The following is a 72,089-nucleotide window of genomic DNA, read 5'->3' as shown; positions in this document are numbered from 1 at the left end:
TATGTGTCTGTGGCATTTATGTATCCGGTGGTAATACTGGAAAACAAAGTGCTTAGGGCCACGGCCAAGACTCATAAAGTAGCTGTGTTCAAGAATCAACATATTTAACTAGGAGAATCAATAACACTATCTAAATTCTAAGTTCCTATAGATGCTAATCATTTTGAACTTCAAAGGATAAAGTGAGATGCCAAAACTGTTCAGAGGCAAAAAGCTACTAGTCCCGCTCATCTAATTGGAGCTAAGTTTCATTGATATCTTGCAATTTATAGTATATTCTCTTCCAAGCTGGAGTTAAACGCCAGAACTGAGTTAAAAGCTGGAGTTAAATGCCCAAACTGGCACCAAAGCTGGTGTTTAACTCCAAGAAAAGCCTCTACATATGAAAGCTTCAATGCTCAGCCCAAGCACACACCAAGTGGGCCCGAAAGTAGATTTCTGCATCATTTACTCATTTCTGTAAACCCTAGGCTACTAGTTTAGTATTAAAACTACTTTTAGATTTATCTATCGATCTATCAATCTTTGGACGTTTAGTCCTTAGACCTTTATGCTTTTGTACACGTTTGGAGGCTGGCCATTCGGCCATGCCTAGACCTTCTGTTCTTATGTATTTTCAACGGTGGAGTTTCTACACCCCATAGATTAAGGTGTGGAGCTCTGCTGTTCTTCATGAATTAATGCAAACTACTATGGTTTTTCTATTCAATTCAAGTTTATTCTTATTCCAAGATATTCACTCGCACTTCAACATGTTGAATGTGATGATTCGTGACACTCATCATCATTCTCACCTATGAACGCATGCCTGACAATCACTTCCGTTCTATCTGCAATAGCTTGAGTGTGTATCTCTTAGCCTCCTGGTTTACGATCAGAGTCTTCGTGGTATAGGCTTGAATTATTGGCGGCCATTCCTGAGATCCGGAAAGTCTAAACCTTGTCTGTGGTATTCCGAGTAGGATCTGGGAAGGGATGACCGTGACGAGCTTCGAACTCGCGAGTGTTGGGCGTAGTGACAGACACAAAAGGATCAATGGATCCTATTCCAACATGATCGAGAATTGACAGATGATTAGCCGTGCGGTGACAACGCATTTGGACCATTTTCACTGAGAGGACGGACGGTAGCCATTGACAACGGTGATCCCCCAACGTAAAGCTTGCCATGGAAAGGAGTATGAATGATTGGATGAAGACAATAGGAAAGCAGAGGTTCAGAATGAACAAAGCATCTCCATACGCTTATCTGAAATCCCACCAATAAATTACATAAGTATTTCTATCTTATTTTATATTTTATTTATCTTTTAATTATCAAAAATCCCGTAACCATTTGAATCTTCCTGATTGAGATTTACAAGGATGACCATAGCTTGCTTCAAGCCGACATTCTCCGTGGGATCGACCCTTACTCACGTAAGGTTTATTACTTGGATGACCCATTGCACTTGCTGGTTAGTTGTGCGGAGTTGTGAAAAAGAGTTGAGATTACAATCGTGCATACCAAGTTGTTGGCGCTATTGAGATTACAATTTCGTGCACCAACGATCACCCTAAAAGGAAGGCATCTGAGGCTTCCCAAGAGATCCCTCCCAATTGAGTATTGAGACTACCTGAAGGCGTCTGTAATACACTTGCAGCGCACTTTAGATCAGCTCAGAGAGTAGCAGAAAGATCAGACTAGCATGATTTGCAAACTGATCAAGGAGCATAAGAAGCAAGGGCGTCAGCTGGAGGAGCTAAAGCACAAGAAGCTCTCCCCTAAAGAGCCTAGTGCCCATCAAGTTAAAGAGCCATGCATCCCTCAACCTGAAAACCCCAGCATCCCTCAAGCTGAAGGTTGTTGAGTTTTAACTCTGTGACTATTCTTATTCCTATCTCACATATTTTCATCTAATTTAGAGTTGCGTGATCACTAGTAGTATTTAAGTCTTTAATTTTATTTTTATTTTATGTCTTTTAATTTTTAGGATTACATAAGCATTAGTAGTAATTAATTAATTTTTTTTCCAATTAGCTATAAATTATTCCTCTTATCATCATTAAACAATGAATAAAATAGTAGATTTTTTTTAGAAGAAGTAAATATGCATAAATTTTTTAGTTTTCCAATAAAGAATGGTTAATTATTTTGATGTGGTGGCACTGCTTTAGTTTCTGAATGCATGAATAAACAATGCATATTTGAAGTTGAAATTTCATGATGCTGGCTTTTAAAAGAATGAAGAAAAAGGAAAAGTGTTATTGATGATCTGAAAAATCCAAAATTTGATTCTTGAAGCAAGAAAAAGCAGCAAAAGAAGAAAAAAAAGCTTCGAAAAGAAAATGGCGAAAAAGAAAAGAAAAAGCCATTAGCTCTTTAAACCAAAAGGCAAAGAGCAAAAAGCCAGTAACCCTTTAAACCAAAAGGCAAGGATAAACGGATCCAATGATTTGAGCATCAGTGGTTAGGAAGGCCTAAAGGAAACAAAATCCTAGCCTAAGCGGCTTAACTAAGCTGTCCCTAACCACGTGCTTATGGCGTGAAGGTGTCAAACGAAAAGCTTGAGACTGAATGGTTAAAGTCGTGATCCAAAGTAAAAAGAGTGTTCTTAAGAACTCTGGACACCTCTATCTGGGGACTCTAGCAAAGCTGAGTCACAATCTGAAAAGGTTTCCCCAGTTAAAGTGTCTGTGGCATTATTGTATCCGGTGGTAATACTGGAAGACAAGGTGCTTAGGGCCACGGCCAAGACTCTAAAAAGCTATGTTCAAGAATCAAAAAGAGCTAAACTAGGAGAATCTATAATATCATCTGGACTCTAAGTTCCTAAAGATGCTAGCCATTCTGATTTTTCAAAGGATAGTGAGATGCCAAGACTATTTAGAAACAAAAAGCTACTAAGTCCCGCTCATCTAATTGAAAATGAGCTTCATTGGGAAACTCATAGATTTATTGTATCCTACTCTTATTTTCATCCTATTTTATTTATAGTTGCATGGGGACAAGCAACAGTTTAAGTTTGGTGTTGTGATGAGCGGATATTTTATACGCTTTTTAGCATAGTTTTCATATTGTTTCTAGTATGTTTTGTTTAGTTTTTATAAGTTTTAGTGTTAAAATCACATTTTTGGATTCCACTTTGGGTTTGTGTGTTTTTGTGGAATTTCAGGCATTTTCTGGCTGAAATTCAGGAGCTGGAGCAGAAGTCTGATTCAGCGATAGAGAAAGCACCACAGATGCTGTCCAGATCTAACCTCCTTGCACTCGAAAGAGCTTTTCTGGAGATAAATAAGTGCAAATGGAGTGTTCTCAACGGCTATGGAAAGATGACTTCCAGAGCTTTCCAGAAATGTATAATACTCCATACTTTGTTTCGGATTTGAAGGCCCAAAACTGGCACCCAATACCAGCTTCTTGCCCCCTTCCAGGCGTCCAGCGTCCAAACGCCCAGAGAGGATCCCTTAGCCAGCGTTCAATGCCCCAAAGACCTCCTAGCACGTGGATCTCATCAAGGCTCAGCCCAAACACTCACCAAGTGGGCCCCAGAAGTGGATTTTAGCATTAAAAAGACTGTTTTACCCTTACTAGTCATCAGTTTAGTATTTAAGAGTTATTTTACATAATCATTCAAACAATTACACACCATATTCGAGTTTTACATTGTATTTTCCTTTCAGGATGAGTTTCTAAACCTCCTAGGTTGAGGGGAGGAGCCCTGCTGAGTCCTATGAATTAATAAAAGTATTACTGTTTCTTCTTTGATCCGTGTTTGATTAATTCTAAGATGTATATTCGTTCTTCATCAATATGAATGCGTTGAACTGGCATAAGGTTATCACATTCTGCATGGGTTCTTTCATCGGACAATGAAGAACCTCCAGCTTGAATATACGTCTCTTAGACGGCTAATCCACGACTTCGTTGGGGACTTCTCGAGACACCAGTTTAGCTAATTTACGGGGAGATTAGGGTCTCTTTGGTAGAGGCTAGAACCAAAGGCATAGCATTTCTCCGATCCGGAAGATTTGACCTTGTCTGTGGCACTTTGAGTAGGATCATTAAGAAGAATGGACTGTAAGAGCTTCATCCTCAAGCAGAGATGGATCTGCACTAACCCTGGGTTCAGATCCGGAGGAGTATTGGCGGCTGCTCAAACCAGTGTCAATCACATACAGCCTGCCATAGAAGAAATCACTCACAAGCAAAGGAGACAGTAATACCATAATTAATTCAGAAAGGCTAAGAAACTCCAATCCTCAACTATATTCCCATTATTATTCCATTTAATCTAAAAGTAATTTATACAATATTAATTGCCCTTGCATCAATCCAACTAAATTCTGAATCTGCCTGACTAAGACCCACAGGATAACCATAGCTTGTTTCAAACCACAATCCTCATGGGATCGACCCTGACTCACTAAGGTATTACTTGGACGACCCAGTGCACTTGCTGGTACAGCTGTACAAAAGTGTGGGGATTCGTGCACCAGAATTCTGCGGGCTCCTCTTGAGGAAGTCCCTGAAACTGGCAGTTTTGGTGCACTAGAGTGATTAACTGTGGGTTGAGCTCAAAAGGAGCTACTCCAATAGGTGGTATACTAATGCTACTTCCATAGAAGTCAGGAGTGGGGGCTGTATAAGGCCCCAATGTTCTTTTTGGTTGTACCTCTTTGATAAACCCCAATTTGGAGGTTTATCTTGTGCTTAATTTAGGGGAGTTTATCAATTTATCCCACATTTATTCAATGTAATAGCCTGGTTTTGTAATTCTCCCTAAATTTGTAATTAAGAGTGAAAACATGCTTCTTAGGACTTAAAATAGCTAAATTTAATTCACTTTAAATCCATTCATTGCTTTGATATGTTTGTTGAGTGATTTCAGATTCGTAAGGCAAGTATTGGATGGAAGAAGTGAAGGGAAAAGCATGCAAAGTGGAGAATTCATGAAGAAATGAGCATTTGAAGGATTGAAGGCCACGCGCACGCATCACCCACGTGAATGCGTGAGGAGGAAATTTGCAAGCAATGCGCACGCATCGTCCACGCGCACACGTGACGCTGATCACGTGACCTCATTAAAGTGAAAATGTTGGGGGCAATTTCTGAGCTTTCCAGACCCAAATCCAACTCATTTCTGAAGCTATTTGAGACTGAATTCAAGATGGATCAAGGGGGGAGCAATTAGATTAGGTTAGCATCATGTTGTAGGTAGTCTTCTAGAGAGAGAAACTCCCTCTTCTTTCTAGAATTAAGGTTCTTAGGTTAATTTTCTTCTTAGATTTAGGTTTAATTTCTTGTTTTCATCTTGTTTTTTCAACAATTTCTTGTTCTAGTACTTTAATTCTCCTAGTTTCTCTTGCTATTTTCTTTATTTTTACACTTTTCATGTTTATGAGCACTTTGTTGATTTTAATTTTTAATTAATACAATTTATGTTTAATGTTCTTATGGTTAATTGCTTTGTTGATTGTTACTTTTCTTGCATTGGGTAGTAGTAAATTTTATTATTCTTGCAATTTTATGATGTGTTCCCTTTATGCCTTCCAAGTGTTTGATAAAATGCTTGGTTGGATATTAGAGTAGCTTTTTGAGCTTTCTTGGCTTGGAAAGAGAAATTAGGTGATCTTGAGTCATTAATACCCAATTTAGATTGGTGATCTAGAGTTGTTAGTTAATATTGTTTTCATTGACTCTAATCTCTTGCTAATTCAATTAGTGAGTTGATTTGGACTTTTGGATTGAGATTAACTAGTCTTATTTGACTTTCTCTCAAGTGAAGATAACATTATACCTTCTTCCTATGTTGGAAATGACTAAATAGGATTAGCACTTGTTAATTATTGTAATATGATTAGTGACTAGGATAGAAAGCCTTGATTCTCAATCCTTGCCATGAATGTCTCTCTTTATTATTTGCTTCTTTAGTTGTTTGCTTTATTTTCTTGCCATTTAATTTCTTGTCCCTTTATTTTCAAAAAACCCCTTGGATACCATAACCAATAATATGCATACCTCACTGCAATTCCTTTGAGAGAGGACCTGAGATCTAATACTCTCGGTATTTTTATTGATTTGCATTCATGACAAACAAATTAAACTTGATTGAGCATTATTTGTCGATTTGGAACTATACTTGCAACGAGGTTATTTCTCTTTTACCGAGAAGAAAATTCCTTGCCGACGGTTTTGCTCTTTCAAGTTTTTGGCGCCATTGCCAGGAAGTTGCAATGTGTGCTTGTTATTTGTTATTATACATATGTTAATATTGTAGATAGCTTGATTTTTAGCTTATTTGCTAGTTTTTGCTAGTTTTAGGATTTAGTTTTCTTTGTTTCTTATTAGATTTTGTTTTCATTTACTCTTGCTACTATGAATTCTCATCCCTTTGGCTATGAGTTTGGTTCAAACTATGTTGTAGGAAATGGAAACTACAATGACAACATGCATCAAGGATGGAACAATCAAAGATGGGAGGAGCCTCAAGGAATTGATCACTCTTTGTGGCAACAACCTCCTCCGGTTTCTTATAGGTATAATCCAACTCCTAATGCATATCAACTTAATGGATGTGGTGACCCTTATTGTAGTTGTCAACCACAATCACCATATGCCTATGAACCACCTCCTCAACGTAATTTTAAACCACCATACTCACAAGCCCCTACCACCAAACACCTCCATATGACCCTAATCCTTATCCACTATACCAACCGCCTTATAAGCCATATGAACCATACATAGAACCACAACAATTCCAACACAATTACTCCCAAGAACTACCTCGATATACACAATCTCCATACCCTTACCAAGATGAACCACCTTCTAATTATAAACCTTTCTCCCAAACAATGAACCCTCTCTTACACCACCTCTTCCAAGGGATGAAGCTATCTAAACCTTCTTGCAAGAACAACAAAGAGATACTAGCTCTTATATCCAAAGGCAAGAAGAGAAGCAAAAAGAGCTAAAGAAACTAGAAGTCATGGTTGCTACTATGGCGAAAGCCATTAACCACATGGCCGTCCACCTAAGCTCATGAATCTCAAGTACTCCTATTGACGAATGTGGAGGATCAACCAAGGAGCATAGTGAGGGAGTGAACTTGAAGCTTCAAGGTGAAGAAGAGGAGTTGAAGCAAGAATCACAACCAAGGGAGGGAGTAGAGACAATTGAGCCGGAAGGAGTGGTTGAAGATTTAGGAGATGTTGAAAGTCCATGGGAATATAGAATGATAAATCCCTCTTTCAAGAAGCTCGATATTGATGTTGAGGAGGGTGTACAACCTCCAAAGCATATCATGGTTGAAGACTTTAAAGAGATTGATCAAGAGATGGATTCAATCATTGATGAGTTTCTATCTACAATTGAATCCTCCCCCATTGGACATGAATTTGAGGTCATAGAAGAATGTGCACAACCTTTCATACCCTTGGTAAGCAATGAAGAAGAGATTGAATTGGAAGAAAGCTACCAAGAGGAAGAGGTTGGAATTAAATAAGCTTGCAAAGAGGTGGAATTGTCAAGGAAGAACATAAGAGAGTGGAGCTTGCAAGACCATTGGAGACACCTCTCCCCAAGCCATCACCATCCATCCTTTCATTCAAGTGGGTAAATCTCTTATCTCTAAGCTTTATTATCCCACTTGATTATGGTTTGCTTGAGTTGGATGGTAAACTTAGAGCTCTTTGTGGCTTTAAGAGCAAAAGGGAGATGGTTAGTGGTTGGAAACATCACTCTAGGTTCATGATGGTTGCATGTTCAAAGTTTCATTGCAAGGTTTGGTGTGGAGCTAGATTGCTTGGGTCTAGGAAGTTGTTTGGAGGCTTCATTGAGAATTCGGCTTGTAAACCACCCAAAGGGAATTACCATGATCAACTTGAAGATGGGTGTGAAAACAAAGTATGTGATCCCGGATCATACAAAGAGGATCAATTTTGGGAGCTCATGGTTTGTGAAGAACTCCATCAAAGCTTGGAGCTATTAATTTTGAATGATGGAGCTTAATGGTCCAAGCATTGGTGGATGTTCAAGGATGAATTCAAGAACAAGCCACCTTGATGAAGAGCTCCCTATAAGTCCAACTTAAGGACAATAAACAAAAGTGCTAGGTGCGAGACACCCCACCAGAGTAACCACTTTTCATTTTTTTTCTCTTTTTGTACATATTGGTAGAATAAGTCTAATTTCATGTTTTGTTTGGTTAGTTGAGTTTATTTAGTAGTCTAGTATGTTAGATAAGGTTTTATGGTGTTTTGGTAGCTGTTTGGAGGTTTGGAATGCTTGGTTTGGTGCAAGAAATTGAAAAATTTTGAAAAACATAGCACCCAGCCACGCGTACCCGTCACCCACGCGTACGCGTGACCCCAAGAATTTCAACCCATCACGCGTATGCCTCGTCCATGTGTATGCGTGACCACCAAAATTTTCATGACCAGTACAAAAACCAGAGAGTTGCATGTGTAATGTGCTGAAATTGTGCCTCTAGCACAATTCTGGCCCATGCGTACGCGTCACCCACGCGTACGCGTCATCTATCTCTCTCTTCACTCATGCGTGTGCGTCGACAACGCGTACGCGTCGCACCTCACTTTTGCCATTCATGCGTACGCGTGATATGAAGCGTACGCGTGACTCACTGCCCTGTTCCACCCCCTTCTTTTCTTCTCTTCTCTCCATTTCTTTCCTTCTTATCTCTTCTCTTCTTTTCTTTCCACCCTTCAACCATCATCCAACACTACCATTCACCATCTACCATTATTTTCTTTAGTTTGTTAGTTGTTAGTAGTTAGTTAGTTAGTTAGTCAGTTAGCTTAATTTTTGTTTTAGTTGGTAAGTGTTGGATTATTGATTTGATTTGCTGTTTCTTGATGTTGTTAATTTTTGTTGTTAGGTTTCTTTTATTGAGGTTACAATTTGTTACTTAGTTTGGAATTTTTCATGCTTAACATTGTGAATACCAAGTACATGTTACATTGTCTTCAAGCTTTCTAAATCTTTTGAATTGCATGTTTTGGCCACCATGTATTCATCATCCATTGTTAGGCAATTGTGTATTATCAATGCATTTTTTGTTAGGGATGCTTGTTTATGATTGACCCTTATTCACATCACCTATTTCATGCATTGAGATTTTGGAATTGTAAAATTGGATCATAAGCTTACCTAGTGACATATTTTTTAGCTTTGTAAAGCTTTATGGACCATGCTTGCTATGTGATTGATTTTCGCTTCTATCTTCTTTTTCCTAAGTCCATAGCACTCATGTGTTCCACCTCTATGTCACTTAGGTGTTGCAAACAAACTTCAAAGTGTGTCATTGATTGATGTGTAAGCTTCATATTCCATTTTGTTCATTAAAGTTACCTTGCACATCAATCTATGTTCATACCTTCATCCATTTCACAATTGCTTGATTATTTGCTTGAATGCTTTCATGCTTCTTTATGTTTTGTTTGTTTATCTTAACCTAAAAGTTACTTTGAAGTATTTCAAGCACATTAGAATGAGTGAAGTGCACCCTTCTTTTGTATAATTGTGACATGGGTTTTAAATACGAGGGTGTGAGTTCTAAACCACGTGCAATCTTAGAACTCACACACTATTCTTCCTAAATGTCATACTAATTCACTCACTCCATTCTAGTGGTTCTTACCTCATTCCAACAATCTATGCTTCCTTGCTTGTGCATTTACTTATCTTATCATATCCTGTTTCATATTGCTTAAGATGATTCATTATAAGCAAAAACGGAAGCGGGAGAAAAGAACACGTAGCAGCTGGTTGACCCACCAGCTAAAGGTGGCAACCCAGAAAGTCACCGTACCCCCTTGCTCATCTTTGAATGCATCGAGTACGGTGCAAACTTTTAAGTGTGGGGAGGTCGTCCGACCGATCGGCCATTTTGGGTGACAAATTTCTAATCCCAATACTTTTGCATTTAATTTTTAAGTTTTTTAGGATTTTTTGTTGCATTTCCTTAGTTTGCATATATATATAATAAGCTTAGTCAAAATAATGAAATTTTTCAAGGATTTTATCTAATAGGGCACCCTAGTTGATTTGAGAAAAATTTTTTAGAACTTGCTTGAACTATATATTGTGAAACATGTTTTTTTGAGCTAAGAACACACAACCTTATGAGTTTTGAGCCTAATTGTGTGGTTACATCATATAACCACTATTTTCCTTCTTGTGTGTGATTATTCTCTTTCTATAATTGTAATCTTTGATTTATTTGATTCTTTATGTCCATTATTCCATGTATACATGCATTTATATGATTGAGTCCATCATTTCATTTAGCTCACTTACCCAAATGACCTACCTTTCATCAACCATTGTTAGCCAATTTTGAGCCTATCCTAAACCCCTTTTGTTCTTAATTTTAGCACATTACAAGCCTTAAAGAGAAAAATAAGAAATGTCCCTTGTTTGGATCTTTGATTAGCTTAGACTAGTGAGAATGTTTATCATTCAATTGTGGGAAATTTGGGAAGATTTGGCAACATTGGTTGAGGTAAGAGAGTATTTTGAGTTTTCATTGAAAATATTAGGAATTGGGTACATACTCATGCATTAAATGTTTAAACCATATGCATTGGTACCTTTGTACATAATTCATCAAAAAGAAAAAAGAGAAAAACAAAAGAAAAAATTGTGGAAAAATTAAAAAAAAAAAGAAAGAGAAAGAAAAGAGAAAGGAACCAATAAAAGGGGACAAAATGCCCTAAAGTGAAGTTCAATAATAATCAATGCATATGGGTTGTGATAAAAAAGAGAATGCATGAGTGTGTTAAAAAGTGAAGAATAGGTAGTTAGGTTTGCTTTAAATAGTATAGGTTGTCATAGGTTAGGTGGGAAGCTTAAGTTAATCAAAGATTCAAATTCTAGTCCACCTAACCAAATACAATCTTACCTTGACCCTAGCCCCATTACTACCTTGTAGAAAGTCCTCATGATATTTGTATACGTGCACTGAATAATTGTTGATTGTTAGATGAAAAACAAATCTTGGAAAGCATGATTAGGGGAGAATTGAGTGAATCAACCCTATACACTTGAGTGACTAGAGCAGATACACATCCGATAAGGGTTCGATTACTTAATTATATGTTTTCACCTAGAATCATCTCCTTTCTTGAAAGTTGTTAAAATCTTTTCAATAACTCAATTCAATTGTGGATTTAATTTGGTTGTTAATACCTTTAGCCCTTGTGTTCATATATGTATTCTTGGGAATTGATTTATTTTGACCAAGTAGATGCATTCATGTAGTCATGTAGATAGATTGCATGTAGGTAGATTGCATATAGATAGTTTGTATTGAATAAATGTTGATACCCTTTGTTTCTTTCTTGAGTTTAGCATGAGGACATGCTTGGTTTAAGTGTGGGGAGGTTTGATAAACCCCAATTTTGTGGTTTATCTTGTGCTTAATTTAGGAGATTTTATCAACTTATCCCACATTTATTCAATGAAATAGCATGCTTTTGTAATTCTCCCTAAATTTGTGCTTAAGAGTGAAAACATGCTTTTTAGACCTTAAAATAGCTAAATTTGATTCACTTTAATTCCATCCGATGCCTTGATATATTTGTTGAGTGATTTCAGATTCATAACGCAAGTATTGGATGGAAGAAGTGAAGGGAAAAGCATGCAAAGTGGAGAATTCATGAAGTAATGAGCATTTGGAGGATTGAAGGTTACGCGCATGCGTCATCCACGTGTATGCGTGAAAAGCATATTTGAAGGCCACGTGCACGCGTCACCCACGCGTACACGTGAGGAGGAAATTTGGCAGTGACGCGCACGCGTCGCACGCGCACGCGTGACGCTGATCACGTGACCTCATTAAAGTGAAAACGCTAGGGGCGATTTCTGAGCTTTCCAGGCCCAAATCCAAGTCATTTCTGAAGCTATTTGAGGCTGAATTCAAGATGGATCAAGGGGGAGCAATTAGATTAGGTTAACATCATGTTGTAGGTAGTTTTCTAGAGAGAGAAGCTCCCTCTTCTCTCTAGAATTAGGGTTCTTAGATTAATTTTTTTCTTAGATTTAGGTTTAATTTCTTGTTTTCATCTTGTTTTCTCTACAATTTCTTGTTCTAGTACTTTAATTATCCTATTTTCTCTTGCTATTTCCTTTATTTTGCCACTTTTCATATTTATGAGCACCTTGTTGATTTTAATTTCAATTAATGCAATTTATGTTTGATGTTCTTATGGTTAATTGCTTTGTTGATTGTTACTTTTCTTGCATTGGGTAGTAGTAGATGTTATTATTCTTGCAATTTTATGATGTTTTCCTGTTATAACTTCCAAGTGTTTGATAAAATGCTTGGTTGGATGTTAGAGTAGCTTTTTGAGCTTTCTTGGCTTGGAAAGAGAAATTAGGTGATCTTGAGTCATTAATACCCAATTTAGATTGGTGATCTAAAGTTGTTAGTTAATATTGTTTTCATTGACTCTAATCTCTTGCTAATTCAATTAGTTAGTTGATTAGAACTTTTGGATTGAGATTAACTAGGTTTATTTGACTTTCTCTCAAGTGAAGATAACATTATACCTTCTTCCTATGTTGGAGATGACTAAATAGGATAAGCTCTTGTTAATTATTGCAATATGATTAGTGACTAAGATAGAAAGCCTTGATTCTCAATCCTTACCATGAATGTCTCTATTATTTGCTTCTTTATTTGTTTGCTTTAATTTCTTACCATTTAATTTCTTGTCCCCTTATTTGCAAACCACCCCTTGGATACCATAACTAACAATATGCATACCTCACTGCAATTCCTTTGAGAGAGGACCCGAGATCTAATACTCTCAGTAATTTTATTGGTTTCCATTCGTGACAAACAAATTAAACTTTTATTGAGCGTTATTTGTCGATTTGCAACTATACTTGCAATGAGGTTATTTCTCTTTTACCGAGAAAAAAATTCCTTGCCGACGGTTTTGCTCTTTCACTCTTCCTCTAGATTCATAGTGCACTCTTCTTATTCCTGCACACACAGACAAGAGACAAGGAAAAGTGGAAGTCTCTATGTCAGATTATAGAGAGTTCCCAATGAGATACCAAGAAGAGAGAAAAGAGACAAAAATTAAAATAATTTTTTTCGAAAATTAAATAAATAAATAAAATAAAATGGAAAACTAATTCGAAAATAAAGAAAGTAATAAGTTAAAAATTTTGAAAAAAATAAGAAAATGAAAGATTAAGAAAAGATATGAACAACCAATTAATTAACAAGATTTGAGCTCAAAGCGGGGATTTTCGAAAAAGAAGAAAGAGAAAGTAGTTAGGAAGTTTTGAAAAAGAGAAATGAAAATAAAAGATAAAACAAGTAACTAACTAATTAACAAGATTTGAAAACAAAATAAAATATTCGATTTTGAAATAAAAAGGAGAAAGTTTAAAAGAAGATTTCAAAAAAGATTTGAAAAAAATATGAAAAAGATTTGAAAAAGATTTTAAAAGACAAGATTTGAAATTTGAATTTTCAAAAAGATTTGAAAGATAAGATAAGATTTGATTTTAAAAATTTAAAGTTGGAAAGAGGAAGTCAAACAAAGAAAGATAAGATTTGAAAGATTTGATTTTAAAATTTGAAATTTGAATTTTGAAAACTTGAATATTCAAATTTTAAATTTTGAAAATTGAATTTGAATTAGGATAAGATAAGATTTTGAATTTAAAGAAAAAGATAAGATAAAGATTTGAAAAGATAACAAGAAAGTTAAAATTTGAATTTTGAATTTTCGAAATTTAAAAAATTAAAAAAGACAAACACTGAAAGACACCAAACTTAAAAATTTTTTGAAACTAAAAACACAATTTTCGAAATTTTGACAAAGAAAAATACTAAAAGACACCAAACTTAAAATTTTTAAGATCAAACCAAGGAAAATACCAAGAATAATTTGAACACAATGAAGAACACTCAAGAACACTTTTCAAAAATTCAATAAAAGAAGAACACAAAGAGATACCAAACTTAAAACTTTTGAAGATCAAGGACACTAATTTCGAAAATTTTAAAAGAAAAATACTACAAGACACCAAACTTAAAATTTTTAAAATCAAATAAGAAAAATAACAAGAACAATTTCGAAAACAAGGAAGAACACCAAGAACAATTTTCAACAAACTAAATGAAAGAAAAACCAAGAGACACCAAAAAGACACCAAACTTAAAGATTGACACAAGACTCAAACAAAAGATAAAGAAAAGAAAAGTTTTTGAAAAAGAAAACAAAAGACACAAACAAAAGAGCAAATAAACCATAAAGAATACCTAATCTAAGCAACAAGATAATCCAGTAGTTTGTCAAATCTGAACAATCCCCGGCAATGGCACTAAAAACTTGGTGCACGAAACTAGCTCCGCAGAATTTGCCCAGATAGACCGGCAAGTATACCGGGTCATCCAAGAAATACCTCAGGTGAGTGAAGGTCGATCCCACGGAGATTGTTAGTTTGAGCAAGCAGTGGTTATATAAATTATAGTTAGGCGGATAGAAATTATAGTTTGTCACGGAAAACGCATAAAAAAATAAATAAATAAAACGTTACTAGATAGATGAGAAATCAACGGTATGAGAACGGTTGAGGTTTCGGGGATGCTTGATCCTTTCGGATTAACTTTTCTTACTGTCTACTTCAATAACTTTCTAATTCCTTTAATGGTAGCCGTAAGTGATTAACTCATGTCCTCTCATCAAGTTAACCTCCTCCATTGTAGCAATCCACCATGTTGCAAGTGACTCACGTCCTCTCATCAAGCCACCTCTAGGTTTCTCACCGTAGCAGAAGATGAAGCTCTAAGCAATCCACTCCCTTTCACAATCCTACTCAAGGTGCCACAGACAAGGCATATCTTGCGGATCAAGAAATGCTGCTTCTCAGACTCTAGCCTTAGCGCCACAGAGACCTCACTTACCCACAGTCAACGAGATTTCATGTCACGTATCCAAAGTTGCCCAGGTACTCTATTGGAATCCACAATGCAATCTCTAGCTTTGGTTCAACGCTATCCGGGTCAGGACTCACAAGGAACCCATGTAGAACAAGGGTGATTATCACAGGTCACCCTCAATTCATAAGATGAAGAACGAGAATGCATAAGAGAATAGAATCAGACATATTGAACTAGAACAATAATTTTATTGATCTATGAAACTCAACAGAGCTCCTAACCTTAACCTTAGGAGGTTAGTGACTCGTACTGTACAGAAAATAAAAGTGAAAGGTTCGAATGGGCAAGATTCCTTTAACAAGGGTGAACTCTTGTATATATATACTAATCTGCTAACTAAGAATTACAGAAATCAGCTAAACTAGCCTTGTAGTGCGAAAATCCACTTCTGGGGCCCACTTGATGAGTGTTTGGGCTAAGCTTTAGTGTCTCCCACGAGCTAGTACCCTTTATGGGTGTTGAACGCTGGCTTGGGACTCCCTTTTGGGTGTTGGACACCAGCTGCTCCCCTGTGGGTGCTGGACGCCAGGAATAGGGCTGGTGGCTGGCGTTGAACGCCAGTTTTGGGCCTTCATTTCCAAAGCAAAGTATAGAGTATTATATATTTCTGGAAAGCCCTAGATGTTAGCTTTCCATTGCCGTCGAGACGCGCCATTTGTACAACTATAGCTTCAAAAAAGCTCCTTCGAGTAGATGGATGTCAGATCGTGACAGCATCTGTAGTCCTTTCTCTGTCTCTAAATCAGATTTTTGCTCAAGCTCCTCATTTTCAGCCAGAAAATACCTGAAATCCCATAAAACACACAAACTCAAAGTAGAATCCAAAAATGTGAATTTTGTACTAAAACCTATGAAAACATAATAAAACTTAAACAAAACATAATGAAAACTATATGAATAATGCCAAAAAGCGTATAAAATATCCGCTCATCAAGAACCTCCAGTTCTCATACCATATGCTGTTGTTGTTTTTCAAATACAGATCGCAACCAACCTTGGTGAGTTTACGAATGGTGACAAAGCGGAGGATGGCTCTCTTTTGGTCTTTTGATTATTTTTTATATAATTATTCTCTCGTTTTTGTATATTGCACTTATCGCCTCTGAGGCTTAACTTTGAGACATAGGATATATCTATTTAACTTTCAAAAACTCTGTTGTATCTATTGTAACTAGTCAGCCTAAACTTTCAGGCTATGACTAGGTTTCTTTTGGATATATATATATATATATATATATTCCTTGTTTATCTTATGTCTAAAACATCTTTTCTTACCTTTACGCTTTTGGTTATCGTGTGTGAACGTTTCACGCTTTTGAATCTCTGTTTTTTGCATCTTTGAGCTTATTCCTTCATTAGGCTTTATTATATTCTTTGATTATATATTATTGTATGAGCTTTAGAACTGTCATGATACTTTGTCGCCCTTTGCTTTATAGATAAAGGTAAGGCTTAGCGTGATAGGGTGTTACACCTTACTTTGACTTCGAAGCTCCTTATGAGTTTTTGCTATCATGGCCTCATTCAGACACACCGCATCATTCCTTTCCAGACGTACCTGTGTTGGTGAGTGGATCAGTACCTATGGACGAGTGCAGTGGCAGTGGCACCAGAGATTTCCTTGAGGTTATAGAGATTTTTGACAATGACAACCAGGACCCAGAGGAGGATGTGGAGGTGATAGAGATCTTGTCTTCTGATAGTGAAGATTGACCATGGACAGTTATGATGGGTAGCATGTTTTGGACAGCGTCTCCAGCTAGCATAGATTTTTATGTTTAGTCTTTCACTTTTGGTTAGGACCATCGAGATATTAGGAGTTGTTAGAATTGCTAGGCTAGTTCGGGCATCAGATTAGGGGCTTCCCTTATGGACAAGGGCCTGGAGTGTTATATATAGGTATGTAGTCATAAGCTATGTTAAGGAGGAACACTGACTAGTTTCTTTTGTACAACATTATATATATTGTACATGATGTATATTATTATAATTACCTGGCGTGTTACTTTATTTACTTTCTTTCTATATCTTGTCCGTATATGTTTAATGAGTCACTCGCAACTCAAAAAATCGATCACGTGCTAACAAGGTAAAAAGCTTAATAATAATTATTAGTTAAGCTTAGGATGTGGTGTGTGAAATCGTGATCATTCCTTCCTTGGTAATGGCGCTAAAAACTCAATACGCACGTTCATGTTCTTAATTCTGTTTCACAACTTCGTACAACTAACCAGCAAGTGCACTGGGTCGTCCAAGTAATAAATTTTACGTGAGTAAAGGTCAATCCCACGGAGATTGTCGGCTTGAAGCAAGCTATGGTCACCTTGTAAATCTCAGTCACGCGGATTCAACTGATTTTATGAATTGATAAGTAAAAGATAAATAAAATATAAAATAGGATAGTGGTACTTATGTAATTTATTGGTGAGAATTTCAGATAAGCGTATAGAGATGCTTTCGTCCCTCTGAACCTCTGTTTTCCTGCTGTCTTCATCCAATCCTTCCTACTCCTTTCCATGGCAAGCTGTATGTTAGGCATCACCGTTGTCAATGGCCACCTGTCCTCTCAGTGAAAATGGTCCAATGCGCTGTCACTGCATGGCTAATCATCTGTCGGTTCTCGATCATACTGGAATAGGATTTACTATCCTTTTGCGTCTGTCATTACGCCCAGCACTCGCGAGTTTGAAGCTCGTCACAGTCATTCAATCCCTGAATCCTACTCGGAATACCACAGACAAGGTTTAGACTTTCCGGATTCTCAAGAATGGCCGTCCATGGGTTCTAACTTATACCACGAAGACACTAATAACTCGGACTCAGTCCCCTGTATTAGATATCCAAGAGATATCCATTCAATCTAAGGTATAACGGAAGTGGTTGTCAAGCACGCGTTCATAAGTTGAGAATGATGATGACTGTCACGATCATTACATCCATCATATTGAAGTGCGAATGAATATCTTAGAAGTGGAATAAGTTGAATTGAATAGAAAAACAGTAGTACTTTGCATTAATCTTTGAGGAACAGCAGAGCTCCACACCCTAAGCTATGGTGTGTAGAAACTCTACCGTTGAAAATACATAAGTGATAAATGTTCAGGCATGGCCGAATGGCCAACCCTCACAAAATTCTAAGATAGCATAAAACTAATCAAAGATCCCCCTACAAAGATAGTAAAAAGTCCTATTTATACAAGACTAGTTACTAGGGTTTACAGAAATGAGTAAATGATGCAGAAATCCATTTCCGGGGCCCACTTGGTGTGTGCTTGGGCTGAACATTGACCTTTACACGTGAAGAGGCTTCTCTTGGAGTTGAACGCCACTTTGAAACCTGTTTCTGGCGTTTAACTCCACTTTGCAACCTGTTTCTGGCGTTTAACTCCAGAATGCAGCATGGAACTGGCGTTGAACGCCAGTTTGCGTCATCTAAACTCGGGCAAAGTATGGACTATTATATATTGCTGGAAAGCCCTGGATGTCTTGTTTCCAACGCAATTGAGAGAGCGCCATTTGGAGTTTTGTAGCTCTAGAAAATCTACTTTGAGTGCAGAGAGGTTAGAATCCAACAGCATCTGCAGTCCTTTTTCAGCCTGAATCAGATTTTTGCTCAGGTCCCTCAATTTCAGCCAGAAATTACCTGAAATCATAGAAAAACACACAAACTCGTAGTAAAGTCCAGAAATGTGAATATTAATTAAAAACTAATAAAAATATACTAAAAAATAACTAAATCATACTAAAAACTATGTAAAAATAATGCCAAAAAGCGTATAAATTATCCGCTCATCACAACACCAAACTTAAATTGTTGCTTGTCCCCAAGCAACTGAAAATTAAATAGGATAAAAAGAAGAGAATATACTATAAATTCAAAAATATCAATGAAACTTAGCTACAATCAGATGAGCGAGACTTGTAGCTTTTTGCCTCTTAAATAGTTTTGGCATCTCACTTTATCCATTGAGGTTCAGAATGATTGGCATCTATAGGAACTCAGAGTTCAAATAGTGTTATTGATTCTCCTAGTTCAGTATGTTGATTCTTGAACACAGCTACTTTATGAGTCTTGGCCGTGGCCATAAGCACTTTGTTTTCCAGTATTACCACCGGATACATAAATGCCACAGACACATAATTGGGTGAACCTTTTCAGATTGTGACTCAGCTTTGCTAAAGTCCCCAATTAGAGGTGTCCAGGGTTCTTAAGCACACTCTGTTTTTGCTTTGGACCTTGACTTTAACCGCTCAGTCTCAAGTTTTCACTTGACACCTTCACGCCACAAGCACATGGTTAGGGACAGCTTGGTTTAGCCGCTTAGGCCAGGATTTTATTCCTTTAGGCCCTCCTATCCACTGATGCTCAAAGCCTTGGATCCTTTTTATTTACCCTTGCCTTTTGGTTTTAAGGGCTATTGGCTTTTTGCTCTTACCTTTTGGTTTAAAGAGCTTTTGGCTTTTTCTGCTTGCTTTTTCTTTTTCTATATTTTTTTTTCGCCACATTTTTTTTTCTTTTCTCTCCCTTTTTTTTCTGCAAGCTTTTGTATCCACTGCTTTTTCTTACTTCAAGAATCATTTTTATGATTTTTCAGATTATCAAATAACATTTCTCCTTTTTCATCATTCTTTCAAGAGCCAACATATTTAACATTCATAAACAACAACTTCAAAAGACATATGCACTGTTCAAGCATACATTTAGAAAACAAAAAGTATTGCCACCACATCAAAATAATTAAACTAGTTTCAAGGATGAATTTGAAACCATGTACTTCTTGTTCTTTTGTAATTAAAACATTTTTCATTTAAGAGAGGTGATGGATTCGTATTCATAACTTTAAGGCATAGACACTTAGACACTAGTGATCATATAGTTAAGACACAAACATAAATAAAATATAAAGCTCAAAAATCGAAAAACAGGAAAATAAATAAACAAGGAGATTAAGGAATGAGTCCACCTTAGTAAGGGTGGCGTCTTCCTCTTCTTGAAGAACCAATGGTGCTCTTGAGCTCCTCTATGTCTCTTCCTTGTCTTTCTTGCTCCTCCCTCATAGCTCTTTGATCTTCTCTAATTTCATGGAGGATGATGGAGTGCTCTTGATGCTCCACCCTTAGTTGTCCCATGTTGGAACTTAATTCTCCTAGGGAAGTGTTGATTTGCTCCCAATAATTCTGTGGAAGAAAGTGCATCCCCTGAGGCATCTCAGGGATTTCATGGTGAGAAATCTCCTCATGCTCATGTTGAGGTCCACGATCTCTTGTTTTCTCCATCCTTTTCCTAGTGATGGGCTTATCCTCTTCAATGAGGATATCTCCCTCTATGTCAATTCCAGCCAAATTGTAGAGGTGACAAATGAGGTGAGGAAAGGCTAACCTTGCCAAATTAGAGGACTTGTCAGCCACCTTGTAGAGTTCTTGAGGTATGATCTCATGAACTTCCACTTCCTCCCCAATCATGATACTATGGATCATGATGGCCCGGTCTACAGTAACTTCAGACCGGTTGCTAGTAGGAATGATTGAGCGTTGAATGAACTCCAACCATCCTCTAGCTACTGGTTTGAGGTCAAGCCTTCTTAGTTGAACCGTCTTGCCTTTTGAGTCAATTTTCCATTGAGCTCCTTCCACACATATGTCCATGAGGACTTGGTCCAACCTTTGATCAAAGTTGACTCTTCTAGTATAGGGGCGTGCATTTTCTTCCATCATTGGCAAGTTGAACGCCAACCTTACATTTTTCGGACTGAAATCTAAGTAATTCTCCCGAACCATGGTGAGCCAATTCTTTGGATTCGGGTTCACACTTTGATCATGGTTCCTAGTGATCCATGCATTTGCATAGAATTCTTGAACCATTAAGATCCCAACTTGTTGAATGGGGTTGGTGAGAACTTCCCAACCTCTTCTTTGAATCTCAAGTCGGATCTCCGGATACTCATTCCTTTTGAGTTTGAAAGGAACCTCAGGGATCACTTTCTTCTTAGCCACAACTTCATAGAAGTGGTCTTGATGGACCTTAGAGAAGAATCTCTCCATCTCCCATGACTCAAAGGTGGAAGCAATTGCCTTCCCTTTCCTCTTTCTAGAGGTTTCTCTGGCCTTAGGTGCCATGAGTGGTTCTGGAAAAACAAAAAGCTATGCTTTTACCACACCAAACTTAAAATCGTTTCTCGTCCCCGAGCAAAAGAAGGAAGAAAGAAGTAGAAGAAGAAGAAAAATGGAAGAGAGATAGAGAGATGGTTTCGGCCAAGGGGAAGAAGAGAGGGTTTTGTTGTGTGAAAATGAAGAGGGAATGAGGGGTTTATATAGGAGTGGGGAGGGGTTTAGGGTTCGGCCATTTAGGGTTGGGTTTGGAAGGGAAATTATTTTGAATTTAAAGGTAGGTGGGGTTTTCGGGGAAGAGATGATGGATGTGATTGGTGAAGAGGTGATGGGGAAGAGTGATTGAGTTGATTGGTGAGGGGTATTTGGGGAAGAGAGTTATGGGAAGGTGTGAAGAGGAGAAAAGAAGTAGGTGGGGATCCTGTGGGGTCCACAGATCCTGAGGGAATCCTGTGGGGTCCATAGATCCTAAGGTGTTTAAGGATTTCTCATCCCTGCACCTTTTAGACGTGTAAAACGCCCTATATATGCAATCATGGCGTTTAACGCCAGACTGCAGCATATTTCTGGCATTAAACACCACTTCCTTGGTTGTTTTGGGCGTTCAACGCCAGTCTATAGCATGTTTCTGGCGTTGAACGCCAGTATTGTGCATGTTTCTGGCGTTAAACGCCAGTCTGATGCTTGTTTCTGGCGTTTAACGCCAGCTTTCCTCTGGGTGCAATCCTGGTGTTTAAATGCCAGACTGCTGCTTGTTTCTGGCATTTAACGCCAGTTTCATGCTCTGTTCTGGCGTTAAACGCCAGCCAGATTCTCCTTACTGGCGTTTAAATGCCAGTAAGCCCTTCCTCCAGGGTGTGCTGTTTTCAATGCTATTTTTCATTCTGTTTTCGATTTTTCAGTAGTTTTTGTGACTCCACATGATCATCAACCTAATAAAACATGAAATAACAAAGAGAAAATAAAATAAAAATAATTAAATAACATTGGGTTACCTCCCAACAAGTGCTTCTTTAATGTCAATAGCTTGACAGTGAGCTCTCATGGAGCCTCACAGATGTTCAGAGCATTGTTGGAACCTCCCAACACCAAACTTAGAGTTTGGTTGTGGGGGTTCAACATCAAACTTAGAGTTTGACTATGCGGGTTTTGGTTGACTCTGCAGTGAAAGAAGCTTTTCATGCTTCCTCTCCATGGTTACAGAAGGAGATCCTTGAGTTTTGAACACAAGGTAGTCCTCATTCAGTTGAAGGACCAACTCTCCTCTGTCCACATCAATCACAGCTCTTGCTGTGGCTAGGAAGGGTCTTCCAAGGATGATGGATTCATCCTCATCCTTCCCAGTGTCTAGGATTATGAAATCAGCAGGGATATAAAGGCCTTCAGCCTTTACTAACACGTCCTCTACTTGTCCATAAGCCTATTTTCTTGAGTTGTCTGTCATCTCTAATGAGATTCTGGCAGCTTGCACCTCAAAGGTTTCCAGTTTCTCTATTACAGAGAGGGGCATGAGGTTTATCCCTGACCCAAGGTCACATAGAGCTTTCTCAAAGGTCATGGTGCCTATGGTACAAGGTATTAAGAACTTTCCAGGATCCTATTTCTTCTGAGGCAATCTCAGTTGATCCAGATCACTCAGTTCATTGGTGAGCAAGGGAGGTTCATCTTCCCAAGTCTCATTACCAAATAATTTGGCATTCAGCTTCATGATTGCACCAAAATACTTGGCAACTTGCTCTTCAGTAACATCTTCATTCTCTTCAGAAGAAGAATATTCATCAGAGCTCATGAATGGCATAAGGAGGTTTAATGGAATCTCTATGATCTCCAGATGAGCCTCAGATTCCTTTGGTTCCTCAGAGGAAAACTCCTTATTGATCTCTAGACGTCCCAGGAGGTCTTCCTCACTGGGGTTCACGTTCTCTCCCTCCCTTGTAGGTTCGGCCATGGTAATCAATTCAATAGCCTTGCACTCTCCTTTTGGATTTTCTTCTGTATTGCTTGAGAGAGTACTAGGAGGGGTTTCAGTGATTCTTTTACTCAGCTGGCCCACTTGTGCTTCCAAATTTCTAATGGAGGACCTTGTTTCATTCATGAAACTTATAGTGGCCTTAGATAGATCAGAGACTATGTTTGCCAAGCTAGATGGGGTCTGCTCAGAACTCTCTGTCTTTTGCTGAGTGGATGATGGAAAAGGCTTGCTATTGCTAAACTTGTTTCTTCCACCATTATTAAAGCCTTGTTGAGGCTTTTGTTGATCCTTCCATGAGAGATTTGAGTGATTTCTCCATGAGGGATTATAGGTGTTTCCATAGGGTTCACCCATGTAATTCACCTCTGCTATTGCAGGGTTCTCAGGATCATAAGCTTCTTCTTCAGAAGATGCCTCTTGAGTACTGTTGGGTGCAGCTTGCATTCCATTCAGACTCTGAGAAATCATATTGACTTGCTGAGTCAATATTTTGTTCTGAGCCAGTATGGCATTCAGAGTATCAATTTCAAGAACTCTCTTCTTCTGAGGCGTCCCATTACTTACAGGATTCCTCTCAGAAGTGTACATGAACTGGTTATTAGCAACCATGTCAATGAGTTCTTGAGCTTCTGTAGGCGTTTTTTTTAGGTGAATGGATCCACCTGCAGAATGGTCCAATGACATCTTTTATAGTTCAGATAGACCATCATAGAATATATCCAGAATGGCCCATTCTGAAAGCATGTCAGAAGGGCACTTTTTGGTCAGTTCCTTGTATCTCTCCCAAACTTCATAGAGGGATTTAACTTCTTTCTGTCTGAAGGTTTGAACATCCACTCTAAGCTTACTAAGCTTTTGAGGAGGAAAGAACTTGGCTAAGAAAGCCGTGACCAGCTTAACCCAAGAGTACAGGCTGTCTTTAGGTTGAGAGTCCAACCATACTCTAGCTCTGTCTCTTACAGCAAATGGGAAAAACATAAGCCTGTAGACCTCGGGATCAACCCCATTGGTCTTAACAGTATCACAGATCTGCAAGAACTCAGTTAAGAACTGAAAAGGATCTTCAGATGGAAGTCCATGAAACTTGCAGTTCTGTTGCATCAGAGAAACTAATTGAGGTTTAAGCTCAAAATTGTTTGCTCCAATGGCAGGGATTGAGATGCTTCTTCCATGTAAATTGGAATTAAGTGCAGTGAAGTCACCAAGCATCCTCCTTGCATTGTCATTATTTTCGGCCATATCTTCTTCTTTTTCGAAAATTTCTGTCAGATTTTCTCCAGAGAGTTGTGCTTTAACTTCCCTTAGCTTCCTCTTCAGAGTCCTTTCAGGTTCAGGATCAGCTTCAACAAGAATGTTCTCATCCTTGTTCCTGCTCATATGAAAAAGAGGAAGAAAGCAGAAAAGAAAATATGAAATCCTCTATGTCACAGTATAAAGATTCCTTTATGTGAGTAGAAGAAAGTAAGAATAGAAGAAGGAAAAGATGAGAATCCAAACACAAGGGTGAGGATAGAAGTGTTAATGGATGAATAAATAAATAGAAGGAGATTAGAGATGAGAGAAGAATTCGAAAATTTTAACAGAATAAAATAAAAATATTTTAAATTTAAATTTAAAATTCAAAAATTAACATTGAAATTAAATTAAAATTAAAATAATTAGTTAATTAAAATGAAATTTTGAAAAAGGGGGAGGGATTTTCGAAAATTAAAGGTAGAGAGTTAGTTGGGCAGTTTTGAAAAAAAAGATATGATTGAAACAAAAAGATATGATTGATTAAAAGAGATTTGAAATTTGTTTTTGAAAAAGATATGTTTGAAATTGAAAAAGATATGATTGAAACAAAAAGATAAGATTGATTGAAAAAGATTTGAGAATTATTTTTGAAAAAGATAAGAAGTTAGAAAAGATTTTGAAATTGATTTTGAAAAAGATATGATTGAAATTGAAAAGATATGATAAGGAATTGAAAAGATTTAATTTTGAAAACTAAAGTTGATTACTTGACTAACAAGAAACAAAAAGATATGATTTTAAAATTTAAAGATTGAACCTTTCTTAATAGGCAAGTAACAACTTAATATTTTTGAATCAATCGTATTAAATGTTATTATGAAATGAAAATAAGAAAAAGATTTTTCAAAATCAATTTGAAAATTTCGAAAATTATGGAAGAAAAATGAAAAGGATTTGATTTTTGAAAAAGATTTTTAAAAAGATAATATTTTCAAATTGAAAATTTGAGTTGACTCATAAGAAACAAGGGAATTTTAAAAATTTTTGAAAGAGTCAATCCAAATTTTCGAAATTTTTAGAGAGAAAAAGGGAAGGATATTTTTTATTTTTGAATTTTTTATGATGAGAGAGAGAAAAACATAAAATTGACACAAAACATAAAAATTATGAATCAAAACAACTAATGCATTCAAGAACACTTTGAATGTCAAGATGAACACCAAGAACACTTTGAAGATCAAGATGAACATCAAGACTTATTTTTGAAAATTTTCAAGAAAAGAAAAACATACAAGACACCAAACTTAAAGATTTGTATTCTTTAGACATTAATAATTCAAGAATGCATATGAAAAACAAGTAAAGACACAAAACAAGAAAATATGAAGATCAAACAAGAAGACTGGCCAAGAACAACTTGAAGATCATGAAGAATGCAATGCATGAAATTTTCGAAAATAAAAATTTTTTTAGAAAATTAAAAAGATGCAATTGACACCAAACTTAAATCTTGACTCTAGACTCAAACAAGAAAAACAAAATATTTTTGGTTTTATTATTTTATTAATTTTTTTTATTTTTTCAAAAATTAATTGGAAAAAACAAAAAAAGAAAAAAAATTTTGTATTTTTCGAAAATAAGAAAAAAAAGCTTAAAATTAAAATAAAATTACCTAATCTGAGCAACAAAATGAACCGTCAGTTGTCCAAACTCGAACAATCCCCGGCAACGGCGCCAAAAACTTGGTGTGCAAAATCGTGATCATTCCTTCCTTGGTAACGGCACTAAAAACTCAATACGCACGTTCATGTTCTTAATTCTGTTTCACAACTTCGTACAACTAACCAGCAAGTGCACTGGGTCGTCCAAGTAATAAACCTTACGTGAGTAAGGGTCGATCCCACGGAGATTGTCGGCTTGAAGCAAGCTATGGTCACCTTGTAAATCTCAGTCAGGCGGATTCAACTGATTTTATGAATTGATAAGTAAAAGATAAATAAAATATAAAATAGGATAGTGGTACTTATGTAATTCATTGGTGAGAATTTCAGATAAGCGTATAGAGATGCTTTCGTCCCTCTGAACCTCTGCTTTCCTGCTGTCTTCATCCAATCCTTCTTACTCCTTTCCATGGCAAGCTGTATGTTAGGCATCACCGTTGTCAATGGCCACCTGTCCTCTCAGTGAAAATGGTCCAATGCGCTGTCACTGCATGGCTAATCATCTGTCGGTTCTCGATCATACTGGAATAGGATTTACTATCCTTTTGCGTCTGTCACTACGCCCAGCACTCGCGAGTTTGAAGCTCGTCACAGTCATTCAATCCCTGAATCCTACTCGGAATACCACGGACAAGATTTAGACTTTCCGGATTCTCAAGAATGGCCGTCCATGGGTTCTAACTTATACCACGAAGACACTAATAACTCGGACTCGGTCCCCTGTATTAGATATCCAAGAGATATCCATTCAATCTAAGGTAGAACAGAAGTGGTTGTCAGGCACGCGTTCATAAGTTGAGAATGATGATGACTGTCATGATCATTACATCCATCATATTGAAGTGCGAATGAATATCTTAGAAGCGGAATAAGTTAAATTGAATAGAAAAACAGTAGTACTTTGCATTAATCTTTGAGGAACAGCAGAGCTCCACACCCTAAGCTATGGTGTGTAGAAACTCTACCGTTGAAAATACATAAGTGATAAATGTTCAGGCATGGCTGAATGGCCAGCCCTCACAAAAGTCTAAGATAGCATAAAACTAATCAAAGATCCCCCTACAAAGATAGTAAAAAGTCCTATTTATACTAGACTAGTTACTAGGGTTTACAGAAATGAGTAAATGATGCAGAAATCCACTTCCGGGGCCCACTTGGTGTGTGCTTGGGCTGAGCTTTGAGATTTACACGTGTAGAGGCTTCTCTTGGAGTTGAACGCCACTTTGTAACCTGTTTCTGGCGTTTAACTCCACTTTGCAACCTGTTTCTGGCGTTTAACTCCAGAATGCAGCATGGAACTGGCGTTGAACGCCAGTTTGCATCGTCTAAACTCGAGAAAAGTATGAAATATTATATATTGCTGGAAAGCCCTGGATGTCTACTTTCTAATGCAATTGAGAGCATGCCATTTGGAGTTCTGTAGCTCCAGAAAATCCACTTTGAGTGCAGAGAGGTCAGAATCCAACAGCATCTGCAGTCCTTTTTCAGCCTGAATCAGGTTTTTGCTCAGGTCCCTCAATTTTAGCTAGAAATTACCTGAAATCACAGAAAAACACACAAACACATAGTAAAGTCCAAAAATGTGAATATTAATTAAAAACTAATAAAAATATACTAAAAACTAACTAAATCATACTAAAAACTATGTAAAAACAATGCCAAAAAGCGTATAAATTATCCGCTCATCAGGATGCAAGTTGGTAACACTCAATTTTCAGTATGATCATGACATACTAGAACTTGGATCGTTACACTCTTCAAGAATGGAACATTCTAGAAACCCATGCAATGTGCACAAATGATAAATATATTTATGATGTTCTTATCCCCACTTTCAACATCATATTCATTTGATCAATTGCAGGAACATTCATCGTGTGAGGACCATGCAGCATAAACGTTAGCGATTCCACCAGCAACTCTTGGTTGTGCGCATCATTAAACTAAGAAATTATCCATCTACCACTTTCTCGATGAAGATAAACAACCATCCTCCGCATCTAGTCTCTGCCTTCGAATCCCTCTTCTGTCATTGTGCATCATTAAGTGAACTCGGTTCTCTAAATCCTTGCTTAAAGCAAAGAAACAGTTGCTAATAAGACTCCTTATTCACATTTTTCCATAACTTCCTCTTCTGCGCAACAATCAATTCATCCATTCATTTTTGCATACAAATTATAGAAAATAAATGTAACAAATCGATCTGAAAAATGAAACATCCTTATTTGTAAAACAAAACATCCTTATCTTTGAAATTAATTTGCCCCAGGTCGGCAACACCATCCCCACCTCTTTCGCCCCAATTGTCATACAAGTTGTCGCCAAAACATTCTTTTCCCGCCAATCCCGCAAATGAAACTACTTAAACGAAAGGTTCATTTCATCCTCCATTTCCACACTAGCAAATTGACCTTGATGGTTATCACTATCTTCATCGATGAGGCCACCGAAATCATTGAAATGGTTCACTGACTGTTCCGCATCACAGGCAGCCTACAAAGAATCCACAAAAGTAAACATAAACAAAACACAAAACAACATTATTAACATGATTACCATGACCGTAACAACTCTATTCATAGGGGCTTCATTTTAACCTAGTATAGCATAAACTAACAAGAACTTGCCAACCTAGATCCCAATCTTTTGCACACTATTTGATATCTGCCACCAAACATCTACTCGAACATATCAAAAACCAAAAAAAAAAAATAAAATTTGTCGATCTACCAATTTTAACTATCTATGATCATCATATGTGTCAAAAAGATTTTTTTTTTTCTTCTCACACATTTAACTTAAAATTTTGTAAGAGCAGGGTACCTACCTTTAGAGCACAATTCATTGAAAATGTAGACTTAGAGCATCCATGATAGCATTATTTCTCTCACTCAAACGCAATGTTCTTAAAACCGGTTTGAAGTGGCCGGTCAAACTAGTCAAACCGGTAACCGTTGGTAAATATGATTCAGACAGAAAGTAAAACCGTCAATTTTAAAAACCAGAGTTAGACCATCGAACCGACCAGTAGGAGAGGTGCGCCAGCGACGAGCAGAAGCAAGGTTATTAGATACCTCAGGAAAGCCCGGCCAAAACCACTGGAATGCCACTTAAAAAAGAGTTAGGCAAGTAGCCTTTGAACTTGAATGAAAGGGAATTCCTTTTTCCGCTAAAGTTCAAAAACTTTTTCTAGTTCGTAATACCCCCTCCCAGGGATTTTAGCACTTGAACGGCTTCTCCTGCTCTTTTGCAGGATAGGCTTACAGAAGCTCGTGAAAACAGTCTTTCTATTGTGGCGAGCGGCCGAACTTATTCCAATTCAATAAGAGATCCGAACTATGACCCGGCCGGTTTTTGAAATTTGGGCAAAATACTGCGTTTTGCATGCTAAAAGGGCCAAAGCAAAACCCTAGTCACCCACAAAGGCACAGACCCACTCCTCTCCTCTCGAGCCTCCACTCTCACCTCTCACGTCTCTAGTCTGACTCACCTCGAGCTTCCGGCGCAACTTCCGTCCAGCCACCGCCGCTGTCACAACTTCTGTTGTGCTAACGTCAGCTAGCACTGTTCGCGCAGCCACGAACCGTCGCGAAGTCAGCCTTTAAAAATTGCAGCCACCACAGGGGAGGAGGGAGCCTCTGCTGCGTCACCGCCATGCCTCCATCACTGCCAATCCATCATCACCGCTGCTAGGGTTTGTTGGAGCTGTGCAAAGCTATCGTCGTCGATGTCACGTGAGGAAGGAAGTGAGAGAGACTGAAGCTACAAGAGAGGAGAAGTCACCCCCGCCAAAAGCCGCTGTTGAAGACCCCATGATGAAAGCGGTTCTGCTTGAATCTTCAAAAGTTATTCTGATTTCCCCACTATTGTTGTGATCTTCTACTTTCTTTGCAATTGTCTCTAAGCGTACTTGATTTTTTGGATTTAGAGTATTTAGAGTTATTTTTTATTGAATTTCTGGATTTGAATTTTGAATTCGTGCTTGATCTGCAATTTCTGTTTGATTCTTATTGTTGTTGTTGTGGTTGAAATTCAAAATTGAAATATGATTCTTCTTCTTCATCAATTTCATATTCTGGACTTGTTGATTTGTGAACTGATCTTGTGAAATTGAATTTATGATCTGTTGTTGGATTTGTTGCTAAATTTCTTGTTGAATCTGAATTTGCATCAATTTCGGCCTCTCTTTTTTCTTGAATTTCTGTTGATGCTGCTGTGTGTCTTGTTCTATTGATACCTGAGATTTGGTTGCTTCTTGATCAATTTGTGGTGGTTGCTGTTGTTGCCTTAGTCTAACTTTAATCTCTTTCCACTCAATTTTCCATTTTTCAACTTCATTCCAGCAAATTTCTGGCAAGCTTGGACGCATATCCAGTTGGTAGCGATGATAGAACGCAATTCCGAATGTTTCCAAATTGGTAAATGGATTGAGTGCCTTCCATAACTGAAACCATCTTAGAGCTTTCCCTTTCAAACCTCTTTCCACCTCTATGGATCTCTGCTCCTCAGTTGTCCATCCATAACCATCTTTTCCATCGAATATTGGAAATGTATCTTCAGATTGTTGAGTTATTTGTTTTTCCATGAAAAATGGAAGAAACCTCTCAACAAGAGCACCAATGTTAGAACTCCCTCTTTGAGTTAGGGAGAGAAACTCCAAATTGAACCAAGTTCAATATCAATTCATTAATTCCTTTAATACATTGATAAAAATCTCTTATCTATATTCTTAAAAGACTAAGTAATTCTAATGGGCATAACCAGTACCCTTCTTGATATTAAATCGTAACATGTAGTGGCTACTATTTATGAATATCAGAAGTATGCAAAATCAGCAGAGGATGTTGTTGCTAATGTTCTCAGAGCAGGTGTTTTATCTGCCATTTTCATTTCAAGTGGATAAATGGTTTCACTGAATTCAACTTTTGTGCTGCTGAATAAGGCAAGGGATTATGAATATGAATTAATGTGATAAAATTGTGAATATGAATAAATATGATTGATGAAAAACTTGGATGTTGGTATTTTATGTTTAGTTGGTTATTTTGTTATTTGGCTTGAGTTTGTATTTGAATGAGATCATAATATTCTGGTTTATATAGTACTTTTAATTTGGATGATATTTTAAAGTTTATATTAAACTATAATTATGTTTTAATGTGTTTATTTATATTTTATTTATCATTTTATTATAAAACAGTTTTTTCGATTCAACCACGATCGAACCGGTTGAACTTATGAACCAGTGAACCAGTAACTATAGCGGTTCAATAACCGGTTCGGTTTTTAGAACCTTGCTCAAATGTCTTTGGGATCTGATTTGTGGTGGTTGCTGTTGTTGCCTTAGTCTAACTTTAATCTCTTTCCACTCAATTTTCCATTTTTCAACTTCATTCCAGCAAATTTCTAGCAAGCTTGGACGCATATCTAGTTGGTAGCGATGATAGAACGCAATTCCGAATGTTTCCAAATTGGTAAATGGAATGAGTGCCTTCCATAACTGAAACCATCTTAGAGCTTTTCCTTTCAAACCTCTTTCCACCTCTATGGATCTCTACTCCTCAGTTGTCCATCCATAACCAACTTTTCCATCGAATATTGGAAATGTATCTTCAGATTGTTGAGTTATTTGTTTTTCCATGAAAAATGGAAGAAACCTCTCAACAAGAGCACCAATGTTAGAACTCCCTCTTTGAGTTAGGGAGAGAAACTCCAAATTGAACCAAGTTCAATATCAATTCATTAATTCCTTTAATACATTGATAAAAATCTCTTATCTATATTCTTAAAAGACTAAGTAATTCTAATGGGCATAACTAGTACCCTTCCTAATATTAAATCGTAACATGTAGTGGCTACTATTTATGAATATCAGAAGTATGCAAAATCAGCAGAGGATGCTGTTGCTAATGTTCTCAGAGCAGGTGTTTTATCTGCCATTTTCATTTCAAGTGGATAAATGGTTTCACTGAATTCAACTTTTGTGCTGCTGAATAAGGCAAGGGATTGTGAATATGAATTAATGTGATAAAATTGTGAATATGAATAAATATGATTGATGAAAAACTTGGATGTTGACATTTTATGTTTAGTTGGTTATTTTGTTATTTGACTTGAGTTTGTATTTGAATGAGATCATAATATTCTGATTTATATAGTACTTTTAATTTGGATGATATTTTAAAGTTTATATTAAACTATAATTATGTTTTAATGTGTTTATTTATATTTTATTTATCATTTTATTATAAAACAGTTTTTTCGATTCAACCATGATCGAACCGGTTGAACTTATGAACCAGTGAACCAGTAACTATAGCGGTTCAATAACCGGTTCGGTTTTTAGAACCTTGCTCAAATGTCTTTGGGATCTGAACATGGTTGAAAGCATTTATCTTTGGGTAAACTTATTCATATGAAAAAAAATTATTTGGCCAAATGTCCAACTCATCCGAATGTTAGCCCAAAAAATTCTTTGAAAAAAAAACAATTTCAAAAAAACAAGAGGTAACTACATATCATACTATGCTCAAGTGGGCCTAAATTAATTAATGGCAAAACCAAACATTCAGCAGCAATTTGTGTCAAAAGCAAGGTTTTAAAAACCAGACCAGTCATCGAATCGTTTTAATTACTTATTCATCGGTTTACTAGTTCAACCGATTCAACCAAAAAACTATTTTATAATAAAATAATAAATAAAATATAAATACACTCACTAAAAATATAATTATAGTATGACATAAATCTTAAAATATCATCCAAATTTAAAATATTACATCAATCAAAATTTTTTTATCTTATGACAAAAACAAAAAATAAAATAAATATTAAAAATTAAGTTTTTTTTTGTATACAAATCAAGTCTTATTTTTATTCATAAGAAAACTTAAGATTGATGATATGAAGAAAAAAAACTCTGAGATAAGCCTCAAAGTGATCCCTGAAGTTACCGTCGCCTCACAGTGATCCCTGAAATTAAAAATTACTCATATTCATCCCTAAAGTTGCACTCCGGAACTCAGACTCGTCCTTCTGGCCAATTTCGTCCAGCTGGCGCAACCGAAAAGCTGACTAGGACTCGTTGGTGACACGCTGTCAGCACAACAGCTAGCTGACGTGGCGACGTAAACTATTTTGACTCAATTTGGTCCCTAAATTGAGGTTAAAAACCCTAACCCCCAATTGACTCTCTTTTCCTCTTTTCTCCATCGCACACTCTCTTCTCCTCTCTTCTCCATCGCACCAGAGGTGACTCTCCTCTACAGTGTCTTCTCCATCTTCGAAAACCACACGTTATGGCTAGTGCGAGCAACGCAGCTGGGAGCTCCAACAACCCACGATCATTTGGAAGCATCATGAGGAGAATGAATAGAAACAGAGATGCGTGTCTGCCAGAATGGTGTGGGTGCGGGTCGAGACCAGTGTTGCGATGGCCAGCGACGGATTCTAATCTAGGGAGACCGTTCGTGGGTTGCCCAAACTACAATGTAAGTGTTTGATGTTGTTGTTTGCTATAATTCTGGATGTAAACTTGGTTGATTCACTTTCCTGGGTGCAGACTGCAGGTAAGAGGTAGTGTGGGTTATTTCTGTGTGTGGATAAAATTTTGGAAGAAGATGCGGTAACATGTGATGGTAGAACAAGCTCTTCAAATGACAACAAAGAATGGAGGATGAAGATTAGATTCTGAAGTTAGAGTTCTCAAAATGGGGGAGATTTTGCTGTTTACATGTATGTTGCTGCTACTGGTTACAGTTGTTGTGCTTGTCTTAAGGTTAGATAGGCAACAGAGTCAATTGTATTTAGCAAAAAAATATGTGACATGGGATATGCATATGTTGTTCTGTACATGTACTTGTACCTGTCCTTTTGGTTGAAAGAAATGCAGATTAAACTGTTTGACATGACTGTGTAAGAATAATTTGGAATTTGAATAAACAAGAGGTTATATGTAAATAATTGTTCCTGCACTACTAATGGATTCATCTAATGGAATTAATCTTAATTGCATATCAGAGACCAAGAAAAAAAATCTGCCACAGCTCAATTCAAGGAAGTCATAATCTATATTCATATATTCATAATGCAGAAAACATATTTAAAATAGGCATTACAGAGTCAAGGCAATATTCAACAAGTATATCAAAGTTCTCAACATATTGAGAACACAAGTTTTGAACACTAAAATCTCCAACACTGGGTTCAAAATTCAGAAAGCACGCTGCTTCATCAAAATAGATAAATAAAATAATCTTCTCCTAAACGTAATAATCCTAGTCTTCATTTTTTGTTTCTGGGTGGTCTGAATTCAAGGTTGGGAACAAATTTCATGAAGTTAGCAAGCTTTGTAACGGTCCCCTGTGATGCACCTTGCATAGGATGAGACGAATGATTTGTTACGGGTTAACTGGTTGCTGGTTGGGTGGTTGCTGTTTGATTGTTGCTTCCTGGAGTTGCCTTTTCTTGTTTGGAGGACTTCCTTTTGGGAGAGAGTTTTGGTGGCCTCACAGGAGAAGGCAAAACCTATTAGTGAAGACATGTAAAATAGTTAGTAAAAGTGCATAAGAACATGCACATAATAAAATGAATGTCATCTAATTTTTTGAACCTATTGAGAGTCATCGGTTTGTTTCAAGGGTGGTTGACTGAGTTCAAGCTGAATTTCGGTGGGAGAGTTGTGGGACAAGGGTGGCTTCACCACCATTAGCAGCAAGGGGTTGGGCAGCAGCAGCAGCCGCCTCTGCAGCAACAGCAGCATCCTCATTAGCAGCTCTAGAGTTACATAAGTGACATCAGAATGGTCCTTTCAGTTTTATAAGTGACATCAAAATGGTCCCTAATCTTTACATACAAATCAGTTTATTATATATACACAGCAGTTCATCAAGCATTAGTCCATCTACTAAGTAAAGCAGTAGTTCATTATATACATAGCAGTTCATTATATAAACAGTGATCCAACTACCTTGTAATGAATATCTTCTCACTTATTCTATTATCACAGCAGCCAATACTAATTATACAACAACAAATAAATTTCTAAAACATACCTTCTGCTTATCTGATATGAAACAGAGCTTGTTTTGCTTATAATGTCCCAAGTCTTCATGAAGTAATTCCAAGAACCACCTCCAGTTTTCAGTATTTTCAACAGGGACAATTGCATATGCAATCACATACATATGATTCTCTGCATATCTAATATAAAACAGAGCTTGTTTTGCTTATAATCATATTCTTTGTTGTCATTTGAAGAGCTTGTTCTACCATCACATGTTACCGCATCTTCTTCCAGAATTTTATCCACCCACAAAAACAACCCACACCACCTCTTACCTGCAGTCTGCACCCTGAAAATTGAATCAACCAAGTTTACATCCAGAATTACAGCAAACAACAGCATCAAACACTTACATTGTAGTTTGGGCAATAGAATCCGTCGCTGACCATCACAACACTGGTCTCAACCCGCACTCACACCATTCTGGCAGACGTGCATCTCTGTTTCTATTCCTTTTTCTCATGATGCTTCCAAATGCTCGTGGGTTGTTGGAGCTCCCAGCTGCGTTGTTCGCGCTAGCCATAACGTGTGGTTTTCGAAGATGGAGAAGACACTGTAGGAGAAGCAATAGAGGAGAGTCACCTCTGGTGTGATGGAGAAGAGAGGAGAAGAGAGTCAATTGGGGGTTAGGGTTTTTAACCTCAATTTAGGGACCAAATTGAGTCAAAACAGTTTACGTCGCCACGTCAGCTAGCCGTTGTGTTGACAGCGTGTCACCAACGAGTCAGGTCAGCTTTCCGGTTGCGCCAGCTGGACGAAATTAACCGGAAGGACGAGTCTGAGTTCCGAAGTGCAACTTCAGGGATGAATATGAGTAATTTTCAACTTCAGGGATCACTATGAGGCTCAAGGGTAACTTCAGGGACCACTTTGAGGCTTATCTCAAAAAACTTTATCTATTGGATAATTCGCAAAAAAAAAATTATCTGTTAGGCTTATGGACAATTGGACATGACCCAAGTCCAAATGCTAAAAAACCAATTAAACAAAACTTAAACCCCCACTCTAAAAAAAACCTTAACCTAATCCCTAGATACAAATCTCCTCTGCCTCAAACCTTATGGCAGCAGTGCAGCATCATCAATCAATTTGTGGCAGCGCGCCTACGCCTGTTTATCTTTTCCAGTCTTCCTCCTTTGCAGATCTATTTTGCTTCCTCCTTCTGCTTCTCACGTTATCAATGTTACTTCTTCGTCTCTTCCTTGTTGTAATTCATAGTTCTCTAGATTTGCAGTCTCTCATTCTGAAGCCCTTTTTAAAAAAAACGACGCTTATAAGTTCTTTAATCTGTGCATTCTTTTTTTCTTTTTTTCTTTTTTTTTTTTTTTTTGAGGAGGTCCCAAACAACGTCAGTAGTAGAGAAGAAATCGATGAAATATATTCTTGTTATTTTTGTTTCTAGGTAAAGATTTTATTTATTTTCTTTTAAAAATTGACCTGGTTCCGATTCAGTGACCGATCGGTTCTCCTCTAGTTCGTCAGTTTGATGGCAGCTTTTCTACTGGCGGCTTTATACTATAAACAGAATCACAAAAGCTTACGATTTCCGGTCAGACCAATTCGACCGTTCAATCCAGTCCGATTTTTAGAACATGGTCAAAAGGACAAGGCTCCTTATTAGCCTCTTTCTAGGAGTCTTAGGCTAAAACTCACTGTTATTACCTCCTTTGAATTCAATTGACTCGCTTCCCCTATTATTAGGGGTGTTCATGGTTCAGTTTTTTCGTAAACTGAACTGAAACTGCACTAAACCATTTTAAATGGTTTAGAAACTGAACCAAACTACTTTGTCAAATAAGAAACTGATTTTAAACCATTTTACAATGCAGTTCACCAGTTTAAACCAGTTCATAAAAATAAAACCAGTTTTAATTGAAAAAACCAGTTTAAACTGGTTTACAGGCTAAAACTACTTTTAACTTTTAACATATAAAATTAGTTTTTACATTTTTCCTCTCCTCCTCTCTCTCTCCTCTCCCTCTCTCCCCCCTCTCCCTCTCTCTCTATCTCTCTCTCCCTCTCTCTCTATCTCTCTCTCCCTCTCTCTCTCTCTCCTTCCCTTCTCCCCTCTCTCTTCTTCTCTCCTTCTCTCCCCTTCCTTTCTCTCTCTCTCTCTCTCTCTCTCCTCTCTCTCTCTCTCTCTCTCTCTCTCTCTCTCTCCTTCCTTTTCCTTCCTCCTTCTATCTCTCTTTCTCTCACTCTCTCTCTCTCACTCCCTCTTTCTCTTAACATATATAAAATTAGATTTTACATTCTCTTTCTTACCCTCTCTCTCTCTCCTTCTCTCCCTCTGTCTCCCTCCTCTCTCTCTCTCTCTCTCTCTCTCTCTCTCTCTCTCTTTTCTTCCCCTCTTCCTCTCTTCTCTCCCTCCTTTCTCTCTTTCTTCTTCTCTCCCTTTATCTCTCTCTCCTTCCCCTCTCACTCTTCCTCCTCTCTCTCCCCCTCTTTCTCCCCTTCTCCTCTCTTTGTCTTCCTCTCTCTCTCTCCCCCTTTTTCTTTTCTCTCTCTCCCTCTCTCTCTCCCCTACCCCTCTTTCTCCCCCTCCCCTTTTTTTCTCTCTCCCTTTTCTCCCTCTATCCCTTTCTCTCATTCTCTCTCCCCTATCTCTCTTCCTCTCTATCTCTCTCTCTCCCTCTATCTCCTTCCCTCTTCCCCTCCTCTCTCCCTCCCCCTCTCTCTTTCTCTCTGTCTCTCTCATTTTCTCTCCCTCTCTCTTCCTCTCTCTCTCGCTCTTTCTCTCTCTTTTTCTCTCTCTCTCTTTTTTCTATCTCTCTTTCTCCCCTCTTTTTTCTTCTTTTCTCTCTCCTTCCTTCTCTCTCTTGTTTTGGATAAAAGAGGGGAGAGAGAGAAGAGGGATATAGAGTGAGAGAAGGTTGAGAGAGAAAGAGAAAAGAAAGAAAGAAAGAGAAAAAAGAGGAGAAAGGGAGAAGAAAGAGAGAGAAGAGGAGAGAGAAAGAAGGAAAGAGAGAGTGAGTAAGAGAAAAAAGGGAAAAAAGAGAGAGAAAGAAGAAGAGAGAAGGGAGGGAGAGAGAGAAGAGAGAGAGGAGAGAGAGAGAAACAAAAGGGGAGAGGGAGAGGAGGGAGAGGAGTGAGAGAAACAAAAGGGAGAGAGAGGGAAAAGAGGAAGAGAGAATGGGGAAGGGAGGGAGAGAGATTGAGAGAGAGAGAAGGGGGAAGGGAGGGGGAGCGAGGGAGAGGGGAGAAAAAGAAAAGAGAGGGAGAGAGAGCGAGAGGAAAAGGAGAGAGAGAGAGAGAGAGAGAGAGAGAGAGAGAGGAGGGAAAGAAAGAGGAAGAAAGAGGGGAGAGAGAGGAGGGAGAGAAAGAAAAGGGGAGAGTGAGAAAAAGGAGGGAGAGAGAGAGAGAGAGATGAAGAGAGATGGGAGGGGAAGAGAGAGGAGGGAGAGGAGAGAGAGAAAGAGAAAGGGGAAGAAAGAGGAAAATGAGGGGAAGAGAGAGGAGAGAGAGAGAGAGAGAGAGAGAGAGAGAGAGAGAGAGAGAAGAAGAGAGACGGGAATGGAGAGGGAGAGAGAGTGAGGGAAAGAAGAGAGAGAGAAGGGAGAGAGAGAGAGAGAGAGAAAGGGGGAGGGGGAGAGAGAAAGAAAGAGACAAAAAGGAGAGAGAGAGAGAGAAAGAGAAGGGAGAGAAGAAGGAGAGAAAGAAGAGAGAGGGAGGAAGAGGAGAGAGAGAAAGTGAAGGGAGAGAGATAAAGAGTATGTAAAAACTAATGTTAGATTAATTTGGTTTAAAACTAAACTGAACCATAAAAACTGATTTTTAATAAATTAGTTTTCATAAAAACTATGGTTCAGTTTTATTTAAAAAAAAAAAACTGGTTTATTTAAAACAGTTTCAGTTCAGTTTCAATTCAGTTCAGTGAAACCAGTTTTTTTGCACACCCCTACCTATTATCATGCACCTATTATCATGCAATATGGGACCTACTCTGGATTTATCCTCAAGCATTATATTAGGAATGGGTTTGCATGATTGTTGTCCCTCAAACAAGAAAATTTCATCCCTGGTCACATTTTTTCCGCAGCGGTATTAGATGTCTCCACTGCCGCCATTGATCTATGCTCCTCATGCTTTTTATTTTGCATGCTCGTCCAACTTCTTATTCTCACAATCACATCCAACATGACCATAACATCGACAATAGTTACCAATCAAATGAAGGCTCTCATACTCTACTTTAAAATTTCGTCCATCAACTTCCACCAAACGCACAATAGGTACACCTAGATCAATTTGCACGCACGCTCTTGCGTATTTCCCCGGCTCTGCTGATTTAGTAGCAAGATCGACTCGGACAGAGACTCCAATGGCGGAAGTGACTCTCTTCATGGCCTGTTCATCATAGTACCGTATATTCATCCCTTGTTAATAAAGCAGAAATCAACCGTAAAGGGTTTCACTACGACATATGACCCGCTAATATCCAAGGTCCTAATAAACTCTCTCTCTCTATCTTCCATTAGGTCAAACTTTATCAAGGAATAATCTAACAAATCTAGGCCTCCTTTCAATCTCCAAACACTCTTCAGTTTGCGCATGAGAGCCTTATAGATCATGCCTCCCCAAAGCCTTGATGACGATAGCGTCTTGATATGTCCTGGAAAGCATTTCCTTCCCCTCTTCTGCGCAAATCACCTTGGGAGGCGATGCATCCATCTTGCTTGTCGATGACCTTGGCTAGCCTGTCTCCCACCAACGCCTCATCTGTCGCCATGGGTTGCGGAATTGATCCCCGTACAACCTTGTCACGAAAGGAGACTCAAACTCTTCGAAGAATCCTCAATTAATCCATTAGATGCCCTTTGCCCAGCCCCGTAGTACTTGGTGCACTCCCCCCATCACTCTCCCCCTTATCTCTTCCATTGGTGGAGCCAGTAACCTCACTATGTTTCGCCCTCAGTTCCCTCGTCTCCGCTCTCACCACCACTCATCTCTCTGCTTCACTTTTTTTGGGGTATAAAATTGAATGAATATTTTTTCCCCAAATTTGAACAAATCAGTTTGCCGATTTACCGTCGATTTTGCCAAATTTTTGCCAGATCGATCTAGTCTAGTTTGAAGAAATTGGTTTAACTTGAAAGAAAGGTGGGGAAGGGGGTTAGTGTTAATCAAAATTATATTACGTTTGGTGGCACCGACGCCTAGGGATCATATCTTACACATATCAAGGAATATTTGACGAACATAAATTTGCTTCTTCGCGTCATATAACACGTATCTGACCCCCATAACCATAATGATTAAGAAGTCCTTCATCTTGTCGCCAATTTTCTTTGACTTTCACTTCAATCTGTTCAAACATCACCTCGAGGTAAATATTATCCGGCAACAAGAAAGGGAAAAAAAATGCACATTGATTATACCACTCTACTAATTGAAGATCAAGATTAGTTAATGAAGCAGTAAAAAATACAATGTCCGAGTTCAACCAAGCACCACGCAAAAGTAATACTTTGATCATAAATATGTAAGTACCTCAAGATAAACTTTCTTCTGTAGAAAATCTTCTATGTCAAGGCGAGCAGCTGTTGCAAGCAGTTTCAAAGCCTTTCCTTCCTGTTGTAGTTGACAGGCAGCATACACATTGGTCACTGTTCAGCCTTTATAATGCATTGCATAAACACTCGTTTAATTTACAGGTCACTTTTGGTTGCAAGCAATGTCTAGTGTCAATGCCTAAACATGCATAAACTTTTCTTTTTCGGAAACTATAATCTCATATTAGAAATTAAAGTCAAATCAAAACTAGTGCATATATGTCAGAAACGCTGAACTACAAGTGTAAGTGACATACTCTTCCAATAACAATTATCTTCTGAGAGTTTTTCTCAACCAAAATCTCCACTTGTATGAAATCCTTTGCAGTTGGCCGAGTCTTATAGCTTACAACGTTTACCTGGATGATTTGAAAATTAAGAAAAAATTTTTAAATATATATTGCTATAATAATAACTTGGTTGTCCTTCCTTTTTCAACCCGGAAACCCTCTTTTCCTTGTCTATCTTGTTTTCCATTTGACAGGTTGGGAGGTGAAGGTGTACCACGAACAACATAAACCCTTTATAATTACCTGGCATGCGTACGGAATCTCATTTCGATACTGCATAAAAATCTTTTCTCTAACAATTTCAGCCACAAAAAATCTTTCTGGATGCTCACTGACAATGTCCTGCAAATTCAGGAACAACATTAGAGCGGAGAAGGTATAAGAAAAAATTAACCTATCATGAGCAGCATACCAGCATGCTCTAGTGATGGCAAGGGAGGAGCTGTGCTACATTTTGTAGCTAAAAGACACTACTTTATCTATTTGAGCCGCAGAGGATTGCAATTATGCAGTATTTTCACAACATTTGTAGTATCTGAACTATGGTTACAGCCTATGCTTCCTTTCCCTATTCTTTACCATAAAGGGTCTATTTCAGTCAGTATGTAGGTGTACTTAGCTGCAAACTGGTTGCCCGTAAACAGTAGGCACTGACAACAGCCACCACTAAAATCTGTCAATAATTACGTGTATGGAACTTTATATCTGACCTATACCATTATGATTATGTACCAAACACTGTTAACTTTTAATTACATCAATTCACTCTTAACTTTTACTAGATAAAAATATTCTTAGTTAAATTGTAATTGTAATATCATACCAACTTGCAGATTTAAGACAGCTACGTTCATTTACATAACCAGAATTATTCAAATTAACAAGCTAGTTTTGACTTCACTTTACTCTTCATCACTCATTAGAACTTCTATACACACAAATGCATTTTACCTACTTTCCAAAGATAGGTATGGACTAGCAGAAGAGAAAGCTCTTCTGGCATCAAACGAACACGCTAGAAGTGAAGTGAAAAAATGATGAAGCAAGTATGAAAATTTGAACGAGGCAAAGAAATTTTGATATTTGACTTGCCTTTGGATAATAAGCTGGTCCATTGGGAAGCTTTGACAATATCCAGTCCCTGACATCTTCAACCCCATGACCATATTTGGCACTAACTGGAATCACCTCATCAACATCGGTAAATTTCTCATACCACTACAAAGAATTTGAAAAGGACATGGAACAGCAGAAAAACATCCCCATGTGAGTATAGTATATTAACTTGTACAAGCTAACACAATTATATTGAAGAATTTCAACCTCCAGTTTCTTTGCAACTTCACCAGGTTTGATAAGATCCTTCTTGTTCAGAATCAATAGAGTTGGAGGCTTTTCTTCAAGGTCTCCTCCTATTCCATCTTCCAACACTTCATCAATCTAAAGACAAAAAGCGAATTAGAAATTGAAGAAAACATATGAATTGGTTTTATAAAACAAGAACCATACTTTTTCAGGCGCTTTACATGCATCAACAAGGACCAACACACAGTCAGCATTTACTGCAGCACTGCGAACATTTTTCATCATCATTGAGTCTAATTTGTGCATTTCCTTCTGTAAGACGCCAGGTGTGTCATAAAGTACCATCTGCAAGAGATTAAGTGATCAGATAAATGAAGGTAAAAGAGAATGCTAGTACACATCCCTTAAGAACGACAAACACGGTATATTTATTAGTCTATTACCATGGGTAACAATTAATGGATAAATAAATTAAAAAGGACTTGATAACTTGAGTTTGATGGTTGAACTTATGAAATTTAAAGAATATTAAAATGAATATGAAATTAAAAGAATATTAAAACGAATTTTGATCCATTTATCTTACACCAATTCATTCAATCTCTCCATCTACCTAATGCCCTTTTTTCCAGTAATCTTATTATAGATTGAAGCCCATGACGAGGTGCCAACAAAAAACATTCAAATTTGCATAATATAGAGCAAAATGACACAAAGATCACTATGAGTTTAGAACATAACCAGCAGACAATTCATAATATCCTACAGGTGTGTGAATTATCTTTCACTCAAAACAAAAGAAACTAGCAAATTGTTGTGGGGAGTAGAGGTAGAATGAAAAGGACAAGAGAATATAACGAAAATCAAAGGGCCATGAATGACAAGCAACAAGGAACCAAATAGACAAGCTGATCAAATGAAAAACGAAAATTAGCTATGATTAAATTAAACCTGATAATCTGAGCCAGAACATATACAGAGAATTCGATGCCTGGTTGTCTGAGGTTTATCTGTAACTATTGAGAGCTTTTGGCCAATCATTTGGTTTGCCAGTGTACTCTTCCCAACATTTGGCTTGCCAAGTAAAGCCACATATCCTGCATTTACCTTCACACATCCAAATCAAGAAATGCAAAAGGTGGTATAAATTTAAATAACTAGATTAGAATAATAAACTGCTCATCATCTGAAAATCTGAATTTTTAGTTTTCTTCTGTTTTATTTTCCTTGATATAATCATGCAAGGCAATGCACAGTACAAATGAGTGTCCATCCACTAAGGATGGATTTGTTATTGCTGTGATGTTTCAAGAGCTGCTGAGCTCCTAATATTTTTCAACAGCTGCATTTTGAAAGCTTTAATTATGTTTGGTAAAACATAACAAAAGTGCGTGCTACATGAACTCCACAAAATTAACCACCATCAACCCTCTCCATATAGGGATACTGAATGGCTCATAATGTCCAAAAAATACCAATCAAAATCACATTTATAATCAAACCAGATTTATATTTGTAATCAAACTTCATAAAGAATATATCAACCTCCATGACCATATAGAATTAAAACCAGATTCACATTTATGATAAAAAGGATTCACAATTATCAAAATTTGATATTGGTGGCTAAATTTTGGTGCTCATGGAGTATTTTTGTTAACGAGCCAAAATATAAGCTTTTGGTGTCCGATTAAACAGAATCAATTTATAATGCAAAAGTATCTCTCTAATAAGCAATACCAAGTACCCATTTGGATTAGCTTTTTTAAGTAAATCTTTTCATTAAAAAAGTACTTACTTAATTATAAAGGTGCTAGATATAATCTTTAAAAAAAAAAAATTAAAAAAAAAATCTAAGCAAGCAACATGTTGCTTTCTAAAAAAGCTAAATTTAAAAATTATTTTAAAGAATTGTCTATTAAAAAAAGAGTTCTTATCTTTTTCTATCTAAACACAAAATTGCTTTTCTAATAAAAAGAAAATATCTTTACCAAAAAAGATAAAGAAATAAGTACTCTTTTCAAAAGTCATCCAACTCACCTTAAAACCCACCCTAAATTCAACTGTCCATAGGACCTAACAATTTCCAAAAAAATCAACATAAATATAAGAATTCAAATTAACTATATGAACTTGACACAGTTAATGTATGCCAGGCCACATATTAATCAATTTACAGAAACCAACTTAAAAACGAACCCATAATGAAACCTAAAGGAAAAGAGAAGAACCGCTTCTGTGATTTGGGCCAAAATCCAAGTCGAGCTCGTCGGCCTCATAATCGTCAAGCAAGGCCATGTTCCTATCAGGCTTCTCGCTGAGGGACAAGAAGGACAGATCATCATCTGAATAAGAAGCTTCTTCCTCTGCTTCTACTTCTGCTTGTGTTTGTTTGCTGATGCAAGCACGGTCTTGTCTCTTGGGGAATGCTTCAAATGGACGATGCATGGTGGTTCTGCAACATCTTTGGGAGTGCAATTCAGTTGGGAAGGGAGTTGGGGCTGTGAATAAGGGGAAGAGGAATTGCTGAATGGGAAGAGTTGAGGTTGTAGTTGGAAGTGTGTATAGCTGCTGCAAGGACAGTCTCTCCATTATAAGAGGGAAGTCACACACCTTGCCAATATTGCTCAAGTTTGAAGAACTCTTCAACAGGGAGGAAACCTGCATATTTTCATATAAGAATTCTCAGCTCCAAAAAATGATGATGCACAAGGGGGAAGAATGAAAGCAAAAATGCATGCAGAAGCTAAACAAAATAGGTGGCAAATCAATGTACCCTGAATTCTAGTGTTAAAAAATTAACTATAACAACTGTTTATAAAAATTAGCAAACCAGTGATAACTGCAGAAAACTTAGGCTGGCGAAATATAAAAAAAAAAAAAAAAACACTTACAGCTCTAAACTATACGCACATAAATAACATTAACGGACATATATATCCATAGCAAAATGATTAGATATTGTCCGAATGTTTCCATATGATGAATGATGTATATAATGTTTTATCAAAAAATTCGTCATCAAGATTCTTCATGAAATTGAAATCTACAAGCTTCGATCCATGAAATTGAAACAAGTCAAGAATTAAGATGAAATCAAAACAATAGCATACACCTTAATTCACTTTAACAGAACACACCCAAAATAACAAATTGAAAACAACATCAATACCTTGACTTTCAGAGCCGATGGACCACTAATTCCAACCGTAACAAGACATTCCTTTTCCTCTCATAGTTCTTGCGTTCTTGAACAGATTTTACTAAAGATACTGCACAGTTTGAGTATTTAACAACCACATCTTAGCAAGACACCACAAATATCATTAATTAAGAAAATTACACATGAAAATTCAGAAAAATCACAAGATAAAAAGCTAGCAGAACAAACCTTACCAGAATCGACAGGAACCAGTGACGGATAGCGCGCGGTGAGGGCGAGCAAGAGAAGAACGAGACCAGAACGACTGAAATGGAGCGAGGGGAAGCAGAATGAGAGCCGAAGACTGAAACAGAACTCCCCTCGAAGCTGAAAAAGCTGTGATGAGGGTTATGGTTGGCTAACTGAGAGAGAGAGAGAGAGAGAGAGAGAGAGCACGGCAATGCAGTCACCGTCAAGTGAGAGGGAGTGAAACTGGGGGTATGTGAGAGAATTAGGATCAGGTGGTAGGATGATCCGAAAAACAGTTGAAAAATAAATGGAATAAATTATCCATTTTGGTTTTTAGAAGATTCAATTTTTGATACACAAAAAAGAGTTAAATCTCAATTTGACCCCTGAAATTTGGCCTGATACTCAGAATGACCCCCATAATTTCGTTGGCTCCAATTAGAACCCCCAAATTTACAATTGTGGCTCCAACTTGCCCCTGCGATCATCTCCGTCACCGGAATGCTGATCTAGCGTAATTGCATGACATGGTAGACACTACTTAAACAACGACGCATTGGCTTCGCGTGCAAACCCTTTAGAAACCACGTAGTGTAAGGGTTTTCTTGATGTTTGGCAACTTATGATCGTCGTAGTGGAAAGAAAGAGAGTTTTAACCCAAAAAAACTGAAACGACGTGGTTTCCAAAGGGTTTGGGCGTGAAACCAATGCGCCGTCGTTTAAGTAGTGTCCACCGTGTCATGCAATTGCATCAAATCAGCATTCTAGTGACGGAGATGATCGCAGGGGCAAGTTGGAGCCACAATTGCAAATTTGGGGGTTCTAATTGAGGCCAACAAAATTGTGGGGGTCATTCTGAGCATCGGGCTAAATTTCAGGGGTCCAATTGAGATTTAACTCCAAAAAAGCTTATATTTTAGCCATGATCTTAGTTTGACAAAAAGACGAAACTACTATATGGGTATTTGGATTAATGTTTGAAAACTAATGTTAATATAAGTATGCTTTTATAAGATTAACTAGCATAATTGCCCGTGCCAAGCACGAAAATGTTGAATCATAATAACTATAGCTATATTATTTATTAAGGATATTATATACAATACAAAAATATTGTTTTACATATTAAGGGTATTACAGATTTCATGATTTTTCAAGTAAATATGACAAAATTTTAATCAAATTTATAATAACACATTAAGTATATACTTAGTCAAATAATGACAACAAAATTTGACTTATTATTATAATAAATTTTATATCATTCTATTTGTGAGCAATTATTTATTTTTTACTTATATCTTCACTTTATACACATAGTCAGCATTGACCTGTAAAATATTAGTCTAAAACTCAAATAATTATTCCATAAAACTCATTACTCCATAAAAATTGACATCTACAACTTAAATTTATATTCAAAAAAATTATTCAATTTCAGCTGGCATTTTAACTCATATGACGCATAAAAATAAGAGAAAAATGAATTAGAATTTTATTAATAATAAAGAATTAAAGATGATCATGACAACAGGAAGAGAATAGATCAACCAACTAAAGATAAAGAACAGGTACAAAAAAATATAATTGAGCTCAAAAGATTATAAAGTTAATACCATTTCTTGTCTTGCGAGACATATGGATATAACTGGTAAGCTTTAAAAATGTTGAGACATGAAAATATGGAATTCAGAATTCTAAAATACAATAGATGATGACTACAAATTAATTTAATATAAAAGATGGATGCCTATGTCCTATAAATCTTCCTAAATATCAAGGCCCTTGAGTTTTGATTCCAGTTCATTGGGGTCAGCATTTTCTTAAGAATCCTCATGAATGTCTTCTCCTTCAAGATCTCATCTAAAGTACATATCCAGCATATCAGGTGAATTTTTAAATATATCCTTCAAGTTTTCTATCCCTTCGTCAGATATGAAGTTAGATTAATTTTGATTAAAATTAAATTAATATCAATGTCATTTATGTTTCAATATTTTTATAGAAAAAAAAAATTGTTAGAATAATGTTAACCAAAATCATATTAAAATGTAAAATTACTAAATGAACATTATTTATATCGTTTCTTATATTACATTTGTAATTTATTTTTAACAATAAAATATAATATATTTTAAAAGTATAAATATGAGTAAATAGTCAAATTGGTCCCCGAAAGATAGGTCATTCTTCAAACGAGTCCCCGTAAGATAAAGATAATAAAATTTGTCCCCGAAAAATTTAAAATTGGTAACGTTAGTCCTTCCGTCAAATGTTTCAGTAACGGCGTGAAGATTTGCTGACCTGGCCGTTAGTGTGACACGTAGGCGAAGGATGAAACGGCGTCGTTTTCTTAGTTGCTCCTTTACGACGCTTGGTTTTCATCCCTGTTTCGTATTCTCTCTCAAGTTGCATCCTTCTTCCGAAAAGAAAGAACCCCTGCAATCCCTTCATCTTAGTCGTTTCCTCCAGGAAGACGAAGCATTGAACGGCGACGAGCAGGCTTGACCGACGACGACAGTGTGCTGGAGTTGTTGGTGAGCAGTTTGCGACGAGGTTGGTCAACTGAAAAGGGCACTCCATCGCCTTGCGTGAGAGGTAGGTTAGCTAGCTTTTCTTATTTTGTGAGAGTGATTCTGATTTTATCTCCTGATCAATGTGATTGTATTATCGTTGGACTTCCATTGTTACTGTTTGCAATGTTAGAGTTTAGGATAATGTGTTCAGGCTTAGGGCTTTGGTGATTAGCCATGATATGACCCTGTTTTTGGATTGTTGAGAATGTTGTTTGTGCTATGTGTATGTGCATGTGTGTGTGTTAGATACATTTTGGGAGTTGATGTTGAATATGCTTTGCCTCTCCATGAAATAAATTTGCATCACTTGTTGCTGTTTTGGTTTCAGATGGAAGGTCCCCCAATGACCTTTGTATTTCACCATGGTGGGAAGTTCCAAACAGATGAATCAGGCTATCTGTGTTATGAACCAGATAATACTGAAGTATTAATGGGTGTAGATTCAGACACTCTAGACGTTTTCTTTGTGAAGGGATACTACAAGGAGCTGGGATATGCTGAGATGAACAACTGCTTGTGGAAAGTTCCTGGAACGCTGCTGGAAAATGGGTTGAGGAAGCTGGAAAATGACACGGATCTGTTGGAATTGGTTAAGGATTGCAGGAGGAATCATCACCTCATCAACATCTATTTTGAGCATGTTGTGTCCAAGCCACACGTGGTTGACTGCATGAGTGAGGATGATGATGAAACACTTTGTTTGCCAACCATCCCTGAAGAAGTAGAGAAACCGAAGAAGGACCACAGTGATGCAATGTCCAAAGATTATTGTAAGACAACAAAAAAATCACCTCAGCCAAAAACAGCCAAAACTCAGCCCACTCCTAAGGCTACTCCTCAGCCCACACCTAAGCCAACTCCTCAGCCCACACCTAAGCCCACTCCTCAACCCACACATAAGCCCACACCTAAAGTCACACCTGAGCCCACTACTCAGCCCACTCCTAAGCCCACTCCTGAGCCCACACCTAAGTCTAACCCCCAACCCACATGTACGCCCACACCTGAGCCAACCCCAAAGCCCAAGTCCAAGCCCATGCAAAAGCCCGTCCAGCAACCCCAACCTTGGACTAAACCCTAGGCTGCTAAAGGGAGTAGCAAGGCTACAGCAGCCGACAAGATCAGCAAGAAGGTGAAAGCCACAACCAGTACAAGATCTGGAAGGCAGGCTAAGGCAACTCCAGTTGCAGATGATAGTCAATCTCATGATTCAGATTCATATGATAGTGCTGAAGACAGTTTGTACAAGCCACCAAAAGGTGCAGGAGATTTCATATACAGTAGTGAGAGTGATAGTGGAGTTGATGGAGTAGAGTCTTTCTGGGCCAAGAAAGTAGAACACAGAGAGAAACATAGGCCTGCTACTGACAGAAGAAGGGAGAAAGCTATTGACACTGATGACTCCAGCTATGAGGACATCGAATCTGATGAATGCTCTGATGTAATTTAATGATGTAATTTAGTTTTTCTACACAAATCTTATGGTATTTTGATGTAATTTCAGATTCAGATGACGAATTTGATTGGGAAGATTCATCAGATGGAGATGAATGGAAGTCAGAAGACTCTGCCCATGAGTTAGACTCTGAAGATGAAGGGCCAGCTGTGTATCCACATTATAATGACAAGGCCAAATTTGGTGATCTGAAGTTTGAGGTAAGTATGGTTTTCAAATCCAAGCAACATTTTATGGCTGCCACTAGAGATTACACTATACAATGGGGTAGGAATATTAGGTTCTGTAAGAATGACAAGGTTAGAGTGAGGGCGGTTTGTAAGTGTGAAGACTGTCCATGGGTAGTATATTGTAGACACAATCCCAGTGATGGTTCCTGGCAGATAAAAACACTAGTTGACAATCACACTTGCGCAAGAAAGCGAAAAAACAGAGCTGCTACATTAGAATGGACTGTGAACAAGTTATACCCAAAACTTAGGAAGCACCCTAAGATGAAGCATAGGGAGGTGTATGAGTGGTTTGTTAGAAAGTGCAACGTGAAGCTGAATAGTTTATGCTTAAACCGAGCTCTTAAGGCATCTAGGAAGATAGTTGAAGGGGATGAGATTGCTCAATACGGGTTGATATGGGATTATGCACATGAATTGCTCACTGCCAACCCAGGTTCGACAGTTCAGGTGGGTGTGATTCCCATAACTGATAATCCGCCTCAGTTCGAGAGATTTTATGTCTGTCTAGATGCTTGTAAGAAGGGTTTCAAAGCAGGCTGTAGGCCATTGATAGGTCTAGATGGGGCATTCCTGAAAACATTACACGGAGGACAGCTTCTCACTGCATGCGGACAGGATGCAAACAATCACATTTTTGTGATTGCATACGCAATTGTTGATGTTGAGAACAAAGAGAACTGGAAATGGTTCTTGGAGCTGCTCCTATCAGACCTGGGAGAATATGAGGCAAAAAACTTGTGTTTCATATCAGACATGCAAAAGGTGAGGACTAATTTGAGTCCCGATTTGATTTTTAAGGACTCTTTTGATTTAATGATGCATCTTTGAGGACTTTTATGACTGTAAATCTTGTTGGGGTTGATTTTTTTTGCAGGGGTTAATACCAGCAGTCAAGGAACTCGGCCCAGCTATTCCACACAGATTTTGTGTGTGGCATTTGTGGAGGAACTTCTCCAAACAGTGGGGCAGCGTTGAACTTAAGGACTTGGTCTGGGAGTGTGCAAGATCGAAGACCCCGGTTGAATTCGAGAGGAATATGAATAGAGTCAAAAGGATTAACGAAAAAGTTTGGGAATACTTAGCCAAGTGGCCGAAGGAAGCTTGGACCAAAGCCCATTTCAGTGAAGGGCCAAAGGTTGACAACATCTGCAACAACACTTGTGAATCCTTCAATGCAAAGACGAAGCATGACAGAGGTAAGCCTATTCTGAGTCTGGCAGAGGAGGTACGAAGAATGGTGATGAAAATCATGTCTGATAATAGACTGAAGCTTCTGAGTTATCAAGGAAAACTTGCTCCAGTTCAGCAGAGTAGACTGGAATCTCTTATTAAGTTATCCAGAAACTGGGCTCCCTACTAGTCGGGTGATGCGAAAGAGGAAGTCTATGAAGTTCAAGGATGGCCTACTAATATGGTGGTAGATCTGGGGAAGCATACTTGCTCCTGCAGGTTTTGGCAGTTGACAGGTTGATTTCATAACTTATTTCATCTTTCATATGCATACCATGATTCATAACTTATTTCATCTTTCCTATTTCATAACTGAATGCCTTTTTTTTCTGAAAAATATAGGCATGCCTTGTATGCACGCAATATCAGCCATCCAAGAAAAAAATGATAAGAGTCCTGAGGAGTATTGCCACGAATGGTTGAGCATGGATGCTTACAGAAGAACATACCAATTCAATGTTAATCCTGTCAAGGGACAAGATCTATGGGAGAAAACTGGTTCTCTTGCACCTGTTCCACCTCCTATCAAACCCAAACCAGGCAGACCAACAACAAATAGAAGGAAGGACAAGGATGAAGGACCCACTAGCACGAAGACAAAAATGAAAAGGAAGTATGCTCCAATTCGGTGCATGTACTGTGGCGAGGTGGGCCACAACAAGAGAACTTGCAGCAAGAAAAAGCAAGACGATGCTCAGGAAAAAGCAAGGATGATGCAATTGCAGCTTGCAGCTGTTCAACAACCACAACCTGCACCTGCTCCAGAAGCAGAAAAGGAAGATCACGCTCAGCCTATACAGACACCACCTGCAGTAGCAGTAGCTGCTCACGATGAACAAACTGAAATTTCTGTTACTCAGCATGCTCAGCTTCCTCTGACACAACAGTCCCAAACCTCAAGCAATGTCACTCAGGTAATGTTGTAAAAAGTTTTAATTTTAGCATTGGTTACTTGTATCTATTTTTGATTTCAGACAATGATGAAAACTGTTTGATGCAGACTAGAAAAAGAGGAAGGCCTCCAAAACTCCATGTAACCAGGGCCAGGGCAAAAGGAAATGCCTCTCCAGGAGAAGTTGCTGTATCTGCTGAAACCATCAAGGAAAGCAGCTCCGCAACAGCCAAGAAACTTGCCAGCTTCATGACATTTGTTCCAACTCCGGGTTTCAAACCTCCCAGAAAGAAAGACATAGAATGACTTCAAGACTTGAAAACATAAGATATAGGGCATTTAGTATCTGTTATTTTGTCGGGGCTAAATTTTAGTTTTTATAAACAATGTGGGAATTGTGGTATCTTCAGTAGCTCTGTTTTTTGTATAGCCCTTTATGGTATACTGCTTTGAACTGTCAGCTACAACCTTTTGGATTATTATCATGTTAAAACAATGTTCTTATTTGAATCTGAGACAATGGAAACTAGTTCACCATTGGTGATGTTATCATATTTTTCTATTCCTACTTTACTTAATTTTAATTCTGCTTTGACTGATTTGCTTATATAATGTTATGATCAACAACAAAATTGCATGTAAATAACCTTTTTACTTGTAAGGAAACATCAACATACAAGGTTTTCACCTTTTCACAGTAACTGCTTCACTTCCCACTAAAGAACATACACATAATCATAAAAACCACAATCACAAATATTAACCCAAAATACAGTTGCATCCTAAGTGCTTTTACTTCAGCTTCTAAGGTCATCATTCTCCAAGATATGTTATGGTTTAACAAAGCAGCATCACTCTCCATTTGTGCATTAGTTTTAACTTCTCCTAAGTTCTCTAATCCTTCATAGTCGTCGTCCTCAGCCCACCTAAAGTAATTGCAGTGGCTACCCTTCTGCACAACCTCAGGGAACCAAATTGTCAAAATCCAAGCAATGTCAATTGAAGCTTCAAGAAGACTACAATGATAACTCACCCGGTATCTTGGACAAGCATGGAACAATCTATCAGGATTTTCTCTTGTCCCAGACTTCTTGATTACTGTCTTCAGCCCACAAAAGCAAACTTCGTCGGAGTTCTTCCTCCGCCACCGCAGCGAAGAGCTCGAGGCATGGCTTCCGTGTGATTGCGACACATGTCCACTGCGACCCCCACCTACGCTACCCATCGTCCAACCGCTCATAAATTTTTGGCCTCTGCAGAATCAAGCTCAAGGTGCACCAACAATGGCAATTTAAAACGAAGAGGGGATTAGGGTTTACGCACCTGGGACTAATTTGACATACATATGGAAACATATCTTGTCACCAACCCCTCTATGCCAAGCTGGCATGCTCATATGCCACACTAACAGCCACCTAAGCAACAGCTAACGGTGTCACTGACGGAGTTGACGGAAATTTGACGGAAGGGCTAACGTTACCAATTTTAAATTTTTCGGGGACAAATTTTATTATCTTTATCTTACGGGGACTCGTTTGAAGAATGGCCTATCTTTCGGGGACCAATTTGGCTATTTACTCGTATAAATATTATTTTGTGGTTTGAACATAAAATTTATATGTATTCAATTTTCAAAATATATAAATTCATAATAAATTATACTATTTTTGTTTTTAATGTTTGTAATTTTTTCTGAAAATACTTTTAATATTTAATTTTATTCAGTTTTGTCTCTAACATTTTTTATTTGTGTCAAAATTATCCTTAAAAATTAAAATTTTCAATTTTATCCATAATAATTTATATTGAGTTAATATCTATAGGTAATTTTGACACAAATTAAAAACTTTAGAGATCAAATTAAATGCAACTAAATTTTAGAAATAATTTTTAAAAAAATTGCAAATATTAAAAATAAAAAATATATTTTATCCTTAGATTTATTTTAACTAAAATTATATTATTTGTGAAAAATATAAGCCGTATTAGAAATGTTCAAATTTTACTATACTTTTGATTTCAAATCAATAATTAAAAAGTCATTATTGCTATACTATTTAGAAACATTTCAACAAACAAAAATAGGTCAAGATAAGGGCAATTTTGGCTATGTTTACTTTTTTTATTATGAATAGTAATTGACGAATGTTAAAGCAATAAAAATCTGCTCTAGCCTAATGTGGATTGGGATAAAAATTTGACGAAAAAAAATTCATTTTTTTTCGAAAGACCTATTATTACACCTTTCAATAAATTAAAAGCACATTTCATAGATAAAACGGCTAATTAAATAGGTACTATTTCTACTTACAAATATTTATAATACTGATAAAATTACACATGAAATATCACAACTAATGCTCTCATAAAAGATAGGTTCTAATTAATAAAAATATCTAAATATCTGAATCCGCTAAATTTAACGTTAAATTGTCGAAATATCCCTTTATATCTTCAACCTCCTTCTGTTCATCTTCGTTAACATCATTCCCAGCTACAACAAGAAATAAAATCTTCTACTAACAGTTAACACTAAAATGAATTATGGGAAGCTTCACTTCGAATCGATAAACACATAATAAAAACAACAAAAAATCTACAAGAATAGCAATGATAAACTCATAATAAAAACACATAATCTTCTATTCATGTTATTTTAAAAATTTTACATATCTTTATTGGGTGAATACTTAATCCTGCCTTTATCCATTTTAATAAAAATTAAGATAATTTTTATCAAAAAAAAAAAATACTTTGACTTCCAACTTTTTTAGTTTTTTTTTTTTGTGACTAAATAGAAAAAAAAGAAAAAAAAGAGACAAAACCAAATTAATTGGCTAGGGTCATATCTAAATCTATTAGATGTTGAAGCTCACTCCATGGTTGGCTCCAATTCGAGTGAATGTCCTCGACAGAAGCAGCTGCTTTAGCCATACAATCTGCAACACTATTTGCAGTCCTCTGAATTAAAAGAATAGAGACTCTCCAATTCCAATTCATAACCTCCTGTATATGCTTTGCCAAATCCCATTCCGGAATATCCTTACCAAGCATTCTTTGGTTTACCAAGAAAAGAGCTTCTAAACAGTCTGTTTCACAAATAACCTCACGAAATCCATTCTCCCAAGCAAGAAGTAAGCCTCTCCAAATTGCATACAATTCAGCAAAAAGAACACTGCACACTTCGACTTTCCCAGTGCAACCTTTCAACCAACATCCATCAGGATTACGAATGATACAACCAAAACCAGCATAGCCAGAAGGAGGAAACCAACTAGCATCACAATTCAATTTAACAGAATAAATTGGAGGTGGAACCCTTTAATAAAAAATTTATTAAATAGTAAAAATTAATTTTATGGAAGTTTTATTTATAATGTATAAGATTTTAAGTTTCAAAACCTATTAAAAGGTTTATTTTATTATTTACCGGTAGTGGTTAAATGAAGGAATATCATAACTAAAAATAATGTTGCAAAAAGAAAAAATAATAATTACAGTAGTACAAAAACTTTTAAAAAAAATAGCATCCAATAAAAAATGAGAGAAGAGAATATTAATATTAATGGTATTAGTATTGGTGACGATGATGGTAAAAAAATAACAATAATAATAAAAATAGTAGAAATATAAGTGATAATAATGAGAATAAAAAAAGGGGTGATAATTGATTCTGTTATTAAAAATTTTTTTTAAGAGTTTAAAATCCTCATAAAATACAAATAAAATCCCATAAAAATAATTATCGTTCACTCGTTATTATTTAACGAATTTTTTAACAAAAAGATCATATTCTTTTAAAATAAAAAAATTGAGAGTTAAATTATTATTATTATTATTATTTTTTTAGATACAGATCATTTTATTCTTAGTAAAAATGGAGGAGTTGAATGGAGTCTTTATTCTATTTTTACCTTTAGAATTGTAATTTTTACTCACACCCAAAATTAGAAAAGAAACATTATTTATATTTAATTATCTTTAATTTTTAATATTAAAAAGTGTGTTTCTAACAAATTTGAATATGTACTTACGGGTGTATCTAAAATAAATATAACAAAATAATATAACAACTTCGTACGTATTGAATATACCACTTTTTATAAATTATAGATTTTATTAAATAAAAATTAAAAATTATTATAAAAAATATTTTATATATATATATATATATATATATATATATATTTATGTATTAGTGTATTTTGTATTTATTTTAAGTTTATTAATATTTTTCTTTTATAACAGTATTTAATTTTTATTTAATGGTCTAATAATTTATTCAATGGGCACAAAATTCATTTTGAAAATCATGTAAATGATCAATTAGTATACATAGAGGAATCCATCATCCATTCAATATGGTGTGGGGGACAAGTATCCCATTAGCATTGTTTAAAAATATTAGAAAATATACATTTATGTATATACGTACCTCTATTATAAAATTATATTTGTTCCTATATTCAAATTAAGGTTCTAAAAATCGAACCGGTCATCGAATCGTTTTAACTATTGGTTTATTAATTCATAAATTTAACTGGTTTGATTGAATCGTAAAAATTGTTTTATAATAAAATAATAAATAAAATATAAATAAATACATTAAAATATAATTATATTCTAATATAAACTTTAAAATATTATCCAAAGTAAAAGTAATACATAATCAGAATGTTATGATCTTATTTAAATACAAATTCAAAAATCAAATAACAAAAACAACCAACCAAATATAAAATACCAACATCCAACTCATTCAAGTTTATCATTCAATCTTATTAGTCATTTTGGAATTTTCATGAGATCAGCTTGACTTATTCCGTTGGATAACTTTTAGTAAGGTATAAATCCAAGTTAATATATGGAAATGCAAATCAAAAACTAAATGTTTGCAAAATATTTCATTGATCAAATGCTGAAATGCGGTGAGATCAAATAACAACCAGCAAGCGTCACAAAGCAAAACAATCGTATTCACCTTAGAACGACACAACACAAGCTTACCCTAATCAATTAATCAATCAATGCTTCAAAAATTAATCATGCTTCAAGCAATCAACAAGGTTTAGAACCAACAATTAATCAATGTTTCAACAATTATTATTACAAAAAACAAAATTCATACCTAGGGTTGAAGAATCACAAGTACAAAATCCAAATAGAAAATCCAGCAATCCAATAACAAAAAATAAAGATAATCTCAATCTCAAGAATCACAGTAACACCAGTAATTTAGCAAATTAACAAATTAACAATTTGATAAAACAAAGCAACCCAATAATCTCAATTTCAACAACGAACTAACAAGTACAAAATCCAAATAGAAAATCCAACAACCCAATAACAAAAAACAAAGACAATTTCAATCTCAAGAATTACAATAACAGCAACAATTCAGCAAATTTACAATTTGAGAAGAGCAAAGTAACACAATAATCTCAAGTGCAAGAATGACAACAACTATTTACCGAATTAACAAGTACAAAATCACAGATTCACAAGAACCCATAGCAAATCACTCCAACCAAATGATCTCATAAGTCAAAATTATTCGATAATAATTCAACCTAGTAACAAGTTACAATAACAAAATTCACAACTTAACTAACAATAATTATTCATAATTATTCAACAATCATTCAACAAAGTTCACAGTTTAATTCACAATTCACAGAAAAATAAAAAAGCTAAATCATAAACATAGCTCACAGTTCACGGTTCACAATTCACAGAACTTCACAGTAACAATAAATTATTCAATTATAGTTAAAAAAATTACCTAGAAGCTAGAAGCCTTGAACAGAGCACGCAAGAGGCTAAAATGGTTCACTAAATCAGTTCACACTTCAGTGACTTCACAGTTCACAGAGCTTCACAGAATCAAACAATGGTTCAATCATAGTTAATAAAAAATTTACCTGGAAGCTAGAAGAAGCCTTCAACAGAGCATGCAAGAGGGAGACAGAGACACCGAGTGACCAAGACAAGAAAGCGTGGCTGCGCAATGGGCTTCGAAGTGGAGTAACAGAGCTAGTGCCGGCGGCAAGGTGGCTCCGCGACGAAGGAAGGTTGCAATGGCTGCGCGATAGAAGGGAAGGTTGATATCGATGGCTACTACGCGATGGAAGAAAAGTGAACAACCAAACGGTGGCTGCTCGAAGGAACGACGGCGGCGGAACGAGGCGATGGCTGGACGAAGGTGAGGGACGGCCAGGAGCTCGATTGAGAGGAGCCTTGTCCTGGACTGAGTGTGAGAGAGGCAGAGTGTTCTAGAATCTGGATGGAGTTAGGGCATCTGGCACGAGAGGATGGAGTTAGGGCAAAGCTAAGTGCAGCAGATGAAACGGCCACGTTTGGTTCTCCACTCAAAAAACCGGCCGGGTCACGGTTTGGTTCGACCAACGGGTTTTTGGCCGGTTCATCGGTTCAACCGGTTTTACTAGTCAGTCTGAACCGGTTTTCAGAACCTTGATTCAAATACAAATTATGCTAAACTTTTGTGGCAAAAAATTTATTTTATCAAATTTAATCTCACACAATAATAGAGCAAACTACCATTTCTACCCACGAAAGTTGAAAACGCTGACACATCTACCCATTAAAAAAGGAAATTACCATTTGTACCCATGAAACATGAGTTTCATACAACAAAATTATCCAAACACTAAAAAATCACATGAAAATCCCAAATTACCATTATCATCATCATCCTCATTGTCTCAGGCCACCGCCCCACCACCGGCGACCACCAAGCTGTCGCTCCCTCACCCGATTTCCTCTTTTCTTCCTCTCTCTCGCCCCTTCTCACCCCTGTTCCTTTCTCTGCTCCTCTGCGTAACCACCGCCGTGGCACTCAACAGTCGCTGGCTTCGTCAAGTCCCATCCAACCTCCACTCGCTGCCGCCGCGTCCTTTCTCCCTTTCTTTCCTCCTCCATCCTTTCCCTCTCTCTTTCTTCTTCTTCCCCTCGCCTCACCTCCGCGAGCCCAGGACCACCGTCGCCATCTGTTTTCGCCATCTTTCGCAATCCTAGAGCTGCCGCCGCTACCTGATTGCTACCACTGCCCCAACCCGTTCCAGGTAGCCCTCCATCTCTCGCTGACACAGAGCTCCAACCCCTGTCCAGTCTGTGGTTTCACCCGCTCTTCCCCAATCTGCATACCCAGAGACCACTAAACCCATATCATGCAACCATCACAGCCCCACTTTCTAACTCTAATGCCGCCGCATCTCCTTCTTTGGGTTGATTTTGATTCCTCCAAAGGTATTTTTTTTCGAGTTTATTCATGAGGTCACTACTTTTCAATGCACTGTGCTTTAATTGAGGTGATGAAGGTTATGGTGATGAAGGAGCGATAATGAGGTGGTTTGTGGCAAAGGTGGTTTGTGGCAGAGAAATGGAGGTTAGATAGAAGGGTGTTCAGGTGATGCGAAGAGAGAGATGGAAGATGATGGTAATAGTGGTAATGATAAGGGAAATTTGGGATTTTTAGATAATTTTTTAGTGTTTTGGATAATTTTATTGTATGAAACTTATGTTTTATGGGTACAAATGGTAATTTTCTTTTTTATGGGTAGATGTGTCAGCGTTTTCAACTTTCGTGAGTAGAAATTGTAGTTTTAAAAATCTTTTTATTAAATTTTATCTAAAAATACAATATATATATATATATATATATATATATATATATATATATATATATATATATATATATATATATATATATATGTTAAATCAAGGGTAAAAAACCTTAATAAGCCAAGTCAAGAATCATGTAACGTAAATACGCCAAAGCGAAAATCGTTTCAGCAATAAGCCAAATCATATTTTTATATAATTCGAACCATGCTGGTTCGAATTCTATTTCTACATAATTCGAACCAGCTTGGTTCGAATTATACACAAACACATGTATACACATAATTCGAACCACACGCACACACATAATTCGAACCAGCTTGGTTCGAATTACACACAAACACACGCACACACTAATTCGAACCAGCTTGGTTCGAATTACACACAGTAATTCATGGTATAATTCGAATTATGCTGTTAAAAAATTAATAATTTATTTAAAAAAATTTATTAAAAAAATTAATAATTTAAAAATTAAAAAAATATATATTTTTATTTCATACGTTAAAAAAAGCTAACAAAATATTTAATTACGAGACTTCTTTAAAATATTAATGAGCTATCAATTCGAATTCCATACAATACTTTTCTGTCCATTTTTAATAGTTCATGAATATTTTTTAATAAATTTTTTTAATAAATTTTTTTAAATTATAGTACAAAAAATATTTTATCCTATGCAAAACAATTTAAAAAAAATGGCTTAAAAAATGTTAGGAGTACTATAAAAATTTGTAATGTTATAATAACTTAGGTAAATACATGCATGTACTCAAATTTTAAATAAAATACTCTACATAGTCAATAATAATTTAGAAATGAAAGAAAATATTTTATTCCATACAAAATAATTAAAAAATATATTTTATTCTATACAAAATAATTTTAAAAAATGGCTTAAAAGATGTTATAAGTACTATAAAAGTTTGTAATATTCTAGTGATTTAGGTAAATACATGGTAAAAATATTTTTTCTTTAATTTCTAAATTATTAGTGACTATGTGGAGTATTTCTTTAATGTCTTAAGTCATTAGGACATTACAAATTTTTATAGTACTTCTAACATCTTTTAAGCCATTTTTTAAATTATTTTGCATAGAATAAAATATTTTTTGTGGTATAATTTAAATAAATTTATTAAAAAATATTCATGAGCTATCAAGAATGGGCAGAAGAGTATTGTATAGAATTCGAATTGCTCACCATATCATTTGAATCAGAGTAATTCGAACTTCCCTATGCGTAATTCGAATCATGTAATATCTCACCATATAATTTAAATAATTTTATTAAAAAATTATCATGAATATTTTTTAATAAATTTATTTAAATTATATCATAAAAAAATATTTTATTCTATGTAAAATAATTTAAAAAATGGCTTAAAAGATGTTAGAAGTACTATAAAAATTTGTAATGTCCTAATGACTTAAAGACATTAAAGAAATACTCCACATAGTCACTAATAATTTAGAAATTAAAGAAAAAATATTTTTATCATGTATTTACCTAAATCACTAGAATATTACAAACTTTTATAGTACTCATAACATCTTTTAAGCCATTTTTTAAATTATTTTGTATAGAATAAAATATATTTTTTAATTATTTTGTATGGAATAAAATATTTTCTTTCATTTCTAAATTATTATTGACTATGTAGAGTATTTTATTTAAAATTTGAGTACATGCATGTATTTACCTAAGTTATTATAACATTACAAATTTTTATAGTACTCCTAACATTTTTTAAGCCATTTTTTTTAAATTGTTTTGCATAGGATAAAATATTTTTTGTACTATAATTTAAAAAAATTTATTAAAAAAATTTATTAAAAAATATTCATGAACTATTAAAAATGGACAGAAAAGTATTGTATGGAATTCGAATTGATAGCTCATTAATATTTTAAAGAAGTCTCGTAATTAAATATTTTGTTAGCTTTTTTTAACGTATGAAATAAAAATATATATTTTTTTAATTTTTAAATTATTAATTTTTTTAATAAATTTTTTTAAATAAATTATTAATTTTTTAACAGCATAATTCGAATTATACCATGAATTACTGTGTAATTCGAACCAAGCTAGTTCGAATTATGTGTGTGCGTGTGTTTGTGTGTAATTCGAACCAAGCTGGTTCGAATTACGTGTATACATGTGTTTGTGTATAATTCGAACCAAGCTGGTTCGAATTATGTAGAAATGGAATTCGAACCAGCATGGTTCGAATTATATAAAAATATGATTTGGCTTATTGCTGAAACAATTTTCGCTTTGGCGTATTTACGTTACATGATTCTTGACTTGGCTTATTAAGGTTTTTTACCCTTAAATCAATTTAACAAAAATAGAATATTGTAATATATTCAATTAAAATAATTATTTTTTTGAAATTATATTGTTGAATTTTTTTCTACTCAACTTTAATATTTATTAGTAAATTGTAAAATTTTGTACCACATCTATATTTTAATAATTAATTCTCAAATATAAATTGAATTAATTAAAAAAAAACAAACTAATTCTAAAATTTTTTAATAATATTTCATAATTTATTTTACATTAAACACAAAAGTAAATATTTCATTTAAAAAAATGTGTATTCTTTTAACCAAAAAATAGTTATGATTAAAAAGGATATCTAATTGAAAGTTTTAATCTAATATGGAGATTTAATTACAAACTTTTAAATTATGAGAATCTAATTGAAAATTTATTAAAACTATATAAACCAATAAAATAACTAAACCTAAACTATATAATTGGGATCTATATAAAAAATTTAGTGTATAATTTTTTCTTTTAAAATATTTTTGATCGTATATAATTCATGAAAAATATGTTTCGTTATTTTAAAACTCAAATAAAAAATTTCTTGGTTAGAAGATTATTTCTTTACCATCTTAATTAATTTCTCATTTACTATACATGTATTTAAGTTATAAGAAAGGGAATTAATAGATACATTAGTAACTATTAATATATCAAAATTGTTAATAAATAAATAAAAATTTAATATTTAAAATTTTCATATTATTTAACTCAACACATTTTGATATATTTATAAAAAAAATTTATTATTCTTATGTGTGATATATTTACTTTCATAACTTAATATTTTTGGATTTGTCACTGTTAGTATATCGTTATTCATGAGTCTATAATTAATATGAAACTAATATCAATATGGACAATTAGTATGATGAGAAATTAAAGAAAACATGCGCTGTGTATAAAAAAAATCGATTATCCTATTCCTATAGCTTGTTTGGAATCAAGTCTTTTTATTATTCAAAATTACATCACGCTCTTATAATTTTGGATAATTAAATTGATACTTAAAGAATTATTTTAAAATTAATGAAAGAATGGATTTTATTTGTTACAAACGGATTCTTTTGCTCCAAAAGACAATTTTCATGCATAAAAATTATTGGAATAACAACTTGAAAAATTGAGGATGATTGTTAAAAATAAGAATCAATTATCTATTATTATAACTAATTAAACAAAAATATGTTATTCTCTTGTTGCAATCCATTTTTAGTATTTCGTGCCAATTTTTCCTACTCCTATTAATTTGAACTATACAATACAAGTTCTGTGCTGCTACTCTCTTCTTTGTTAAAATTTTTTGCAGTGAATTTTTATTGATTATGGGCTTTTATCTTTATTAAAATAGGTTGAACATTTAAACATGATATTCCTCTAAGTTTATGAAATAATTGATTAATCTTTAGATTTTTTATACAAATATGTATTACTAGAAAATTTTATAATAGAAGTGCTATACATATAAGTCATTTTGGTTTACAAATTATACAAGTTAGGCTAAACCCAATAAAGAACACATTCATCCATACGAGCGTGTTTTAACACGCTCGCTACTCGACGGTTTCCATAGCGCACTCACTCACCATTATGAAAGACGCTTCTTCTTCTTCCTTAATCAAAACCATAACCGTCGTTTTTTTTCCGCATTCCTCCTCCTCTTCCTTCTTCTTCTCCTTCTTCTTTGCGTTTCTCTTCCTTTTTCTTCGCGTGTTTTATCTTCATCGTCGCTTTTTTATTACTGTTGTTTTTGTTGCATTTTTTCCCTCATTCTCTTTCTATTGATTTTGTAACATTATGCTTTTTTTTCTTTTTTGTTTGATTTTTTCCTCCCAAAAAGAATTATCAGAATATGAAAGAAGAAGAAGAGGAGGAGGAAGAGGAAGAGTTTTGAATTCTGTAGAACTTATCAGCACACATACACCGAAAATTCTTAAACAATACACCCAAATATCTTCGTGTTACACCCAAATTTGCTGCAAATACAGAAAAATATTTTCTCTAATGTTACATTTTTTTGTCCTTTTTTTCTTATTTCTTTCTTTCTTTTAGTTGAACAAATGTAAGTTCATTCTCTTCTAAGTAATTTTGTACCATTATGTGTTTCTTCTTCTTCTTTGTTTGATTTTTTTATTTTTATTCTTGTTATAAGAGTAAAACAAGAAGAAACTTGAGAAGATAAAACAAGAAAAAAAAGACGAATAAGAAAAAAAAAGATGATGATGATGATGAAAACGAAGAAGAAGAAGCAGCAGAAGATGAGGAGGATGGAGAAGAAGAGTTTTGAATTATGTAGAACTTATCAGTACACATACACCGAAAATTCTTAAAGAATACACCCAAATGTCTACGTGTTGTACCCAAATATCTTCATGTTACACCCAAATACAGAAAAATATTTTCTTTAATGCTGAACTCTTACATTACATTCAATTCAAATCATCAACGATGAACAAAAATTTTCACAAACAAAAAACAACATTATTCACCGACAGAATCATAAACTACTAACGAAAACATTAACTATAATCGAACCAGATCTCAGCCACTTGATTGGATTCAAAATAATCATTTTCGTTCTGGTTCAATTGACAATATGAATTTGAATTATTCATTATCTTTAACAACAAGATAACTGATGATGGAGGAGAAGGAGAAAAAAGAAGGAGGAAAAGAAATTCCAATAAAAAAGAAGGAGGAAGAAGAGGAGGAGGCAGTATTGGTGAGAAGAAACTTGAGAAAGTAAAACAAAAAGAAAAAGATGAATAAGGAAAAAGAAGAAGAAGAAGATGATGATGAAAAAAAGAAGAAGAAGGAGCAGAAGATGAAGAGGAAGAAGAGAAAAAGTTTTGAATTATGCAGAACTTATCGGCATACATACACTGAAAATTCTTAAACAATACACCTAAATATCTTCGTGTTACACCCAAATTTGCTATAAATACAGAAAAATATTTCCTTTAATACTGCATTTTTTCTTCTTATTTTTTTCTTATTTCTTTCTTTCTTTTAGTTGAATAAATGTAAGTTCATCCTCTTCCAAGTATTTTTGTACCATTATGTGTTTCTTCTTCTTTCTTTGTTTGATTTTTTTATTTTTATTCTTGTTAAAAGAGTAAAACAAGAAGAAAGTTGAGAAGATAAAACAAGAAAAAAAAAAGAAGATGATGATGATGATGATGATGATGAAAAAGAAGAAGAAGAAGCAGCAGAAAATGACGAAGCGGGAGAAGAAGAGTTTTGAATTATGCAAAATTTATCAGCACACATACACCGAAAATTCTAAAAAAATACATCCAAATATCTTCGTGTTACACCCAAATATTTTCGTGTTACACCCAAATTTGCTGCAAATATAGAAAAATATTTTCTTTAATGCAGAACTTTTATATTACATTCAATTCAAATCATCAACGATGAAATATTATTCACCTACAGAATCATATATAAACTACTAACGAAAAAATTAACTTGAATCGAACCACACGTTAGCTACTTGATTGGATTCAAAACAATAATCAATTTTATTTTGGTTCAATTGACAATCTGAACTTGAATTATTCATTATTTTTAACAACGAGATAATTGATGATGGAGGAGAAAGAGGAAAATGAAGGAGGGAAAGAAATTCCAATGGAAAAAAAAAAAGAAGAAAGAGGAAGAGGAGGAGGAGGAGGAGGTGGTAGTGTTGGTAACGATGATAACGAAAGAAGAAGAAGAAGAAGAAGAAGAAGAAGAAGAAGAAGAAGAAGAAGAAGAACGTGCAACATGAAAAAGAAAAAGAAGAACTTGCAGTAACAGCATAAAGAAAAACGTGCGCACGTGAATATAAATGACTTGTATAACTTATATGAAAAAAACACTTGTATGTAAAGAATAATTTTAATAAAATTTGTATTTGTATTTTTTATTTCCAACATTCATGAGGTGTATACTTTTATAATGGAAATTACATGGTAGACATGGGTTCTTCCTTCAGCTATGCATTATTATTGATTGATATATTCATATTACACTGGTATTCTGACTCAGTATAAATTCGAAAAAATTATATCATGTGATATCAATTATGGAACTATTTTCATATTTGATTGAATGAATATTTTTCTTAAATTAATTTTGGATTATCTAGAATTAATGTTAAACAAATTTTACAAAATTTTCAATTTCCTTATTCTTGTTTATATTGATTCACTACAAGAAATATCACTTTTAGTGGCCATTTATTTTTCTTTTAGCGGAAATAAAAATAGTCACTAATACATTTATCGGTAATTAGATATTAGCCGTCTTATACTTTGTCGCTAAAAAATTTTAGTGGCAATTATAACATTTGCCGGTAAAATCCTTTTTAATGGCCGCAAAAAGTATATAATTTTTAGCGGCCATTTTTTTGGCAATTTATATGGCCACCAAAAATAATTCTAAAATTACAATATTATTTACTTTTAGTGGCTATTACTATTGCCGCCAAAACCCATTTTACCGGCAATTTATATGACCACTAAAAATAATTCTAAAATTGTGATATTATTCACTTTTAGTTGCCATTACTATTGCCGCTAAAATCTTAAAATTTTTTTTAATTATACTCACTCTTTTAGAAATAACCACCTATCATTTTTCTAAAATTTCAAATTATTTTTACCATTAATTATTATTATTATACATAATATAAATATACTAAAATTAGTTACTACAAAATGAAATATTTCATTAAATTCAATTAAATATTTATACACAAAATTCTCTTAAAAAGTAATAAAGCATAATACAAATTTAAACAACACAAATACTACAAATCTATGTTACATCAATGATTAGCACATAGTTAATGATCAAAAGAAAACAAATAGAGCCTAGCACAGATGCAATACAATAATACAGCAGAAAGAATGAAGCAAAGTTCCCAATTGCTCAATTATATGAGACCATTTATGTATGGATTGCTTCGCTACAATTCGGCTCTTCAGCTTTGAACCAATTCTCTTTGCTTAATTAATTGAAAACCAGCTTAACAGAAATATTATAAAAAGGATAATAAAAATCACTGACTTTCTTTTTACTGTTAGTTTCTACTTCAATTCTGTCTAAGCAAAGAATCAGTAAGGTATTCTCAACTAGGAACATCTAAATAACTAATATTCAACCAGTCACCATGGTAACACAAAAGGATCAAAAGGCAACAATTAAAACTCACAGGTGGTAGGAGCTGCTCATTTAATCACCTCCATTGGTGATTGGATATGGTACAAGTCTTATGCCTTTGCACCCATGTCAGATTAACAATAAGGTCTTGCATTGCAGGTGCATTTTCATTCCATGAACACATTTTCAATAAGGATCGTTAGCCTCAAACTACTTGCGCTTGTACCTAAAAAAGAATTTGAATGAGATATTGAAAGCAAGTATAAATCAGGATGCAAAAAAACTACCAACGTTAAAAAGAAGTAAATACTTTATGACTCAACCAAGATGAAACTAATCAAATGTAAGATATGGGATTGATTTGAGTAAATACCTTGACTTGCTCTTGAACGAACTCTTGGATTTCTTTCCTGCTCCAGCACCTCTTCTTTCAACTATTTGTCCTTCATGTCAGCCTGGAATAGCTCCTGCATCTCCTGTGTCCTTGAAGACGACTTATGTGAAGGACGAGCAGTATTCTTTTTGTTCTTCTTCACGATCTTGCCTGAATCCATTGCCTTCTTGACAGCTTCACCGCTTTTGCTCGTTGATAAGCGACATCAACAAGCGAAAGTCCACCCTTTTCTTTCTTATTTGCCCCCTTAGCTTGCAGTTCATGTATTAAAGTTCAACAGAGGTTAAGGAATACATATTAAATTACAACCTTAAATGCAAACAAGGAAGTGCATACTTCTGGTTTGTCATCATCTCCTTCATCTTCCAACATCTCTCTAGCCGCTTCCATTATAGCTTTTCTTAGGGCTCTTTCTTCCTTGGACCCCAAAATAAGAAAAATTGAGAATTTGGGATGTAAAAATACAACACATTAGTTATTAATACAGTACAGTAGTTAAAATATGAGAACCATTAACAATCAAAAACCTCTCTTCTTCAAGTACTTCTGCAATTTGATCCTCTAATTGCTCAATTATATGAGACCATTTATGTATGAATTGCTCTGCTACAATTCACCTCTACAGATTTGAACCAGCTCTCTTTGCCTAATCAATTGAAAACCAACTTTAACAAAAATATTATAAAAAGGATAATAAAAATCACTGACTTTCTTTTTACTCTTTTAGTTTCTACTTCAATTCTGTCTAAGCAAAGAATCAGTAAGGTATTCAACTAGGAACATCTAAAAATAACTAGTATTAAAATCACGCATCAACTTGCATAACTATACTGTCCTAAAAGAAAAACAGGAAGAAATTATGAAACTAAGCTGAAAAGGGGAAGTAAAAAATTAACAATCATGGGAAAGAAACTCACAATTGCTTTTGGAAGTGACCGGTCATTATCAGTCACAAATGTGACGGCGCATCCTTCTCGGCCAGCTCTTGCTGTATGACCCACTCGATGAACATAGCTTCAGAATAAATGTATTGATTAAAGTTAACAAGAGACACAGAGAGAGAATAAAATGATGTTAAAGGCAAGACCATTAGACCAGCATGAGATATTGTAACAAGTAACAATTATTCCAAAAGTTGACTTAAACACGTGTGTAAAACCTTGATGCATGTTCTCAACACTTACATCCTTTCCCCTATAATAATGGAATCATAATTCCACATTAAATAAAATGAATACACATGCATGTTTGGCCTTTAGAAAGTAAGATGTTATAGTAAAATGACATTTCCCAAAGATCTAGAAAACTTCAATCTTGTTTATCACGTGACAGCACATAATTTTAACTAGAAATGATTCATCACATAAAATTATTCATATACTTCAGTACTTCACCCAATAGTTTGAAGTTTTCGAGAGAAATGATTTATCACATGCACCAACCATTTGTCCTAAAAGCTAACTGATGAGCGAATAATTTATACGCTTTTTGGCATTGTTTTTACATAGTTTTCAGTATGATTTAGTTAGTTTTTAGTATATTTTTATTAGTTTTTAATTAAAATTCACATTTCTGGACATTACTATGAGTTTGTGTATTTTTCTGTGATTTCAGGTATTTTCTGGCTGAAATTGAGGGACCTGAGCAAAAATCAGATTCAGAGGTTGAAGAAGGACTGCAGATGCTATTGGATTCTGACCTCCCTGCACTCAAAGTGGATTTTCTGGAGTTACAGAACTTCAAATGGTGCGCTTCTAATTGCGGTGGAAAGTAGACATCCAGGAATTTCCAGCAATATATAATAGTCTATACTTTGCCCGAGTTTAGATGACGCAAACTGGCATTTAACGCCAGTTCCATGTTGCAGTCTGGCGTTCAGCGCCAGAAACAAGTTGCAAAGTGGAGTTCAACGCCAGAAACACGTTACAAACTGGCGTTCAACTCCAAGAATGACCTCTCCACGTGTAAACTTCAAGCTCAGCCCAAGCACACACCAAGTGGACCCCGGAAGTGGATTTCTGCATCATTTACTCATTTCTATAAACCCTAGTAACTAGTTTAGTATAAATAGGACTTTTTACTATTGAGTTTTCATCTTTAGTTTCATCTTTAGATCACGTTTGGGGGCTGGCCATTCGGCCATGCCTGAACCTTCATCACTTATGTATTTTCAACGGTAGAGTTTCTACACACCATAGATTAAGGTGTGGAGCTCTGCTGTCCCTCATGAATTAATACAAAGTACTACTGTTTTTCTATTCAATTCAACTTATTCCGCTTCTAAGATATTCATTCGCACTTCAACATGAATGTGATGATCGTGACACTCATCATCATTCCCTATGAACGTGTGCCTGACAACCACTTTTGTTCTACCTTCGATTGAATGAGTATCTCTTGGATTTCTTAATTAGAATCTTCGTGGTATAAGTTAGAACCCATGGATGGCCATTCTTGAGATCCGGAAAGTCTAAACCTTGTCTGTGGTATTCCGAGTAGGATCTGGAAAGGGATGGCTGTGACGAGCTTCAAACTCGCGAGTGCTGGGCGTAGTGACAGACGCAAAAGGATGGTGAATCCTATTCCAGTATGATCGAGAACCTCCAGATGATTAGCCATGCAGTGACAGCGCATCGGACCATTTTCACAGAGAGGACGGGATGTAGCCACTGACAACGGTGATACCCAATATACAGCTGATTGGATGAAGACAGCAGGAAAGCAGAGGTTTAGAGGAAAAAAAGCATCTCTATACGCTTATCTGAAATTCTCACCAATGAATTACATAAGTACCACTATCCTATTTTATATTTTATTTATCTTTTACTTATCATTTCATAAAATCAGTTGAATCCGCCTGACTAAGATTTACAAGGTGACCATAGCTTGCTTCAAGCCGACAATCTCCGTGGGATCGACCCTTACTCACGTAAGGTTTATTACTTGGACGACCCAGTGCACTTGCTGGTTAGTTGTACGAAGTTGTGAAAAAGAATTAAGAACATGAACGTGCGTATGTAGTTTTTAGCACCGTTACCAAGGAAGTAAAGATCACGATTTCGCACATCAAGTTTTTGGCACCGTTGCCGGGAATTGTTCGAGTTTGGACAACTGACGGTTCATCTTGTTGCTCAGATTAGGTAATTTTATTTTAATTTTAAGCTTTTTATTTCTTATTTTTGAAAATCCAAAAAAAATTAATATATAAAATCTTAAAAAAAAATATTTTGTGTTTCTTGTTTGAGTCTTGAGTCAATTTTTAAGTTTGGTGTCAATTGCATTTTTTTCTAAAAATTTATGCATTTTTCGAAAATTCATGCATTCATAGTGTTCTTCATGATCTTCAAGTTGTTCTTGGTAAGTCTTCTTGTTTGATCTTAATATTTCCTTGTTTTGTGTCTTTTCTTGTTTTTCATATGCATTTTCAATTTGTTAATGTCTCAAGAATAAAAATTTTTAAGTTTGGTGTCTTGCATTTTTTCTTTTCTTGAAAATTTTTCAAAAACAAGTTCTTGGTGTTCATCTTGACATTCAAAGTGTTCTTGGTGTTCATCTTGACATTCATAGTGTTCTTGCATGCATCACATGTTTTGATCCAAAATTTTCATGCATGGAGTCTTTTTGATGTTTTTCTCTTTCATCATTAAAAATTCAAAAATAAAAAAAATCTTTCCCTTTTTTCACTCATAAATTTTCGAAAATTTGAGTTGACTTTTTCAAAACTTTTTAAAATTTAGTTGTTTCTTATGAGTCAAATCAAATTTTCAATTTAAAAATCTTATCTTTTCAAAATCTTTTTCAAAAAATCAAATCTTTATCATTTTTCTTATTTATTTTCGAAAATTTTAAAAATATTTTTCAAAAATCTTTTTCTTAATTTTATCTCATAATTTTCGAAAATATTATCAACAATTAATGTTTTGATTCAAAAATTTCAACTTTGTTACTTGCTTGTTAAGAAAGATTCAAACTTTAAGTTCTAGAATCATATCTTGTGATTACTTGTGAGTCAAGTCATTAATTTTGATTTTAAAATTTCAAATCTTTTTCAAACAAATCTCTTTCAATCATATCTTTTCAAACTTTGATTTCAAAATCTTTTTCTAACTTCTTATCTTTTCAAATTTAATTTTCAAATCTTCTTAATATCTTTTCAATCATATCTTTTCATCATATCTTTTTAATCAATTTTCAAAATAAATTTCTATCATATCTTTTTAAATCTTATCTTTTTCAAAAATTTGATTTTAAAATATCTCTTCTAACTTTTTATCTTCTTATTTTTTTCAAAATTGAATTTCAAATCTTTTTCAACTAACTAATTGACTTTTTGTTTGTTTCTTATCTTTTTCAAAACTACCTAACTAAATCTCTCTCTCTAATTTTCGAAAATCCCTTCCCTCTTTTTCAAATTTCCTTTTTAATTAACTAATTGTTTTAATTTTTATTTTAATTAATTTTCGAAATTCTCTCACCTCTCATCTCCTTCTATTTATTTATTCATCTACTAACACTTCTCTTCCACCCAAAAATTCGAACCCCATCCTCCTCTCTGTGTTCGAGTTTTTCTCTTCCC

General features: G+C 35.5%; 2 protein-coding genes and 1 non-coding gene across 4 annotated transcripts; 1 reads left to right on the top strand and 2 right to left on the bottom strand.

Moving 5' to 3' along the window:
* Positions 1-23,787: 23,787 nt before the first annotated feature.
* LOC148580811 (small nucleolar RNA R71) lies at positions 23,788-23,895 on the top strand. The gene has a single exon (XR_015896544.1). It is a non-coding gene; the product is annotated as a small nucleolar RNA R71 (small nucleolar RNA).
* Positions 23,896-40,183: 16,288 nt separating this feature from the next.
* LOC107623019 (GTP-binding protein Era-like protein) lies at positions 40,184-45,972 on the bottom strand. 2 transcript variants are annotated; one of them, XM_016325139.3, is made up of 11 exons: positions 45,609-45,972; positions 45,390-45,489; positions 44,449-44,878; positions 43,169-43,314; positions 42,422-42,562; positions 42,236-42,352; positions 42,005-42,130; positions 41,156-41,254; positions 40,880-40,981; positions 40,561-40,641; positions 40,184-40,375 (listed from the first exon to the last, which is right to left on the bottom strand). In XM_016325139.3, exons 3-11 carry the CDS (start codon positions 44,807-44,809, stop codon positions 40,289-40,291), a joined length of 1,260 nt encoding a protein of 419 aa, XP_016180625.1. In that variant the 5' UTR covers positions 44,810-44,878; positions 45,390-45,489; positions 45,609-45,972; the 3' UTR covers positions 40,184-40,288. The 2 variants fall into 2 exon arrangements, with proteins under 2 accessions (XP_016180625.1, XP_016180624.1); XM_016325138.3 differs by having other exon boundaries at positions 45,614-45,966.
* A 6,729-nt stretch (positions 45,973-52,701) lies between these two features.
* Positions 52,702-53,220, bottom strand: LOC148580810 (uncharacterized). The gene is made up of 2 exons (XM_088501791.1): positions 53,029-53,220; positions 52,702-52,947 (listed from the first exon to the last, which is right to left on the bottom strand). Exons 1-2 carry the CDS (start codon positions 53,218-53,220, stop codon positions 52,702-52,704), a joined length of 438 nt encoding a protein of 145 aa, XP_088357917.1.
* Between the last annotated feature and the right edge of the window lie 18,869 nt (positions 53,221-72,089).

Source organism: Arachis ipaensis, chromosome B10 (assembly GCF_059453495.1).
Source record: "Arachis ipaensis isolate K30076 ecotype BB chromosome B10, ASM5945349v1, whole genome shotgun sequence".
Classification (NCBI taxonomy): domain Eukaryota; kingdom Viridiplantae; phylum Streptophyta; class Magnoliopsida; order Fabales; family Fabaceae; genus Arachis; species Arachis ipaensis.
The sequence above is the reverse complement of the archived record's forward strand: the minus strand, read 5'-3'. Positions and strand labels throughout refer to the sequence as shown.

Coding starts and splice junctions, on each gene's coding strand:
- LOC107623019 (XM_016325139.3), bottom strand. CDS start 44,809: ATGGAGAGACTGTCCTTGCAGCAGCTATACACACTTCCAACTACAACC. Junction 42,353..42,421: donor CATGTAAAGCGCCTGAAAAA/GTATGGTTCTTG, acceptor TTTTGTCTTTAG/ATTGATGAAGTGTTGGAAGA. Junction 40,376..40,560: donor AGAAGAAAGTTTATCTTGAG/GTACTTACATAT, acceptor ATGTTTGAACAG/ATTGAAGTGAAAGTCAAAGA.
- LOC148580810 (XM_088501791.1), bottom strand. CDS start 53,220: ATGGGTAGCGTAGGTGGGGGTCGCAGTGGACATGTGTCGCAATCACAC. Junction 52,948..53,028: donor ATGCTTGTCCAAGATACCGG/GTGAGTTATCAT, acceptor GAGGTTGTGCAG/AAGGGTAGCCACTGCAATTA.